Raw genomic sequence first — 72,089 nt, 5'->3', positions numbered from 1 at the left:
TGATACATATAGATATTATAGTATACAGTGATGTGGCATAGTATGGAGTGCTGATTGCAGTTCTCAGTCACAGGTCTGGCTGGTGCTCGGAGGCGGAGACTTACCTTCCACCTGCCCACCTCGTCAACGGGAGCCTATCATCATCAGAAGGCCAGCCAGAGGAAGACTACTTAAGAGCAGCTGTGATGCCAGCTCGTTGGCACTGTGACTCAGTCTGACATACTGAGAGCACCTTGTCCAGGGAGCTGTGTAAAGAGTCTAACATTCACGAGGGACTCCAGTGTGGAGCGCTCTGCGTGATTACCGTGATTACCAAAACCTAACCCACCTTGCTGTGGTACCGTTACAAGAAGTTATACTGTGTTGTAATAATCGGGAGTTTAGGTTGATAATTTGTAACCTTTCTTTTTCTGTTGATGGTTAGGATTAGCTAGAGGGTTCTGTTTCCATTAGGATAGGTTTAGTCTGTTTTGTTGTTTTCCCTGGTTTGCCCCATACCGCCTTTTGGTTTCATTATATAAATTAAATAGTATTTAAGTTTATCCTTGTAACTCGACTTAGTTCGAGAGGGCTCAGCCCCAAACTTTAAGTTGGTTGGAAACCCAGAAAATACCGTTATTAGTCGCTTACAGGTTGTCTAGACAGGGGGTTATATATATATATATGTGCCGTATTATATATATATATCCTAGATATACCATTGTATTAATTGTATATATATACCCTCTGTCTATTATAAAGCCTTATTGAAATGGTGTAAATAAACACAAATTCCCTTGCCAGCCTTGTTGCGTCCTTTAAGTACCCCTAGATTTATGAAGGAAACGTAACAGCGTCAGCCAGTGGAAACACCCCATTTCCCCCGCACCATGTCACAAACAGGTTCCAGCTGCTGCTGAGGTTCCTCCATTTCACTGACAACGAGACTGCTGACCATAGTGACAAACTGTATAAGGTGAGGCATGTCCTCGACTACCTTGTGGCCCGCTTCAAAAAGGTGTACACACCAGGGAAGAACATTAGCATAGACAAAGGTGTAATGGCATGGAAAGGCAGATTATCCTTCAAAGTTTACAACCCATGCAAGCCGGTTAGGTGGGGCCTGAAGTCGTTTGTGCTATGTGAAAGTTCGACTGCGTACGCCTATGTGCTGGTGCCGTACTGTGGAGAATGCACTCCCCTGGATGTGACTGTACCTGGCCTCCTGGGGGACTTAAAAGGTCAGGGTCGCCATGTCTACATGGACAACTTTTATAATTCTGTGTCCAGGGCTACACTGCTGCAGGGGTTGGGGACTCAGTGCTGTGGCACTATCAGAAGGTTCAGGGGTGAACCATTGGTGCTGAAGAAGCTCAGCCAAGTGAAACACCTGAAGAAAGGTGATAGAGTTGTCCGCCATAACGGCGATGGTGTCCTGACCCTTGTGTGGAGGGACAAGAAACTGGTGAGAATGGTCACAATGATTCACCAGGACACCATGCAGACGGTAGTGGAGAGGGGCCCTGCCAACACTGCCAGTACTTTGAAGAAGCCAGACTGTGTGGTAGACTACAATAAGTACATGAATGGGGTGGATAAGATGGACCAACTCATCAGCTACTATCCATTTCCCCGGAAGACCCACAGGTGGAACTTCAAGTTCACAATGTACTTGTTCCAGCTGTGCTTTGCCAACGCCCTGACCGTGTACAAGGCCAAAGGAGGGAAGAAGACTGCAACGATGCTGGAGTTCATTCTGAGCGTGGTCGAGGCGTGGACCGCAGTTTGGGCGCCGGGGGGTGTTGGTGACCAGGAGGCAGAGGAGGGGGCAGTCGGTGGTGCCGAGGCGGCAGTCGGTGGTGCCGAGGGGGCAGTCCGTGGTGCGGGGGCAGATGGTGGTGATGAGGAGGGGTGGGAGTCGGACGAGGACGTTGTGCCGGCTGGGGTGCCTGCTGCCCCTGGATATGATCCAGAGTGCAGGAAGAGCGTCCGACTGGAGGGCCATGACCTGCGTATGTTCCCTGAAGGGGTAGGGGGCAAAAAGAGGCTGTGTAAACCATGCAGGTGGTGCAAGGTGAAACACAAGGTCCGCCGTGAGACACGGTATTATTGTAAGGCCTGTAGCTATCAGCCCGTGTGTTGATTGTTTTTTTGATTACCACAAACCCTAAGCGTTTGAGGTAACTAGTGTTGTAGTCGAGACCACCTAAAGCGAGACCAAGACCAAGACCTAGAGGGGTCGAGACCAAAGACGAGACCGAGACCGCCGCGACCCTAGGGGGCCGAGACCAAGACAAGACCAAGACCTAGAGGGGTCGAGACCAAAGACGAGACAGAGACCGACGCGACCCTAGGGGGCCGAGACCAAGACAAGACCAAGACCTAGAGGGGTCGAGACCAAAGACGAGACCGAGACCGCCGCGACCCTAGGGGGCCGAGACCAAGACAAGACCAAGACCTAGAGGGGTCGAGACCGAGACGAGACCAAGACCGCCGCAAGGCGAGACCGAGTTAAGACCAAGACCTTGTTTTATTGGATAGGCACAGAAAATAATCTTGATCTGAAACACTGCAGTGCAAATAGATTTTACAAAATTAGGTATAGGCCTACTACAGCATGATTCATTCAAATATTTATTTTAAATATCAATTAATGAATAACAATGAGGCATGCACATCAGAGCCGCCTGGGAAAAACATTTTTGTGGTAATTAATTCATCAATATCCAAAACTATACAAAATCTATAAGGCCAAACCTTATTAGAAAAAAATATTAATATATGAAAGCCTTTTCAAATGTCCTATTGGAATTGCAGGTGCTGCCAAATAAGTAATTACCCTCATGCCAGTCAGTTGCGCAAATATATAGGTCAGATCAATTAGCAGAGCGGAGCAGGCTGAGCAGCTTCTCACTGACTGCAGCACAATGACCAGCGCTTCTTAAAGTTTACTTACTTTAATAATATGACATAGTGTTGGATCTCCAGACAAACAAACCTTGGATTATATAATTATTGGATTATAATTATTCAAATGACTAGCATGAGCCACAAGGTAAGAAACTAGAATGATTCACTGTTCAAAGTCAAACCCAGCAGCGGGTGTTCTTCATTCCCATCAAAGTAGCCTGCCGATACCCACACTAACTTTGTGATCAACCTTAATTTGCTTATTTTATTTGTAAAAAGCAACACTGTATTAAGACATGGTAGTATAATATTGGTGCAAAATGGAAATATATAATTAAATAGTTAATATCGAGAGAGAGAGAGAGAGAGAGAGGCAGACGGAGAGAGAGAGAGAGACACAGACACACAGACGGGGAGAGAGAGAGAGAGACACACAGACGGGGAGAGAGAGAGAGAGAGAGACAGACAGGCAGACAGAGAGAGAGAGAGAGAGACACAGACAGACAGACACACAGACGGGGAGAGCGAGAGAGAGAGAGAGAGAGAGAGAGAGAGCTTAAAGCCCCGTTCCCATTTCAAAGAATTAAAAAAAGCTGTCTAGCGCGAGGCCTCGCAAGCCGCACCGACGCCGTTCGCACTATACCTAAAAAGTCAGGCTGTGGCGCTGTGTAACTCTCCGCCACCCGGCCGACACTTTATTTATGCCAGCCTGATATCATTTCATACAATCAGAACATGTTCTAACCCAATTTCGATAGACTTAAGATTACGTGTGCTCTTCTTCAGCGCTGCGCTGCGCTCCTACAGCTGTCTTTAATGTTAATATGAATGGGATCAGTCCTTGCGATCGGGTTGATAGAACGTTTTGCATTGTCTCGTCTCGAGTGGTCTCGGTGGGGGAAGAGACCCGAGACAATTGGTCCGAGACCGAGACGAGACCAAGACAAATGAAGGGCGAGACCAAGACGAGACCGCAAGACAAAAAAGGTGAGAAGCGCGAGACCGAGACAAGACCAAGACAAATGAGGGGCGAGACCAAGACGAGACCGCAAGACAAAAAAGGCGAGAGGTGCGAGACCGAGACAAGACCGAGACAACGAAAATGTGGTCTCGAGACGAGACCATGTCTCGAGAACTACAACACTAGTGGTAACCAATGTTCCCTCTAATTTTTTTTCGGTCTGAGCAAACACTCAAACCTCCTGAGCAGACATCAGCAACTACTGAGCAAACATTACGTCACCTTGACACCAACTATCTAAACGTTAGATAATGCTAAGTGAGCGCCCCTCACTTCACACAGGTGGGATTTTTTTCTTTTTTCCAAATGGATTTTGGTATACGAGTGAATCAATGTATAGTTACATAAAGTTACACAAGTTACATTTTTATTTTATATCAAGGTGGTAGGCTACCAATTTTAGGAATATTCAGTTAGTCTATATCAGTGGTTCTCAACCTTTTCAGGCTGTGACCCCAGACAAGCAACAGAATGGTTCCACAGATAAATATTGTGAAAATAGCCGATCTACAAGCTCGTTGTGAACTTGTAGATCGGCTATTTTCACAATTGTTGCCTCTTTCTTTATCATTTAATAATCTGGCCAATGTTTGACCAGTTTTTATAGCATGGTTTGCTGATTACTTTTGATGCAGTAATGGTATTTTTTTCTTTTAGAGCCTTTGAGGTATTATAAAAGTCTTAAAAGTCCTTAAATTGTCACTTCACTGTCATCTGGGGTCCCCCACCCCCAAATCATGTGGGGACCCACAGGTTGAGAACGACTGGTAGGCTATTTGAATACTCAATATTGCTTTACATGGGGGGGCATGAGAAAATGGAAATAATGTATTGGGACACACGCTCACACACACACACCCAAGTTTGTTGGTTTGTGTTTTTGAACTCCTAGTTTCTCAGATTGTCTAACGTCAGCAGCCCCTTTTGAAGAAAGCTGTATTAACAGATTGGAGAATTACAGAGAGGTTCCATATGGGGCTAGACCGCTAGAGATTAACGTTAGCTTCCACATGTTTCATTCACAAGCACACCGGACTGTCTGGAGGCTTGTTGTGCTGTAGTGATAACAACGTTAGCTAACCAGCTAACGAGAAGCTAACGTTAGTCCCCCTCTCTTGTTGTTGCGCACAGCCGTGCTTTTATCCACACTTCCATCCGTTCGCCTTTTAAATCTAAATGTCCCATCAACGCACGGGTCCAAGCAACGCCAGCTTATCTGGTTCTTGGGGTTTCATTAACACTGACTGCTGCTGCTGCTGCTGTTACGTCTCCACCTCTAAGGACTCGCGCGCAGTCACACACAGGAGGAGTAGCCTCGGTCCCAGGCAGGAGGAGAGGAGAGGAGAGGAGACCATAGAGTAATAAAAGGAGGGGAGGAGACCTATCTGTCGCGGTCGCCTCGCCTGTGTAAAGTAAATAAAAAATAAAGTGTGGGCAAATGTCGACTCGGGATAGGTAGCCTATTATTACTGTAGTGATACTCGGGGCAATTTCTTTTTTAAATAAAAACTTTTTTTTTTTTTTACACCAGCGTCTGTGTCTGTGCACGACAGATTTCAGTTGTGCGCGGGGGCATTTGGCCATGTGCGCGCGCGCGCACGGGCGCACCTTAAGGGGAACACTGGTGGTAACCTAACCGTTTATAGTGTACCCTTTTTAGCACCCTGTTTATACCATATACTCTGTTTTTAGCACCCTGTTTAGCACCCTATTTATACCATATACCCTGTTTTTAGCACCCTGTTTAGCACCCTGTTTATACCATATACCCTGTTTTTAGCACCCTGTTTATACCATATACCCTGTTTTTAGCACGCTGTTTAGCACACTGTTTATACCATGTTCCCTTGTACACAGAAATGTCTCTTGATTATTTGGCTGAGCATCCAATGATGTATGATGAGAGCGCCCCTCACTTCACACAAGTGTGATTTTTTTCTTTTTTACTGAGACGGTAACCTTGATCTCTGTGTTTAGCACCCTGTTTATACCATGTACCCCGTTTTTAGCACCCTGTTTAGCACACTGTTTATACCATGTTCCCTTGTACACAGAAATGTCTCTTGATTATTTGATTGGCTGAGCATCCAATGTGATGTTTGATGATAAGAGCGCCCCTCACTTCACACAAGTGTGATTTATTTTTGATCGTGTTACTGAGACTGTAACCTTGATCTCTGGTCTGTGTTGTGTGTGTGTGCATTAACGGCTTGTAGATCTGCTATTTTGGAGGGCCCTCCTATACACAGCTTTGTGTCCATGGCACACAATGCACTTATTTGATTGGCTGAGCATGGGATGTTATGTATGATGATAAGAGCACCCCTCACTTCACACAAGTGTGAATTTCTTCTTTTTTCTTTTTACTGAGACAAGACACATGATTGAAATTGCACTTTTGAAATTGCACTTACTATTGCACTAGTAGATGAATAACTGTGTGTGGAGATATGTATCTCCTCCTCCGCCAGATTGAGATGACAGAACGACCACACCCAAATCAACAATCAGCCACAGCCGCAGTATAAGAAGAGGTTCTCACTTCTGAGTCTGACAGCGGCTGGTTCACACGCTCACAGAGGCACGCACAGAGAGTACCGTCGGGGGGGTAAGATTCACACACGCTCCCTCCGCAGCCCATTCATCTATGTGTCTCCATTCATGCATGTGTTGACTGTCACTCTCATTCTACCACAGGCTTTCAGGAACGGTCCAGGAAACGTCCGAGGGACGGAGGAATAGGCATGCCACGGTATGGGATTTTACAGTACGGTACGGTGCCGGTATTGATAACCTATACCTCGGTATTCCACGGTATTTATATATATTTAAAAAAAAAAAAGATTGCCCCCCCACCTATGTCTAGTGACTACCCCCACCTCCTTATAAGCCCTTCTTTGTTCCCCAACCTGTAGGCCTACATATCTTATTTTTTTATTTTTACCTTTTATGATAATTTGAATTTTGTTATTTGTCATGTGACTTGTCATGATTATGAATTGAAACCGAATGGAAACAAGACAGCAAGGACTTTTTTCAGTGATCCCTTTGGACATGTGTTTGACTGTACCCTATACTGATTACATTTCTGCCAATAAAGTATTCAATCAATTAATCAATAGCTATTCCCCACTGTATTTCACTGTACTATGGCTCCCCCTAATGGCCGTTTTGTACCCTGCACGCTGGATCTAGTGGTCTACGCTGGAGGTAGTGCAATCTGCGCATGCTCACAACTGCATGCCTCTGTGTTGACAGTTCACACTTTTAGTTTAGTACATGTGGAAATATGGAATATACAATTGGATCTGGGTGTCTTTCAGCAACACTAACTCAAAGGTAGGAAGCAACTTTTCAATCTACTGCAGCTGTGTGGTGAAAATAAATGTTTTGCCTTAGTCTGCGAGTGGAGTTGCACTGCATGCGCGCAGCATGCGCCGCCCACCAACGCTGTATTAAAATACCGTAAGCTCGGAAATCTCACGGTATCAACACCGTGGCTGTTCCTGTCGCGGTATTACCGAAATTCGGTAAACCGCGGCATGCCTACGGAGGAAACAACCGGACTATACGAGTAAAAAAGGGAAGAGGATTCCCATTCCACGCACCACGCTGTGGGAGGAGCGCAGCGACGGTGACGCGGAGCAAATAAGGTCGGAAAGAAGCCTGTTATTATTATATTATCCTGAGCACTGCCCGGAGGGCAGTAGCTCATTTGAGTTGCCGAGTTCGGCTCATAGCTATACGCTCTAGCTGAGCTGAACCCCTGTTAACAGGGAGAGAGGGACTGCTAACGATAAGATTGATGACGTCACTCGAAGAAAGGGAACTCCTGTCAAACTAACCCGCGCCTCCAGTGAGGAGCGCACTCGGAAACAGACTGTATAACTTTAATACAAAACTAATACCCTGCTCTCATCCTCTCCAGGCAGAGGAAACGCCTGAGGAACAGAGCCGGCATTGTTTGTGGACTGTAAACCTGTGAAGGGGACCTATGTTGGGTTTCTCCTGTCCGACTCCTGTATGATTTCAAGTTTGGTCAAAATAAACAGCCGTTAAACTGCTGCACTTCCCTGTCCTGCCTTGCTTCTTGGTCACAGACATTCTACAATGTATTTATATATAATTGTAACCAAATGGAGTCACACAGTACTCCTAATATCACAGTTACTACGCCACTCCCAATTACAGGGTGGGAGACCCGAAAGGTAAGTGTTCAGTTGAGTGAACAATGGTGAATAATGATGGTCGGTTGCTCATGTACATAGAACTTTATTTAGAAAAGTACACAGTATTGGCATTTAATCAAAACACCTTTCCAAATGTCACCAATATAGATTGCAAAAGGCTTAATTAGTCAGATCATAACTTGGGTAAATAGCTGTACTGAGATGTCTTATTTGATTAGTTCCATACACACAGGTAACACTGCAAATGAGCAAATCGAAGCCACTCAGAGCCAAAGGTAATAGGCATTAAACGCTTTAAACACAGCAAAGATCACTGCAAAACAATATCAAAAGGCTAAAAGCCATAAACACAGCAAAAGGGGCAGTAATCAAGCGCCAGTCTGCAGCATAACCATTAACCAAGTATATGTCTGTCTTTGATGCCTATTAAAGCAAGTGTGGTAAAGACGACAATGAAGGACTCGTTTAAAGCCACATGGGCTATTTCCAGTACAGTATAAAAGAATAAAAATGTAGCAGCATAGAATTTAAAACCAAAATAAAAGGTAAAAAAGAACAGCGGTTCAACAGTACACGATCCTGTAATAGAGCAAACATTGAATTAGCCTCACAATTTATCCTGGGTCTAAAGTGCGTGCCATAGTCATAGTACTTAGAATACAAGAGAGAGAGAAAAAGATGATGTGATGTGTGGGTAAAATAAAAGAGCTGTGAAATACCAGTTAAAATCTAGTTAGGCCTGTTACATCTCTTCTTTTCACTTCTACTCCCAGGTTTTGTACGTTTGTTTGTTTGTTTGTTTGTTTCAAACACCTCTAGTCTAGGTCTAAGGGATGCATCTTTCTCAAAAATCTGTTTCTCTCATAAACAGATTTTTGAGAAACATGCATCCCTAGACATTGTACTGCTATTGCTATGTGAACATAATGTATATCCAAATGCAGCCTGGAACGTCCACTTCCAGCCAAATAAATAATAATCTTCTACCATGTGCCATTTCAGAGTTCTCAGCAGTCAAAAGCGGATTGGGACCACAAAATACTGCAGTATGTTGACATGCATGCTGCATTGTAGAGGCTGATATTTTGATAATGCCATTTTTGTTTTTGAAATATTTTTTTTTACAATTACACTCGACAACCTCAGGTTTAATTTGATATATGGCATGAATATGTCGCTATAGTAGAACCTAGACTAGGTGTTTGAAACTTCAACTGCGTCTCACGCAAATAGTAGTTTTCAGACAAGGGTACACATGGAGAACAAGCTTTATTCATCTTTTGATCTACATAACAAAACATGTTATCAACTCAGTTTATTTTTTCCATGAATCCAGACATTCTAAAGTTTATTTTGATATATTCCGTGTTCATATAGGTGAAGAAATAGGGCCTCATATTCATTTTATTGATGGTTGTATGGATTTTTTCCCTCCCTCTCTCCTTCTATCTATCTCTCTCTTCTCACCTACTCACCTCTCTATTTCTATTTTCCTTTATGTTTATTAAATTATTAATTTACACCGGGTTGGTTCTTCCTCTTTTCATAATTATATGGTATTTTATAATTTATATCTTTGATATGTACACACCTATAACAGCATATCCCCTTTAGGCCTGTGCGTTTCACAAAGTATTCTGTCAAAATGTATTAGACACTAATGGGCATTAATACACATTATATTTCATTTGAAAACTATTTTACAGCCGCACCACCAGAGAGGCTGTGGCTGTCCTCCCAGAGGGAATGCTGGACTCTCAGCTTCAGAGCAAAGTTGTACACCATGCTGGGGCAACAACACAACGCAGATGCTGCGATCATACCTGCCAACCCTCCTGCAGTTTGCAGGACACTGCTTTTATTGCAACATATTGATTTGTATTGGAAACAAAGTCAAACCTCCACTTAATAATATAATATCTAATATCTAGATTTTGCTATAAAAAAACAACAATAAATAACCTGACCTCCTGACTAGTCCTTTGACACTGTCCGTAGGTAGACACATGATGATGCAGTCTGGAACCGTAGGGCTCCTCAGTGAGCCTGAGGGAGAGGAATTCACCCAGACAGCAAATGGCAAAATAGAATAAAAACTTAATGCAGTTTAAAAAATGCAAATTCCTCAATAGAATTTTTTACTAGCAACTGCCTCCGAGCGACATCGAGAGATTAAATGGTAAATGGTGCATTTATATAGCGCCTTTATCCAAGGCGCTTTACATAGATGCGGCGGAAGCCATGCAAGGTACCAACCAGCACATCGGGAGCAATTTGGGGTTCAGTGTCTTGCCCAAGGACACTTCGACATGTAGACAGGAGGAGCCGGGATTCGAACCGCCGACCCATGGATCATTGGACGACCTGCTCTACCTCTTGAGCCACGCTTATATCTGAAACCAGAGTAGAATTGTTGAAATTCATGCTAACAACTCAGCTTCTAATATACGATTACGTGCTTAACTACTATATTCATTCAACCTTCAGCTGCCGATAGCCTTCTGGCTACGGATAGGGAATCTAGGTTCGCTCAAATATCAACATCCTTTCGAACAGAAGGCTAACAACGACTCCACTATGGCTAACGCAGCCTCGCCTGTACCGAATAGCTACACAAGCTCTAAGGATGCCACCAATAGGTGGAAGGTACCACAACACTTTACACTAGACTTCGGTCGAGTACAATCTGACTATACAGTTTCACAAGTGACCGTGAATATCGATAATCAAGACACTTTGTCTGAATCGGTTTACGATCAAATTGAACAATTAAGTCGAGTCGCACTCCCAGTAACGAAGCCTGAGTTCATTCGACAATGGAAGACCTTGATATTAAAGAGAACACAAGATGTATTCGAGTCTGCCACACGAGTCCGAGCCTGTGACTATGTGTACACCTCCAACCTTATATCTTGCCCCGCGCCCCTCGCGGACCTCCTCTCATCCCTGGGAAATTACGATTGTAAGGAAAATGGCGTGCAATACCAATTGCTGCCTCTTAACAGGCCTAACAATAATGCTCCCGACTGGTGGGACATCGATCCGGCTATTCTAACACACTGGATCCAACTGATGAACAGAACCAAACGTTTGTTCGCGGTTAAGGAGTTCCCGTCACTGCGCGATTGTGATGGACGAGCAATGGTCTTGACGTCAATTAATGACGCTAATGCCTTTCGTACTGTCAAAGCCTATCTCCAAGGACCAACTCCGGCCGATGCCATGATTCGTTTCGTAAACGATCCGATCTATGGACTGAATGCTATGGTGGCAGCTCACTGCCATTTGAGTTTGACTAATCCGATAGACCGAGTCTCTATGACACAGACCTATTTAGAAGAGTTCTGCTTAGATACCAACTCATAAACTGTCTTTTAAAGACAACCGCTTTGTACAACGTCCCAATTTCCCCCTCCCTTTCTATGATCCTAACCTTTAGGATCGTGCGAATATTTTAGTTATACTTCTTGATGAAGTAATCTAATAATTGTATTGATTATATCAATATCCGTGTAGATTGGGGAACAGTTTTTGGTGTGTGTTTTGTTTCATTGCTCATCTTATCACTTATATTAAGTGGGTACATCACTTTTAGTTATGTTATCCTCACCTATTTATGTGTGGTTCTTTAAGTTCTGAATATTAAATCATCCCCCAACAACCTTTGTAGTACTGTCTACTTTCTGCTAGCACTTTAGCAGTGCAGCTAGCCACACATGTGCCTTGTCAAGACAATTCAGTGACTGCAATGTTATTTATACTGAATGGTATTATTGATATATAGTATTACTGTAAATTACTGTAAATAGTATCTCTTCACTGAGATGTGAAGAGAAAACATGGATTATGCTGTAGAATAAGAATAGTGTTATGGAATGAGAATGTATTGCAATGACAACATGAATGTTATATTGTATGATTATTGTTGAAAAGACAAAATATGAACATTGAAAATACAATGGAAAAATAGAAAAGAAAGAAAGACAGAAAACAGTTTGTGAGTAAATAAATTATCTGATGGATCTTGCCAAGAGACGACAAGTTTTTGTTGTTTATTCTTGTGTCCTGTATTCCAGGGTAAACATATAAACTGCACCTCGGGTACCCAAACCTGGGACCTGTAACAGTTTCTTGGACAATTTGTTTTTGGAAGCCTGTGTGAGCATATTATCCCCCCCCCCCCAAAAAAAAATAAAATAATAATATTAATGGCATCAGTCATCCTCCATCTCACAGTTCCACTATAAATAACACACCAATTAAGGAACAAACAGAGACTCAGCATATGCAGGATAAGTTGGGATAAGGACAAGCAGGATAAGGACAAGCAGGATAAGGATAAGCAGGATAAGGACAATGGTGACATCGGCCAAACAAGCAAAATATGACAGAGACGACAGCCAAGCCACCGGATTCATCTTCAACACCACACCAATCAAACTCAGCCAAAATAACAATAAGTACTTAAATTTCACTCTACAGACGGGACCAGATGATTACATAGATTGTGTATATTTTTCCATATCCCACCATCCAACAATAAAACAACTGGACCAGGACCAAACCCCATCAAAACTGACCAACATTCAAAAGACTACCAACAAATGTAAGTTGAATTGCTACATTCACTCATTTAACATTTGCTATTTTATATGCCTACAGTAAAATAACTACCAAATATTACCATAATAAATAAATGTGTGCATTTTGTCTTAGTTACCAACTAATTCAACATACAACTCTCCAGCAGCAGCAAAATACAGTTCACCTCAGCCCCCCTCTTCCCAAGAAAATACCCAACAGACCTCCATCTCAAAAACCGGCAGAAAGTAAGTACTGAGTATATTTTTCATTCTAACTACCGCAATATAGAATACGCAGAAGCCACCGGATTCATTCACAATACAACCCAAATCAAACTCAGCCAAAATAACCATAAATACTTCAATTTTATACTACAGACGGGACCAGATCAGTACATAGATTGCGTTTCATTTTCCACATCCCACCATCAAACTATAACCAAACTGGACCAGGAGCAAACCCCTTCAAAGCTCACCAATATCCAAAGGAGTACCAACAAATGTAAGTTGAATTGCCTACATTCACTCTTAACATTTGCTATTTTATATGCCTATAGACCTACAGTAAAATAACTACCAAATATTACCATAATAAATAAATGTGTGCATTTTGTCTTACAGATACCAACTAATTCAACATCAAATTAAACAGCAGCAGCAATATCCAATTCACCTCAGCCCCCCTCTTCCCAAGAAAATCCCCAACAGACCTCCAGGAAATAAAACTTAAGGACATAAAAAATCTCTCAAACCGACATAATTAAGTTTAATTCTGAAGGTGGATTCTAACAATAGTTTTTATAGAGTAGGCCTATAGTCCAGGCAAAAGACAAAAATGCCAATCAAAAATAAAATGGGGGTAACTATAAGCAGACAATTATTATTATTGTATATAAGGATTGGGCTGTCGTGGAAGACGATGATGCACTCGGCTGCCGGGTATGGTTTTATGCAGTGTGATACAGCAACTACCCACCAGCCACCTACATCTCATCAAACAGTTCCCTCACTCTGACAACACTGTCTCTACTTGTATCTCCTATAACCCCTTATCAGCATGGCTGCACTGTCCAAAATGATATGGAAAAGGATTACATCCCAAATTCCCAATGCCCTTAGCCTGAATTGTAGCAAACTTGGAATGTATCGAGGACCACACGTTGCCTTACCACGAGCTTTACATCAAATATTGTGAGCACTTTGCCACCCGGCTGTTGCGGTACGGAGATGGATTCGCCGCACAGACTGGTGTGATTCTTTCATAAAATCTAAGTGTACTCTAGAGCAGGGGTTCTCAACCCGTGGGTCGCAACCCCTCAAGGTCGCCAAATTATTATTATTATTATTTTTTTTTGTTTTTTGCAACTGAATGGCTGTAAAGTGGAAATGAAGAGTTTACATATAGTACACATAGTACATGCATACACCTTCCCTAATGATGATGGTTTCAGTATTTATTTATGGTGTATTGTCTCTATTATTAAGGTTATTGTAGCAGTCAATTTATATTGGGGGTCGGGAGGGGGCGGGGCGGGGGTCCCGAGACGTTGCCAAAGCATTTTCGGGGGTCCCCGGCCAAAAAGGTTGAGAACCCCTGCTCTAGAGCCACTTAAATACCCATTATCTGAGATACATTATGACACACAACAGGTGTGCACATGTCACATGTCAACCGAGTAGTCTACTTGCTTGCTATTTATTTATTGTTCAACAGTCCCCCGTCCCCCCTAGGAAAAGAAAATTAAGTAGGTTTACTTTGGCACGTTGTATAATTTGATGCCAATACTTTTGTACTTCACCTCAAGTTACATTTTGCATGCAGGACTTTTACTTGTGACAGTGTTTTCTACATTGTGGTTTTGATACGTTTTACACAAATTAGCACTTTTTGGCCCCTCAAAGTATGGCTTTTGAAATGCCATATGGCAGCCAAGTTTGTTTGTTTAAGGCACTTTTGACAAACAGACTGGAAGCTAAGTGGTATGGACTTTTAATGTTTGTTTACATTTCCCCTCACTTCACGAGTGTGATTTTCCACACCTAAACAACCTCAAACTAAAGATTGAGACCTGACACACTGAGCAGCAAGCAGCATTGAACCAAGACTAACACTGAGCCTAGCACACTGAGCAGCAAGCAGCATTGATTGAACCAACAGAGGCAGAGCTCTCAGGCAGCCTTTATAGTGTCTCAGCTCGTTGGCAGACCAGTCTCAGCTGGTCATCACAGGTGAGTCCACTGCAAGTTATCAGGGAGTGTAGCCCCCTTTCTGAAACCAGCTCCTCGCCACTCGCGCTACACACTTGCCCTCGATATGCGCGTTCACGCGAGGCTGCGCCATATTAAGTGTCGTCCGAAACCAAGCAGCCTTGAATGGAAGTGGCTTATAAAGCCCTCAAGAGCGAGTCTGTGCCGATCTAGACTCGGTTGCCTTGTGCAGCCCTGCTCTGTGTCCACATGGAAACCGCAACCTACAAATGTAAGAACCACCACAAATAAATGATAAATAAACTCCTCCTAAACAATCTTCATCTGATGCAGAATAGACAATGCTCCAACTGATGTTCACAAGGGCTCTTTATTTACCCCACCGTGAAAAAACTATAAATGAAACCACACAAACAAAACAACTTTTAACACAATGATTTATAAACACCATGGATGTATATGACATGTCATTTTTGACAGTCACGCTGTATTTCCTTTTTCCATATTAATAAAATCCACGTCACAAACGTAACTGTACAAACAAAATAACAGGTAACACAATTGCGTGATGGTAACCATGGCAACGAATGGTGTCTGTTTCCTTTTTCTGCACAAGGAGGGCGAGTGTATTTCCAAACAGTTTTTTTATACCCAGCACCCTAATCAAGGGAACTTGATTCAGCTGGAGGGGCACTTTCTGACGAGGGAACCTCCTGAGAGCACTTCAAGTCAAGGGACTGGTTTCAGAAAGGGCCTAGGAGAGGACTCAAGGCAGTAATTAAGGGCACAGCTGTGGTTGGTGGTAATAGGAGGGGGAATAACACAGTGTGTCACAACATGGGGTCCAGGGACCTCCATGGGCCCTTGAAGCCCTTATTTTAAGACACGCACACACACGTACACACACATTATTAATAATAATAATATAACAATAATGATATATGATATGCTTTATGATTTATTGGCCTGTTTCATATAACCCATTAAGTCTTTGCGTTTTGTGTTCCTCTTCCTCTTGCTGTGTTGCCAGTTTTGCAAGAGAAACAAGTGGCCAGGTCTATAAAAAATCACACCCGTGTGAACTACTCAGTTCAGAACTACCTCCTCTCTCTCTCTCTCTCTCTCATTAGCAGGCAGCAGTGCAGCACTATCTCTCTCTCTGTTTGGTAGTCATTGGTACTCGTGCTCATAGTGACATAGTCACATAGGTGGGTGGGTGAACACATGGGTGAACACATAGGTGAACACGGACATTGCTGTTCCTTGGAGTGGTTGCACCACTCAAAAACAAGCACAAATTAAGATAGCAGATCTGCAAGCTCACAGCGACACATTGTGAGGTTGTACATATGTTATTTAAAACGATATTGAGAATAAATGGAAATATTTTGAATATATATATATATATATTTATTTTTACAAGTGAAGATAGACAGGAAAGAGTATATGTGGCATGCGCCTGGACCACTAGGCTAGCGGGCGCCCCTATTTTGAATATATTTTCTTATATATTTTAACAAAAATGGCACAACTTATTTTCGGATGGATGTCCGTGGACAATTATATATGGGGGTCTTTGACGTGAAGAAATGTGGGAATTACTGGTTTAAACAACATTAGGAAGCGAGCCCAAATAAGAAACTACTGAACACTTTAGAAACAAGCCCAAAAAACCACAACCAACAACTACCAATATTTTATTTACAAGCGAGTCAAAGTCAAAGGTCACTTATAATAAGCAGACTTATAATGGCTGAAGGAAGTGAAGCCCACACACAAGGCGCCCCAATACATTCCCGCCAAAACAGGTGAATAACTGGTGATGATTATTACACCCATCATTGTATTTTATTTGATATAAAGTGGGTTGGCCATCTCTCGCAGTACGTAGAGAGCGACATTGTATTGTATGTATTTATAAGACCATGTGTGGTAAGCTTCCTCTGTACCTATCCACAGTTTTAGATCAAAATGTTTGTCTGACGGGTCTGTGAGGCGTGGGGTGATTGTGTAGCTTCTCTGTAGAAGCTTAAGAGCTCATGGAGGACTGCAGGTGAACAGCCTTGTGGAACAGTTGCTGATCATCACCACCAAGGAAAACAGACGCAGCTGGAAAGGGTACATCTTTGTCGGGGCCTCTGCCTCATTGGCGCTAATAATGAACAGAGGGAATAGCGTGGAGAACAAGGAGCCGCTGATGATATATGAGGACGGAAAAGCTGTCAATACAGCCATGGGCAAACCAAAGCCAAAATAGTACGGCCAGTTCCTCTCTATGTTGGCCAGTCTCTGGTGCATCTCGATGCCCCGGTTGAACCAGCGATACTCGAAGCAGTACAGGGAGTAGAGCAGAGACATGTGGAGGAGGCTAACCAGCTGACCAATGGCAACGATGGGGAAGAGGCTAACGATCACGCCCTGAACAAGGAAGAGAACCTGGAGTAGCAGATTGAAGAGCATATCGGCGATGATCTTTCCGACGCTCGGGAAGGGTGTCCGCCGCGCCTCACGGCCGGACGCCTCAAAGGCCAGGTCGGCGATGTCCTGGAACCAGATGGCATTGACTATCTTGCTGAGAACAAACAGAGGAAGCACCCAGAGAGCCGCGAACACCGAGGCGAGGACGAACTCCAACCAGGACCACACGCTGCCGTGGAGCGACGGGTCGCTCATGATCCGCGCCGTGAGAGACCGCAGCAGTGGGATGAGCGCCCAATGGAACAGGAACAGACTGAGCCAGAGCACTCCTCCGTTCCACGCACAGCACCGGAAAATCCTACCGGCTAGTTTGGTGTGTTCACCGTCAGGTTTGCGTTTCTCCTCCTCGCTCCGTGTCCGTCTCTGTGCCAGGGCTCCGCTGGTGACCCTTCTCCTCCGCTGCTCTTCCCTTTTCTGCTGGATGCGGGCGTCCAGCTTAGAGATGGTTCCGATCCCCAAAATGGAGTCCTTGATCCCTGCGGCGACTTCGCTGAGGAAGGCCCTGCCGTTGTCTGTCATCTCTGGGCCAGCGGCAGATCCACTGCAGAAGGAATGGGGGTGACCTGGTGGTCAAGTCAACGTCAACTTTGCCAAATCGTTCTTTTCCACCCTTATATATCAAAACAAAACCAACCAAACCATGAAACAACCATGACCATTTATGGAACATTGGGGTTGACCATTTGCCCAAATATGAAGATCGTGTGGTCACACACACTGAGAGCTTGAGTAACCAGGGTGATGGCATGAAATAATCTCTAACAGTCACAGTGCCGGGAAGTAACACGACCTGGCTAGCGAGGTCACTTCATCTTGTAGTCTTCGGGCGGTGTCCACAGCATGGGGAAAGCATCTATCTCCTCTTGCGTGTATTCATTCAGCTTCCTGGGTATCTTCCTGGGCTGAGGCAGCTCCTCCGTGAGGTTAGCCAGGATGTGATCTGGAACGACGTCGTCGGCAAAGAGGTGCAGGCGTTGCATCATGGTGCGCCTGTGCAGGTTCCTGGGCAGCATCCCGTAAACCGCCAACTTCACCACAGCCTTTGGGTCTTTGAGGTGGAGCTGGGCGGCCGTGACCTGTTTGAACCCGCCCGGGTAGCCACTGTGCGACGAGTAAACCTTCTGTTCCCACTTGTTCCCGGAGAAGGCAACGTGTCTGGTGTTCGTCACCACCACGTGGTCGCCGCAGTCGCTCAGGGCGTGGTAGATGGGTTTGTGTTTCCCTTGCAGTCTGACGGAACACATGGAGGCGATCTTCCCCGGCGGCTGCATGTTGGCGTCGATCAGGAACCACGAGCGGGCGAAGGTCGCCCACTGCTGGGCAGATCTGGAGAAACTGGACATTATTTATCTGGCTATATCTTCTCCTTGGTTTCAAGGTTGACGTCAGTCGTTAATTCAACTTAGCTAATTTACCTCATCAACGGGTTCCTAACGCCAATTCAAATGGGTTCAGACCTGAGCCAAATTTCCTGAGGAGGCACATCTGAAGCCTGTCCTGGACTTGGGAATCTCGTCTTATTTTATTATCTGATGATGATACTGCCGCAGAGAACCTATGACACAGCCAACCTGTAGAGGTAGAGGTCACTGCTGGTTGAGTCAAGACTGCAGTGCTGTTCAATTAGAACTTAATGGAACGGACGTCTTTCCGGTGATAACTAGAGACGGTTTCGATAAGTGATCAACTTGAAAGGGCTGAGGTCGGTTCTGTACTTCTTCATGATCGAGCATCGGTTGATGTGCTGTTGAGCTCGCTGGTCACGTCAGTCATCTCACTATGACATGACTGATCATGCGATCATGTCACAATGACTCCGCCGTAACCATCACATAGTGTTCCCACTGCAGCCACGCCCAAATATGGTGTGCATCTTCTAGAGTTACGCAAACTGCGTTCACTTCATGGGGCCAGTCCAATGGAAGCTCTCCTACATAGACTTCTATTGAGAATGGGGACAACCAACTGGGACAAGTCCTGGACCGGAAGTAGGCAGACATTCATTGAACTCAGGCAACAGCCCAGCTTTAATGATCTTAAATCCCTTTATTTTAGATTGTTTTGTAGTAATAGTACAACATAAACATTAAAGAGACTTTAGTTGTTACTGTACAATACTTTAAAACAGTTGTCATGTTGCACACATGCTTAAAATAGCTCTTATTTGCACTGCCCTTGTTGAAAACAATGTATTTCCAACTCCAGCTTGTCTCAGTTCAGGCTGCATGAACAGCGCTCGAGCGCTCGGTTTCCACCCCCTCAATATCGTAACTCTTGTGACATCAGACACAAACAGCTGGCTCCATACAGTTGGGATTGAAATCCTATTTAATGGAGGATCGGCCGTACCCCTCTCATGTGCTAGCATGTTCATGTTAGCATGTTCATGCAAGCATGGATGATGTGAACGTTAGCACAGTGCACACTCGTGTAGGAGAAATAACATGGCAAATGTCATGATTCCCATTTCTCAAATCAGCCCCATCAACAAAGGGTCTAAGACACTTATGGAAAATATTATTAAGCATTGGAACACACATTTTATTTCACTTTTATGTCCATTCATTTCACGTTATAATATTCTCGTATATAATGTCAATTTAAATATGGGGCCAGAGCACTCTATGTGTCATCCGTCAGACTGCTATTTCCCTCTTGGACGAACTAGCACCTCTGCTGGAACACTCCATCATCGAGCACCGAAGTCTGACGTCAATATCGGTAGAGGGTGCAAATTCACGGGTTCATGTACTTTTTATTTGCATTGTAATCCCCATAGGGGGATTTTAGATTGCCTCATATAAGAACTGTTTGAAAAATAAAAAAATCATCCAGGCCGCTTCAATCATAATGGATATGAAGAATCAACTCACTGAGAGAAAACGCTATTGTTACTGCTACTGAATTAGTTTCATTTTCGCTAGAAACAGACTGTATCATATGGAGTGACTGACTGTCGCAAACGATACAGAGACAGCTCCCTGACAATAATGCAGAGACAGCTTGTTTATTTTTGGACCACAATGCTTATATGAAACGATTTTAACACATTGATTGCTACAGAATCTAGCCAGGCCTGTACTTCTGGTGCTATAGGCTTAACATTGAAGGAAGGACACTGTCCGGGGGGCCACAGCAAAATGTTCTCTTATAGCGAGAATCATACGCATACATCAAAAGAAAGCTGAACTTTCAATTTAAAAAATACATTTTGATTTTACCATCTTCCATTCTGGAGATATTGACCTTTTTGCAACACCTGCTTTTGCCTGGAAGTGGTTATCTTGAACAGCGAGCAGAGTTATGGATGGTTTAAAGTCAGAGACATTGACAGGCAGATATAAAAATGAACACAATAAATATCCTATACACCGAATGAAAGCCCTGAATGTGTACTTTTACGAGGAAAACAGTACACATTGATCCCAGTTTGACAGTAATTGGTTATTGAATGCAGCTTGTGCCCACCAGATAACTTCAGAGAAGACATGGACCTGAACTCCTCAATATTCACAAAATAAGGCCTATAGCGACATATACATACTATATACCGTATGAAACAGAAGACTCTCTGCTTTCATAAGGAAAAAAATCACACCCGTGTGAACTGAGTGGTGTAAGGTCTTATATAGACTATATATAGATCAGCTGTGGTCTGACGTAATGTCTGACGTAATTAAATCACACCCGGGTGAACTGGGTGACCATAGCGACCGTGCTCATTTTTTGGTACGAACAGACAGACAGACAGACAGACAGACACGTAACCTAACAAAGCCAGTTGTAGGAGTGGTTTACACCACTCAAAAATTCTACTGTAATAATAAAAACCACACCCCTGTGAAGTGAGCGGTGCAACTCTACTTCTCTACTTATTCACTACAGCTCGCTATATACGGACTGAGACAGAAAGTCATGTAAACCTTTTATTTACAGTTTGGTCTGTAAACTTCTACTGTAATAATAAAAATCACACCCCTGTGAAGTGAGTGGTGCAACTGTCCCATATTCTGTTCTCTACTTATTCAATACAGCTCGCTATATACGGACTGAGGCAGCAAGTCATGTAAACCTTTTATTTACAGTTTGGTCTGTAAACTTCTACTGTAATAATAAAAATCACACCCCTGTGAAGTGAGTGGTGCAACTCTGTCCCATATTCTGTTCTCTACTTATTCAATACAGCTCGCTATATACGGACTGAGGCAGAAAGTCATGTAAACCTTTTTATTACAGTTTGGTCTGTGGTGCCCACATTATCAGTGGCTTTTACTAAAAGCCACTGATAACAGAATATAGGACAGTTGCACCACTCACTTCACAGGGGTGTGATTTGTATTATTACAGTAGAAGTTTACAGACCAAACTGTAAATAAAAGGTTTACATGACGTGCTGCCTCAGTCCGTATATAGCGAGCTATATTGAAAAAGTAAAGAACAGAATATGGGACAGTTGCACCACTCACTTCACAGGGGTGTGATTTGTATTATTACAGTAGAAGTTTACAGACCAAACTGTAAATAAAAGGTTTACATGACTTGCTGCCTCAGTCCGTATATAGCGAGCTGTATTGAATAAGTAGAGAACAGAATATGGGACAGTTGCACCATTCACTTCACAGGGGTGTGATTTCTATTATTATTACAGTAGAAGTTTTTTTCTTATGAAAGCAGAGTCTTCTGTTTCATACGGTATATAGTATTTATATGTCGCTATAGGCCTTATTTTGCAAATCTTGGTGAGTTCAGGTCCCTCCATAGGGCCGGGGGTCCGCCGGGGGTCCGCGGAGTCTCTGGTGGGCGCAAGCTGCAATCAATAACCAATTTCTGACAAACTGTACATGGGATCAATGTGTACTGTTTTCCTCGTAAAAGTACACATTCAGGGCTTTCATTTGGTGTATAGGATGTATACATGGATGTAACTTGGATGGATGTATACGGATGTAACTTTTCATCGCTCCCCCGTAGGAGCGATGGAAAAAAGCTTCACCATCTCCTTGTAGATAGATCGCTCGCCGTCCGGGGGCCGCTCTACAGCCCCCGAACGGTGAGCGAAGCCCGGCTGTGATGTCGACAAGATGACAACTCGACAAGGAAAAAAAGGGCTTCCACAGAACACAAAGTTCGTTATACATTACAACCGGGTCGATGACGTCCCCGACGCGTTCATTGCGGTCTTATCACTGCAATTATAATGAATAAAAAAGCGTTACAATCACACGTTCGAGCGATCGCCGATTATGACGGCTCTGCATGGTGATCGGTGATCCCCCAACGGAAGACCTGTAACCCGGACAGATGCATGTTGTCATGGCGGTCCCTCGATACTGTGGTTTGTTTGTTAGTTTGTAGTATGAAGAAGGAAACATGCATCTGTCCATGTGTGTTGCAGACGTTATGCAATGCCGATCCGGTGCAGATTATTCTTATTCTTCGTGGGGTTTTATGGCGGTTGACATCCATACGGTGCAGATTGGTGTTTACTAAACACCAACTGTTTAGGCAGCGTTCATCATGTTTTTTCCGAGAGACAGACCCCCCCATCTCGCAAGGTCCTCCTCCTCGGGAGAAACAGGAGGGGAGGGGGGAATCGAGTGTTATGGTTTTGGGTGAAATGTGATTATTCTATTCACACACTGACTAGATCATGGGTGCGTCCATTTTAGATACCCTGGCTTCTACACGTAAAGCGGCCCGCCGTCCTGTTTTCAGGAGGGGGAGGCTTTTTTTTTTCTGATCACGTGAGCGGGACTAAGTAGCAATGACAGGGGGATGGTTCATTGTCCGGGTGGGTAAAAAGATGAATGAAAGTATTCAATAAAAAACGTATGGATACGTGGTCCGCACCGGACCGGACGCATGGCTAATTAAAGACGTACGGATACGTGGTTAGCAAATTATGTGTTAAGATGACCCCATGTTATTCTCCATAGAGAAATTACTTCCGTGAACCAGGGGAATCGAGGGGATGAGCGAGTGACGTCAGGACTTTGGCGCTCTATCGCAGTTCCAGTTTACACTGCGCATGTGCAAACCTCCCGCAGGAGACCGTGCCACACCCCCGTGAGTATTGTTCCTAGACCAACGTGCTAGCATGCATGTTCATGTTAGCATGTTCATGTTAGCATGCTATCATGTTAGCATGCTAGCATGTTGGCATGCTAATCTTGTTGAGTCCACTGAAGTACTTCTCTCTGAAGGCATTGTGTCCCTGATAAGGCTTAAAGCCGGGGTCTGACAGGTGGACCCGAGTGTCTGACTCCTCAGGTATCTTGATTTTCTCCATGGTGATGAGGCGTCGGGAGGTGTGACTGGAGAGGGTCTGTTCACAGTTACTGATCAGCCTGAGACAGGGATGGAAGGGGACCATCTCCTCACAGTAACTCTGGCCGGTAGATGGGCAGCCAATAAACCAGCCTTCCACCCATGACCAGGTGGTGGGCAGAGAAGTTTAGCAGGTCTGAGAAGATGTCGCTCAGATGGTACGCCATAGAGACGGGAACATGGCTCTCTCCGGAGTATTCATCTGACGGTCTAGTCACATCCCTGTTGGATCCTGTTTCTCCTCGTGGACTCACGGATACCATATGGAGGGTCAGTGATAATGGCATCAAACAGCATGCCATCTCTCCAGACGGGTATGGACGCATCACTCACCATGACGTCTATGTAGGACTTCTCTGTTCCATACTGACGCAGGTTGGCTCTGATGTTCTCATCAGGACCTCGCCACTTGTGGTCTTTCCGACTGAACTCCCTTTTCCATGAATTGTGTTGTAGTCAATATCTGTTCCACAGACATAGGCTCCAAAATGAGAGCATGCAACCAACAAGCTGCCAGTGCCAACAAATGGGTCAAAGACAAGGTCATGTTCTTTGACCTTTGCATGGTTTTGCCATGATGAACGAGAGGCCAGCGTCCATACTGGTGTTGCCGATGAAGTGTCTGTTCTTCATACTGTGAGAGCGAATGAGCTCGCGCTGCCCATTCGCTATCCATCGGCCAAAGTAAACATAGAAAGGAGAGCCCTGATTCCCGGTAACCTAAAGTCAAGATTAACTTGAGCAAGATGTAGTAAATATTGTACGCATGACCGAACACCTTGTGCTGCCATGTTTGATGCTCAAAAATATGTCCTTGTCAGTCCTCGACACTTTTAAATCAGTACATGCCCATATATGGACATGTTTTTTTGTGCCTGATGCCATGACGACACATTGAAGTTTGACAACTCATGGCTGCATTTGGAACCCCATATATCAAACAGTGGGTCGGGACCCATTTGTGGGTCACTGATCTTTTTTTGAGGCCCCTCCTATATACAGCTATAGTGTAGATTTTTGTCCTAGCACAAACATTAAAAGGACAAAAATACCGATTTGCTCAGAAACATAAATAGCCGGCTCGTCCACATATGAAGTAAATTCTCTGTTCATTGTCAATGGGAATTGAATGTTTGTAAGACGAAAATCTACACTAATAGCTGAATATAGGACAAAAATCACACCCGTGTGAAATGAGGGGTGCTCTTGTCATCGTACATCAATGGTAGATAAGGTGGTCCAGTATTGGCCAAGCTCTACCACCAACATGTGATTGGTTAGCCGATTTGCTCGTTTACATATGACGGAAGTTTTCCTTTCAATGCCAATGGCGTTTAATGTTTTGATGTTTAATTTACGTCATATTTAGCGGAATTATCAGCTCTTATCATCATACATCATCATGGATCATCTCATACTGGCCAATTAGAATGCCTGTTGCCTGTGATTGGTTAGCTGATTTGCTCGTTTACACATGACGTACATTTTCCCTTCAATGTCAATGGATTTAATGTTTTGATTTACGTCATATTTAGTGGAATTCTGTCGTAATTTCTCCGTTCATTGTCAATGGCAAATACTGACACATGTGGGGACAAGATTTAGAGGACATTTGACCTGAATTCCCCTTTAATTGTCAATGGCAAATCTTTGAGACGTGTGAGGACAAAAGCCGTTTATAGAAGGGGCCCTTAGAAATACAGATTTGCTCAGACACATATGACGTACATTCTCTATTCATTAGCAATGGGAATTTCATCTTTGTATAGGACAAAAAGCTGATTTGCTCGGAAAAAATATGACAAATTATCCATTCATTGTCAATGGGAATTTGCATATGCATAATGCATTGTATATTTGTATGCTACATTTTGACATGGCAGAATTAGGCTGTTCTTGTTTTCTGACGGCTCTACTCGGATGGGTCCCTCCCGGTTCGGGTCAGTCATTAAAAAGAAATCTCGCAACCATTTGAGTCTTTGAACACATTTCAATGACCCATTAAGGTGCGGCAGTGTCAAGGGAGCTAGGATAAGATAGCTAGGATAAGACTTGCTCTTCAGAATACAAGTACCGCTAAAGTAAACAAAAATGAGAAAAAGAGAAAAGAGTAAAAAAAAAGAGAGAAAAGGAAAAGACGGAGTTACAATTCGTTAGCAACACGCGTAGTTTCCGAGAAAACAGCGAGCCCATGGTAGGCGTCGGGGAGAGCCTCCACCATCAATTTGCTCCAGTTCTGGCTGCCATTTTCCCATAAGGGGCGAGCTCCAAAAGTGGTCGGGGAGAACATGCAAACTCCACACTGAAAGGCCCTTTCGCCAACCCCGCCTCCGGTATGGGCACTGATGACGCGGAGAACACGGCCCCTTAGACCCTGTTGTGGCGGTTCTGGACAACTGTGAGTCCGACTGACTCGACACCGGGCACTGAGCTCCGTGCGGGTGTGGAATGCACATGTTACCCACACGTTTAGCTGTGTTGCTCATTCCAGGAATGCCCGATCCTTACAAGATATACCTCATTGTAAAGGTGACTAATCAAATGATAAAAACAATATAAAATTCAATACCATTTGGTATTATTAAAGGGGAGAAACAACGGACTAAAGTTACATTTCTGAATTTTTTTTGAGGAGTTTTATTTGAAAATGTCAGTTTTGTTTGACATCACACACCTAACATTACCATTTGGTTAAATGATCATATGAACATTAATGCATGAGTTTGATTGATTTAAATGTATTTATTCTTGCAAACATGTACCGTGTTGATAGATAGAGAAAACTCATGTGTATGTCTCGTATTTATAATAATAATATATAAATGCATCAAATAGTATTGTTGTAAGTAGACATATTGACATTGCAATATGATATTGTTGATTATCAATGCTCCCGTGATACTATAGTTCATATAGTGAGATTATAGTTCTGATTCTCATTGAATATCCATCCATCCATCCATCTTCAACCACTTATCCGTAGTCGGGTCGCGGGGGCAACAGCTCCACCAGAGTGCTCCAGACTTCCCTCTCCACAGCAACATTAGTGACTTCCTCCTGGGGGATTCCAAGACGTTCCAAGGCCAGTGAGTCGATGTGTTTCCTCCATCTGCGTCTTGGTCTGCCCCGGGGTCTCCTCCCAGTGGGACGTGCATCGAGGACCTCCCTAGGGAGGCGCCCGAGAGGCATCCTAACCAGATGCCGAACCACCTCAGCTGGCTCCTTTCCAGGCGTAGGAGCAGCGGTTCTACTCTGAGTCCCTCTCGTGTGACAGAACTTCTCACCCTATCTCTAAGGGAGATGCCAGCCACCCGTCGAAGAAAACTCATTTTGGCTGCTTGTATTCGCGACCTTATTATTTCGGTCATGACCCACACTTCATGACCATAGGTGAGAGTAGGAACGAAGATTGCTCGGTAGACAGAGAGCTTTGCCTTCTGGCTCAACTCTCTTTTCGTCACAACAGAGCGGTACAGCGTCTGGAATACAGCCCCTTGAATATCATTGAATATCACAAGTTTATATGAATGATGATGTAATCAGCAGAATGCACCATTTTTGAGGGGTGCCACACAAACATTGTCCTAACACAAACATTGAAGGGGGAGGGGAGGGGCAGCGCCTCACAGGAGAGACAGGGAACAAACACACGCATGCACACACACACACACACACACACACACACACACACACACACACACACACACACACACACACACACACACGCACACACACACACAGTGGTGAAAAGTAAAAGTACATGCACTCAAGTTAATTACTGTACTTAAGTACAAATTTGAGAAATTCTAACTTGGCTGGAGTATTTGACATGTTCAGTACTTTTACTTCTACTCACATAACACTCCACTACAATGATTAGAACACTTTAGTCACTTACTTTGTAGATTTAAGTATTATTCTAAAACGTGTATTAAATACTTTGAAAATAGTCCCCAAGTTAACAGTGTGTCACAAACGGTCTGCTATTTTCAAAAACATGTTTTCTACATTTGAAACCCTGTAAAATGGCACATTCTGCATAATGGACACACATGGACGCACGCCACGCACGCCAACTTTCAGCAGCTGTCACAAAGTTTCCCAAGGGAGTTGGATTGGAACATTCAATTCAGAAGTGATGGTACAGTAGGCACCTTTATGAGCACATTTTGTGAAGAAAAGCTATTTGTATGAAGCATTAATTTTCCAGATTGGTCCAACATTCGGCAAATTTTCCTTAACTAGGTCACAGCCAAAATAAAACCCTCCTGGAGCCAGGAGGTCACTGGGTGGCATTTACGCATTGGTGTTGAAAAGAATCACACCTGTGTGAAGTGAGGGGCGATGATGAGAGCATCATCGTACATCATCACGTACATGTCAATTTGCTCGTCCACATATGAGGTAAATTCTCCATTCATTGTCAATGGGAATTTAATGTTTGTGTAAGATGAAAATCTACACTAATAGCTAGGGATGGAGCTCGTTAATTGTTATTGATAACGATCACCTTATCGAGCAGGCTTATCGAGTCGGGTCCTTATCGAGCCCACTAACGAGCATTTGCTATTATTTTGTGGAAAGACGGGAGACAATTCATTCTGAACAGAACCTTATTTTTATTGGCCAGTTGTGATAGTTTGTCTGCCAATAAACAGTTCTAAGGTGTACACACACACACACATACACACACAGAAGCAGAATATGCATATTCTTTATCTTATATTTTATTAATCTCTTTATTTTAAGTTTTTAACCAACCAAGACATCCCTTTGCACAACATTTTACTAGGGCCGTATACAGTACCTTTCTAACAGACAGGGAGAACTGTTAATTGTGTACCGTCACTTTAAATGCGTAATGTATACCATCATCGTACGGCGGTGTCACGCACCAAAAATAGCCAGTCTACAAGCTCACACCGCGTCACGTATTTATGTATTAATATCTATTCAATCGATCCGCGGGAGATATTATAACTACGCTTCCTCCGCAAATATATATCATATGCAGGGAGGAAGCGTCAGTGAATCCTCGCTATATGAGTCTGGCCGCGCTAGGCTAGCAGCTGACGGCTCCAGTGTTGTTTCGACTCGGTGCAGACATGCAAAGGTATCACATTTGGGTTTAATACAATGCATTATGGACAGATGTCTATGCATTGTCGAAATGCTCCCTTTCGTGCATGCAACAACTGTGGTAGGCTACATTATTGCATTTAGCTCCCCTCGTCTTTTTTTAATGTTACCAAACTTTTTCACCCGTTCCACCATACTTCCACGGCAAAACGATGACGCACCACGCAACCACCCGTCGCGTCCCAGCCCCCTTATACCCAATAACAGACTCGACAAGCCAAAAGCTTATTGATACTCGGGTCTCGATAAATGCCGAATCGGGTTTGTAATGGACCCGATTTTCGGGCTCCATCCCTACTAATAGCTGAATATAGGAGGGGTTGGCGCCCCTCAAACATCACACAGGTGTGAAGCAGGGCAGGAATTTCACGGCGGCCATGGCCGTCGTTGCCCCTCTCCTTGGCCGTGTGCCCCTTGAAAAATTATATGCCCAGACGGCCCATGTGTCCCGACCGGTGCCCACAGCAGTTCATTTTACCGTTTTTCCTCTGCGCAATTTTCCAGTCATTCCGGTAACCTTCCCCAAACGTCTCACGCATACTTGTATTGTCTGTATTGTAGTTGTGTTGCCATTTGCCAAGTGGTTTGATTATTTTGCGTTACTTTGCCTCCTCCCTCCTCCTCCGCGCCACGCATACTCGCACTGACTGAGTAAACAGTGGGCATTTAGCCCACACGCTGCCTACTAGAGTGCACGCAGCTCTCACTCACTGACACTCATGCCGGCTGGCGCGGTGCTTCAAGATTATTATCACACAGAGCCTGTGTGTTAAGACCAACATGACTCGTCTACATGGACATATAAACTCACAAAACAACACTGTTACTGCAGCCATGTCAAGGTTTTCATTTTTCTGTATTTGTCCTTTTGGGGGCGCTCTAAGTGTGTTCTATGTTTTGAGGGTTCTCAATTATGTGTCTTTGTTGCATCTGTGCTTCTGGTAATTAAGCTGGTTGGTTACACCTGTTTGTGAGTGAGAGAGGGCAGAAGTCTCATTACATTGAAGGAGAGTGTACTGTGCAGATCACATGAGAGAGAGCTCTGTGCAGAAGGAAGAAAGCAAAGTAGACCAGAAGAAGTAAAGTAAACTAGCAGAAGTAAAGTGAACGAAGTAAAGTGAACTATAATATGTAAAGCAGAAGAAAGTAAAGTTAAGTATAAGAAATTAAGTAAAGTAAATAGAGAAAAGAAGAGAAAACAAAAGGTTTTTCAAGAAAGACTGAAGGTTCCAAGTCGACCCCCCCCCCCCATTCATGTGCAAGCAGGCAAAGTGGTCAGTATTGTATTTGTTTGTGAATCTTATTGTGAAGGTTTATGTATTATCGTGAATGTAATTGTATGAACGTCCAAGTTAATGTTTTGTTTGTTTTGTTTTGTATGTCAGTTCTACGGTGTTTTACAGCATGGTGTTTTAAGAACATGGTGTTGAATAAACAGCAGTAAAAATAATTCTGAGTCTCGTGCGATGGATGGGCGGCACAGTAGAACTCTACACTGCGTTGGTGAAGGCTCCAAGATGTCGACAGAACGCCTGGAAGACAAAGTTACAAAGCACACACTGTGAATGAGGAGGTACAGTTTGGACTGGTTGCGATTACTACAAGCCAATTAAGGAGCAAGTGGACAATGCTAAACAAGCAAGCTCGTTGAAGAAAGCGTCTTGAAAGTAGCACAAGGTTTCACTGCCATTTAAGTTTCTACCGCACCAAAGTTTAATCTGTTTCTCCTAAAGCAACAGTGGACATTTTCCTCTTGCCAATTGAGACAAAAGGACAATGAATATAGTCTGAATGAAGAGACTCAAGTGAAAGCACTATTTTGAAGTTGACAAGAAAGGTCTAAGATATTTTTGAAGTTTATTATTTTCATTATTGTGTTCAAGCTCATAAATGTGTGTTTTGCATATTTAGACTTTAAGAAGATTGCTACCGTTTTATTCATTGGGATTTAAGTGATTGATGCCACACTGTTTTTGATGTGCATTTTATACAAGGTTAAATATTTCTAAATATTTCTGTACATTTACATTTCATATTTATTTACATTTCAACAACTTTTCACTACATAAGCACCTAACATGTCACACACAAATGAAAGTGCTTTACTACCAGCTGACGTCAGCCCTGCAGAAGACGGTGAAGCAGAGAAGATTACTCCACCACAGCAAACTGACACTGGTAAGCAAGACAAAGCGACACCACAAGACACAACCTCTGTCTGGTGCAGATGGCACACAACACCCAGTCAGAAGGAAAAGCCAGTGGGTAAGAACCCCCTCTGAGAAGGGAAAGGCTCTACTAGAAGATAAATTGAACAATTTGAGAATGCACTTTGTAAAGGTGTATACAAGATGGAAGTACCACATGAATGGCTTGAAACACTCCATTAAGAGCCATGAGGCTACTGATTTGATTGAAGAAGTGATGAGTGCAATCAACGCCAGTCAAGCTGATGTTGACAGTATTTATCTACAGATGATGTCCATCTCAACTCCTGAACCTGAAATCTGGAGAATGAATGACACATGCCATGCACTAACTAAAACTGCAAATTTGAATGCTCAACACTACTTTGGATGGAATGATGAAGCCATACACTGGCCTGACCATGAGTCTGTTTTTGATGTGTCCAGCGTTGCCTCGGCTACAGTGGAGCAGATTAAGTCAATATATCATAAGAATCGTTCACTTGATCATACAAGCACCAAAATTGGCACACACGTGCTTCAGAACCTACTCTCTCAGAAAAGTACGTTGTCCACTTGAAAAAACAAAATGGACACCATTTTTCAAGATGGCCGCCATTCGAGGTGGTTTTAAACAGTGTTTGAGCTATATTGAGTTCTAAAATCCTACTTTGATGGCCTTTACTTCAAAATATATGTTTTTGAGTATCCAATTCTGAATTAAAAAAAATATATATATATATTGATGATACAATGGTAATTAAACGATAAAATGGGTCAGATTAACTCAATATTCCATAATAATCCTTCACTTGGTGGTACAAGCACCAAATCTGGCACAAATGATGTCCAGGATGTACTTTCTAAGAAAAGTATGTTATCCAGCTGAAAATCCAAGATGGCCACCAGTTTTCAAGATGGCCGCCTCGTCAAATGCAAAAAGGTTTTCGATGTAGAACTTGAATGCACAGAAATGTGTTAATGATCCAAATATCAAAATGAATGTATTTTGATGTGGAAAAACTCAATGGTCAATTGAATTCCAATATGGCCGCCATTTTTCATGATGGCGCCCATTACGTGACTCAAATTTAGTGTTTTCAGAAGTTGTCTGATCACAGATATTGCAAAGGGCAACAGCCATGATCATTTATTCACTTTTTATACGAGTGATGTCAAAGCACAACCAGGGCATACTGGTAACGTTATATTATTGTAATCCATTGATTATTTAATGCACAATGAATTAATGAAACTGAACGGACCGATGGCATCCACACGATGCATGGCATAAATAGCCTATTGTCTTATTTTAATAGATTATAATTTTATACAAATACAATTAATTGTGGGGATGTGTAAATGTGTCCAAATGAAAATTGATTAGTATAATTAAATATTAACGATTAATCGAGAAAATAAATTGTCATGTTAAAAAAATGTACCATAAAAAAGCTTCAATTGCAATTGCACCTCAAAGACCACTGGTGGTTTTAAAACAGTCAACCAGTATGAGTTGGCATCACAGGTCAAAGTAGCAAATGAAGATATCAGGCATCATGAGCAGACCATACAGTCTCAGAAGTCCTTCACTGACATGGTCCAGAAGTTGTTTAGTGTGATGAAGGATCTGGGCAATCCTTTCCAGGAAGAGTCCAAAGATCTGCTCACATTGGACACAAAAAAATGTCGCACATCCCAGTGCTGCTGAGCTTGTAAGAACTCACTTTGAGAAAGGCCAAGTTGCCTTCAGAGACTTTTTCAATGGTCTGGGTGATGAGGCTTCCTTCTATAGACCCATTAAAAAGAACAAAGCTGACTTATTTCGCCAAGAGGCAGCTGCAGCTTCCAGTGAGGGGAAGAGGCAGGTACTCAAAGACAACTGTCGTCTGTTCTCGCAGCTCTTTATATCCTGCCAATCACGAGAGTGTGACCTGCTTGAGTTCTTTAAGCATGAGAATCAGTCTTTCCCTGCAGCACTGAGCGACACAGGTAAACTCCACTCTTGTCAAAAGTCTCAGCTTGCAAAAATTCTGGAAGATACCATTTCTCCTCCTGACAAACAACCAAAATGTGATGCTATTATCATTGATGGTTCCTCTCTTGTGTATTCATTGTCTCCAAAAGACATCAAAGACCTTTGAGGAATATGCTGTCCAATATCTAGTTCCAAAGATCCTGACATACTCATCAAAGTATGAGCGAACAGACATCATTTTTGATGTCTACTGGACTTCAAGCCTGAAGGCTGAAACAAGGACTAACATAGGTAAGGGAGGACGACGTAGAGTGACAGAAAAAAACAAACTACCACCCAACTGGAAAAGCTTCCTTCGAGACAACGACAACAAGACTGAGCTCTTCGGGTTCCTAGCTGACAAGATAGTGACCCTGTGTCCCGACAATGTCGTAGTTGTGACCAAGGCTCTTTCAAACAAACCCATCAGCCTTGAAGGCTTAAGTCCTTGCAACCATGAAGAAGCTGACTCCAGAATCTTCACACATGCTCTTCATGCAGCCAAGCAACAGATGAAGTCTGTGTTGATTGAAGGCATGCGACACAGATATTCTTGTTGTTGCAGTCAATGTTTTTGCGACTCTTCAGGATGCAGGTGTAGCATTGCGCGGAAAGCGGGGATTGAACCCAAAGGTCCGTGATCCGTCCTTGGAGGAGGGCCAGCTGGTGTATCTCCGGGACCTTAGCGTGAGAGGCCGCCACAAAATTCATGACCTATGGCATCCCGAGGTCTATAGGGTAATTAAAGCCCCCAAACCTGGGGGGGCCGTGTACACTATTGCACCTGTGAAGGAACCGAGCCAAGTGAAGCATATTCATCGCACTCTCCTCAAACCCCGGATTGGGAAAGAGTCTTCCACCAGTAACTCTCCAAGCGACCAACAGGTAGAGCAGTCACCCCATCAGGTGGGGGACGATCACAACGATGGCGACGTTTCTCCACATTGTTGTGTATTCTAGCGCCTGCCTTAGAAGTTGAACGTGACTGTGACCGCTTGTTTTGTTTCTAGCCTCGGGGCTACACAGTGAACATCTCCTTCTGGAGTTCTGTGTGGTGAACTGGCACAACGCCACCCCGGTACGTTATTGGTGGTTCTCCTTCTCTATATATATTCATTTGGTGTCGTTGATGCCAGCGGAATATAAACGGGATTTTGTTGTTTACAGTTCCTCTTTATCTACCTGGCTACCGCTGCGGTGAAGCACAACGGCAGTACGCCTTGGCCTAATTACAGCTGGTGAGTCCCATTGTGCGCCTCTCTGTTCTTGCCTCAGCGAACTATAGTAGTTAAGTAGTATCTTAATACGGCCGTTTGCGTTTCAGGGCCAGCACCACACCTGCTGCTTTGCTGATATTACCATTCCACCCATTCTCATGAGCCACCGAGTCTGAGAACAATCACACAGCCACGAATGGTCCCAGTGTTTGGATTGCTGCTCGCCTGAGTCTGGGCCTGGTTCATTGTAACCCTTCTCGTTTAATTCTATTCCTCTATTATATTGTATGCATGCAGTGTCTGGGCGTATATAGGTATATATAAGTATATTGTGTATTATATCATATGTATATATATGCACTTATATTTATTGCGAACGCAGTGAGCATTTACTATGAGACCCAGCAGATCACGTCTGTGTGTGTGTGTGTGTGTGTGTGTGTCTGTGTGTCACGCTGTAACACCACCCGCCCACCACCAGAGGGCGCAGCTGTATCACACACAAAAACACACACACATGCACGCACGCACACACACACACACACACACACATGCACGCACGCGCACACACACACAAAAAAAACTTAACTTAAAAAAAAACTTAACTTAAAAAAAAAACTTAAAAAGGAAAAACGCACACACAAAAAACTTAACTTAAAAAAAAACGTAACTTAAAAAAAAACTTAACTTAAAAAAAAAACTTAAAAAGGAAAAACGCACACACAAAAAACTTAACTTAAAAAAAAACTTAACTAAAAAAAAAACTTAAACAAAAAACTTTTTAAAAAAAAACCTAAAAAAGAAACACGCACGCACGCACACATACACACACTAAAAAAAAAACTTGAAAAAACATTTAATTTAAAAAAACTTAACTTAAAAAAAACCTTAAGTACGTAATTTATTCTAATTGTTGTTATTGCAATTTACGAGCTGCGTTCGCTTCCCGCGTTTGCGCGTCTCACTTGTATCTTATACTATATATACCATTGTGATTTAGATACGACCGGCTGAAGAGAATATTGTCATTGTAGAATACCTCCCACTGTGAAGTGCTGATATATATATTTATCCTCCTTATAGGTCCGGTGCTGGGGATAAGCTACGCTGGAGCAGCTGACGGTCGTCCAGTGGTGGTGGTAATGCCCCTTTTCCCTTTAGTTTACTCTTCCTTTGTGGTTTATTTTGAGTTGCTGTGTTGTGTTTTGTTTGTGTATTGCCACCACCCTGGACCGGTGAGCCTGCCCAGCTCCCCTCCTCCCCCCAGTACTGGCTTGTAGTGGTGTGATATCCCTAGCTCTAGGCACTTTATAGTCACTTGCACTTTCACCCTGTTGTTGGATATTGCTATATTTGCACCGTCTTATTGATAAATGAAATGTCTTCTTGCTATGCCATGTTTTAATTAATTATATATATTGCCAACCCTTTGGAATATTATACTAATACTGAACACCCGGAGCACGTAATGACTCCCCAACACAGATTCAGTAACAATAAAGGCAAGGCAGAAACGTGTGTAACCAATATACAAAACACTTTATTAAATAAAGGGTTGGCAATATATATAATTAATTAAAACATGGCATAGCAAGAAGACATTTCATTTATCAATAAGACGGTGCAAATATAGCAATATCCAACAACAGGGTTAAAGTGCAAGTGACTATAAAGTGCCTAGAGCTAGGGATATCACACCACTACAAGCCAGCACTGGGGGGAGGAGGGGAGCTGGGCAGGCTCACCGGTCCAGGGTGGTGGCAATACACAAACAAAACACAACACAGCAACTCAAAATAAACCACAAAGGAAGAGTAAACTAAGGGAAAAGGGGCATTACCACCACCACTGGATGGCCGTCAGCTGCTCCAGCGTAGCTTATCCCCAGCACCAGACCTATAAGGAGGATAAATATATATATATATATATATATATATCAGCACCTCACAGTGGGAGGTATTCTACAATGACAATATTCTCTAAATATCTAAATCGTATCTAAATCACAATGGTATATATAGTATAAGATATAAATATAAGTGCATATATATATACATATGATATAATACACAATATACTATATATACCTATATACGCCCAGACACTGCATGAATACAATATAATAGAGGAATAGAATTAAACGAGAAGGGTTACAATGAACCAGGCCCAGACTCAGGCGAGCAGCAATCCAAACACTGGGACCATTCGTGGCTGTGTGATTGTTCTCAGACTCGGTGGCTCATGAGACTGGGTGGAATGGTAATATCAGCAAAGCAGCAGGTGTGGTGCTGGCCCTGAAACGCAAACGGCCGTATTAAGATACTACTTAACTACTATAGTTCGCTGAGGCAAGAACAGAGAGGTGCACAATGGGACTCACCAGCTGTAATGAGGCCAAGGCGTACTGCCGTTGTGCTTCACCGCAGCGGTAGCCAGGTAGATAAAGAGGAACTGTAAACAACAAAAGCCTGTTTATATTCCTCTGGCATCAACGACACCAAATTAATATATATAGAGAAGGAGAACCACCAATAACGTACCGGGGTGGCGTTGTGCCAGTTCACCACACAGAACTCCAGAAGGAGATGTTCACTGTGTAGCCCCGAGGCTAGAAACAAAACAAGCGGTCACAGTCACGTTCAACTTCTAAGGCAGGCGCTAGAATACACAGCAATGTGGAGAAACGTACCTTCACAGATGTGTCAACTAAGCGCGCTGTTCCCCGACAGAACAGCCGCTTCAGAATGACCGCCTCAACTGAAGAGGAATGTCTCACGATCGTAGAGAGCGTTCCAAACAGAGCGGAGGAGAGACAGACAGCTAATCAATCCATTAAGCAGTGGGCGGAGGACGGGCCGTGACAGCGTGGGAACGCTCACGCCCATCCTGCCACACAGGCTTAGAAATGATTTGGGTAGAATTTGGTCAGGGTCAGTCCATTAGGTGGTTGCCAATTCATGATATGGTGGTGAATCTTGGCCCAGAGAAATCCAGTGGCATGCTGTTCTTTCACGCCTTCACTGGCTGTGATGTAGTTTCAGCTTTTCGCGGTAAAGGCAAGAAAACTGCATGGCAAGCATGGCAGGTTTGCCCTGAAGTGAGCCCTGTCTTCAAAAAGCTCAGTCAATACCCACCTATCATAGAAGATGCGGACCTCAACATCCTTGAGAAGTTTGTCATCACCATGTATGACAAGCACAGCACTACAGGCAAGGTTGATGAGGCAAGACTGGACTTGTTTGCTCGGAAGCAAAGGTCTTATGATGCCATTCCACCGACAAGCACATCCCTCGTTCAGCATGTGAAGCGGTCTGCCTTCCAAGCTGCCTGCATATGGGGCCAGGCAACAGTGTGCAAACTGAAAGCCCTGCCAACTGGGGCTGGCAAAAAGATGGTGAGGTCTGGCAGGTTCTCTGGACAACCCTTCCACCCATTGCTCAGTCTTGTGAGCAGTTGACAAAATGCGGCTGCAGAGGACGATGCAAATGCTATCGCTTCGGCCTGAAGTGTACACGGTTGTGTGCCTGCAAATGTGAGTAAAATAATTAACAAATAGTAACAAAAAAGATAAAAACAACAAAAAAATATATAAAAATATACAAAAAAATAAAAAAAATAACATTGGGGGAGACAAAGACAGCCTCTACGTGGCCTCCCCTACAAGTAGCTTACAGGTCCAAAAGCCGAAAGTGAAACTAATATCTTTAACGCATCTTTTAGAAAAATGCTCCATCATTAGTTATTTGTTTGCCATTTTGGAAAAGAAAATACATCTACGTCTTCTAGCACTGCTGAAATGCAATATGCACAGTTTACTGTCCTACCACATGTGTCTACATTGGGTGGTCACGTACCTAGACGTCACATCGGAAACATCACCAAGAGAGTGTTTTTTCGTTTAATTCCCATTGTATAGTCATAATATTCAATATTTTTTTATTTTCTAAATTCAGAATTGGATTTCTCATACTCAAGAACATATATTTTGAAGTATAGGCCATCAAAATAGGATTTTAGAGCTCAATATAGCTCAAACACTGTTTAAAACCACCTCGAATGGCGGCCATCTTGAAAAATGGCGTCCATTTAGTTTTTTTCAGCTGGACAACGTACCTTTCTGAAAGAGTAGGTTCTGAAGCACCTGTGTGCCAAATTTGGTGCTTGTATGATCAAGTGAACGATTGTTTCAGTAATCTGCTCCACTACTAGTACATGCAAGTCAAAAACCTCTTCTAAGAGTTCAAAGTACGACAAACAACAAGCAGCAGCTGAATTTGCAGCTTCAAAGGAAGTATTCAACATAATGAAGACACAACATCAACAAGAGGAAGAAATACAAAGACTCGAAGCAGAAGATCAAAAGTTGAAGGCTGAAAGAGAAGTGTTGGAAAGGGAATTTGAAGCAGAAAATGCTAGAAAAAGAGTTCACTTTGCTTCAGAAAGCGCTGCTATACGGATGAAGCTGGAAGAGAAAAGGAAAGAAGTGGAACGGTTGGAGGAACTAAAAAAGCACAACGCAGCACAAGCAAGACTGCAAGTGTATTCAGACAGCGATCACAGTGACGAAGAAGAGCATGTGTCAGCTGCTTCCCCTCAACAAGGCCAGCCAAGATCCCCAGTTGCTCCCTAGCTACCACTCACACTCCACCCTTTAAGTCAACCTTTTCATCCCCCTCAACAAGTACAGCTTTCCCAAACACACTCTGCTCAACAAGCAGCAGCCACTCAAGTCCAGTTCCCAAGTTAAAGTCACCACAACCTCTCCCCCAGGTCTTTCCGTGTTCACCTCAGTTTCCACCCCACAAGTCACTTTTAGTAAAGTTACTGCAAGTCATCAAGCCAACCCCATTCAACCTTGCACACCAAAACCACATGTTAACCAAGCTCCAATCACTCAATCAGCCACAACCACTACCTCTAATAAAGTTTCCAATGACCTTGTGAGAATGCTTGCTGAAGCTATCACAGCAAATCGGATTCCAATACCAGAACCGTCTGTTTTCACAGGAGATCCCCTCAATTATACTGATTGGAAACTTTCTTTCGCAACATTGATTGATCGCAATAACCTGCCAACTCAAGAGAGACTATTCTTCCTGCGCAAGTATGTTGGTGGCTCGGCCAAGAGAGCCATTGAAGGACATTTCCTAGCAGGAACAGAAGCTGCGTATCTTGCTGCATGGAATACACTTGAAGACAGATTTGGTAATCCATTCATAATTGGCAAATCATACCGTGACAAGATCCACTCATGGACCAAAATTGGCACAAAGGACAGTGAAGATCTTCATGATTTTGTGGATTTCCTGAGCAGCGTTGAATCAGCCATGCCCTATGTTCAAGGTTTACAAGCACTCAACGACTGCATGGAGAACCAAAAGATGGCTGCCAAATTACCTGACTGGTTGAGCTCAGGTTGGAATAGAAGAGTCACAAATTTTCAAGATGAACACCACATTTTCCCTGATTTCAGTTACTTCATACGGTTTCTTAACCTTGAGGCTCGAATTGCATGCAATCCTATTACGTCATTACAAGCATTGAAGCCAGCAGAACAAGGAAGATCTAAGCCAACAGAAAGAGACTATAAGTCTCAACAGGATCGCAAGTATCATGCTAACACTTTCACTACTAGCTCAAGTGAGAAGACAAGTATCATGTGCATGTTTTGTAAGAAGCAAGGCCACACTATAGGCCATAAGAATGAAAGTGTCGACCAAGAAAGGTTGGTGGTGAGTCATCATATCATCACAAAGCAAGTTATGCCATTTGACAAGAACCATGTCTCTCACAGGCCTACCACAAAGGAGTCAAGCTGCTTCACTGGGAAAAGGAAGCTCCCTAAAGAAGAAAATAAGTTTATGGTGGGAGAACTGAATGAAGACCCAGAACGGAAAGGAACCCAGGTTCAAACCACAGCAAAGGAGGATCGCCTACAGACATCTTCAGTTTGGATGAAAGTAAGGCCACAGCAAGATACAAGAGTCATGGAAAGAAGCAAAAGACATGAAATAAAGATCCAAGGAAGCTGAAGAAACACGCATGCACATGCACACGTGCGCACAGATCGCACACACACATACAATATGTTTTATTGAGACTGGAGAAAAGTGATGTAAATAAGTTTGTTGACTACAATGTACCCTTTTTCAAGTATCATCAATCATTTATTTGTGTGTGTGTGTGTGTGTGTGTGTGTGTGTGTGTGTGTGTGTGTGTGTGTGTGTGTGTGTGTGTGCAGTCCGGTTGGAGAATGAGTGTGCAGCTCTCTCTCTCTCTCTCTCCACAGCTGGCAGTACAACCCGCTGAGGTAACCAGGGCACGGATGACATTACTCATGGTGCGTTGCTTTTCTGTGCACCACCAGAGCAGCCTGGTTCCGGAAGGACTGGGTGCAGACGACACAGTCCACTCTGGGTGGGTAGGGTCCGACAATCGCCAGGAAAGGAGGAACGCCTGGATGCAGGCCCGCCATATGTATGAAGAGGCTGGGCAGGTTGGGGAAACTCATAAAACACGCGCTGCACCTGACCCGAGGCCCTGCGTGTATTGGTGCCTGGCGCAGGTGCCTCTGCATGGCATAATCTCCCTTCCCACAGACGCATGTATACTTTAGAGCCTGATGGCGTCTATCTTTTTTGTTGGTCTTGGTCGGCATCTTGTCTTGACTCTTCAACTTTACAATTTGCTTCGCTTAAGTTCGTCATGCAAAAAAGGAAGCTCCCTAAAGAAGAAAATAAGTTTATGGTGGGAGAACTGTATAATATGTAAAGCAGAAGAAAGTAAAGTTAAGTACAAGAAATGAAGTAAAGTAAATAGAGAAAAGAAGAGAAAACAAAAGGTTTTTCAAGAAAGACTGAAGGTTCCAAGTCGCCCCCCCCCCCCCCCCCCCCCCCCCCATTCATGTGCAAGCAGGCAAAGTGGTCAGTATTGTATTTGTTTGTGAATCTTATTGTGAAGTTTTATGTATTATCGTGAATGTAATTGTATGAACGTCCAAGTTAATGTTTTGTTTGTCGTCTTGTTTTGTATGTCAGTTCTACGGTGTTTTACAGCATGGTGTTTTAAAAACATGGTGTTGAATAAACAGCAGTAAAAACAATTCTGAGTCTCGTGCGATGGATGGGCGGCACAAACACCATGCAACAGCATAGACTGCAGGACTCCTCCACCATTTACCACGCTATCGTCTGCTACGTTAGTTGACAGAGTAAATTGTTTAAACAGCCAACGCTGGCCACGGCTAATATCGCTAGCCAAACGCTAGCCAAGCACCAGAGCGCTCTCACTGTACACCACACGTCGCTCGCTTAATAATCATTAATTAATTTCTGTATCAATGCGGACATAACGAGGTAAATGTTCATAAGCACACAAATGCTTTTTACACTTTGTGTTGATTTATCTCCAGAGTCCTCAGTCCTGCAGCCCCACAATGGAGAGATCTCATATAACTAACATATAACTAAACTCTCTACAATGCCATATGCCAGTCTAGCCTTAAAATCTACATTTATATGTTATTAAATATATTACTTTAGCACACAATATAGGCTTTTCTAAACCAAGCCCTCATTCAAAAGTTATGTAAGTAAGTAAGTACATTTTATTTATAAAGCACCTTTCGAAACAAAGTTACAAGGTGCTGAACAATTTACACAGTATAAACAATAGAAGCAAATTAAAAACAAGGAACATATCACACAGTTGTGACAATATAATACAGTGTGCAGTGAGCAGAACAAAAACAAACAAGGCAGAACAGAGACATAGGGCTATACAAATGAATGTAGGTTGTCTGTCATTGCATTTTCTGTGAATTAACTCACAGTTTAACCCAGTGATCCTCAGCCATTTTAATTTCAAGGACCCCCAAATTAAATTTATATGAATTAGCTTAGGGTGACAGGGTCCTAGGCCATTTCATTATGATTTTCATCTCTGGACTGGGACCCCATGTTACAGACATGTTTACAATATTTTACAACAGTAGCTACTTATATTTTGTTATTTAAAGCTGTGATTATTTATTTAAGAAGCACTGTTCTGAACCAATGCTCGCCTTGAAATCGCCTTGGAAAATAATAATAATGTAATCATCCTTAACCTTTAAGCTAAAATAATTATGACCGGGGACTTAAAATCATTGTTTTAATTGATGGCCTTCATGCCCTGGCAGTTGGCCTTGTGCCCTCAAAAGGTTGACCACACTAAACGCCAAGTGGCCTTGTCCCTAAAAGGATGAAATTCCAGGCCTGGTGTGAAGTGAGCGGTGGCTCTCAGCGTGATGATGATTTATGATGTATAAAAAGTGTTACAGAATAAAAGGGGGCGCTCACTAACTACATGACGTCATAGGAATTGTATTTTGCCATTGACTTGGCCTGAAAAGTTTATATGGAATAACAAGTTCCGTAAACAGTCCATAGACCTGACATGGAACCCTATGTTTGGGCATGACTGACTCGTGATCTCATTGTGACAAGTGTGAACCCCGCCAAACAGCATAAAAGCAGTGCGTTCTCTGTTTGAGGTTGAGATTGTCGTAGAATCGGGAATCGTAATTGTATCGTAAGCTCAACTAAAACCTTCAAGACGCTTCAGTTGATAACCGTACTCAGTACCCTTGCAGTAGTCACCGAAGCCATCACACCCGATCACAAGAGCAAGCGCTCTGATCGGACGTTACTACTGCAACGCCGGGCACTGAGCCCAATCAATAATCAATAATTTTCCTACCAAAACGGCAACAAGGATGGACCGCAAACTCAACGGCATGAAGGAGAGGATCCGCTCCATCACCGGGGAGAACGTCAAGGGCTTCCTCATGAGGAACCTCTTCGTTCTGTTCACCATCGCCGCGGTCATCGTGGGCGTGATCCTGGGATTCTCGCTGCGCCCGCTGAACCTCACGGCGATGCAGATCAAGTACTTCTCCTTCCCCGGGGAGATGCTGATGAGGCTGCTGCGCATGGTGATGATACCCCTGGTGGTCTCCAGCCTGGTGACGGGCATCGCCTCTCTGGACAGCACGGCGTCAGGCAAGATGGGCATGCGCGCCGTGGCCTACTACATGGTGACCACCCTCCTGGCCGTCTTCCTGGGCATCGTCCTGGTCGTGATCATCAAGCCGGGCACGGTGGCGGGCGACGACGACGGCCCCAAGATCTCTGGCGGCGGCATGGAGCCCGTGCACGCCGCCGACGCCATCCTGGACCTCATCCGGAACATGATCCCCCCCAACGTGGTGGAGGCCTGCTTCAAGCAGTACAAGACGGCGTACAAGAAGGTCGTCACCGCCGTGAACGTGACCGAGGGCAACGTCACCGTGCTGAAGAGCGTGGAGGAGCTGGTGCCCGTGGCGTCGTCCTCGTCCGGCGTCAACGTCCTGGGCCTGGTGGTGTTCTCCCTGTGCCTCGGGGTGGTTATCAGCAAGATGAAGCAGCAGGGCAAGGTGCTCCTGGACGTCTTCAACTGCCTCAACGACGCCATCATGATGCTGGTCGCCGCCATCATCTGGTACGCGCCCGTGGGCATCCTGTTCCTGATCGCGGGCAAGATCATGGAGATGAACGACCTGTCGGCGATGGGGACTCAGCTCGGGATGTACACGCTGACTGTCATCGTGGGCTTGCTCATCCACGGCATGTTTGTGCTGCCGCTGCTGTTTTTCGCCGTGACCAGGAAGAACCCGTACGTCTTCATCGGAGGACTGCTCCAGGCGCTCCTCACCGCGCTGGGCACCTCCTCCAGCTCCGCCACCCTGCCGATCACCTTCCGTTGTCTGGAGGAGAACAACCGCGTGGACAAGCGGGTGACACGCTTCGTCCTCCCCGTGGGCGCCACCATCAACATGGACGGCACTGCTCTCTACGAGGCCGTGGCGGCCATTTTCATCGCTCAGGTCTATAACATGGACCTCGACTTTGGCCAGATCATCACCATCAGTCTGACAGCAACCCTCGCCAGCATCGGAGCGGCAGGCATCCCTCAGGCTGGGCTGATTACCATGGTGATCGTGTTGGCGTCGGTGGGACTGCCAATGGAGGGCATATCGCTGATCCTCATCGTGGACTGGTTCCTGGACCGCGTGCGTACCACCGTCAACGTGCTGGGCGACTCTCTGGGCGCGGGCATCGTGGAGCATCTGTCCCGCGCGGAACTACGAAACGGAGATACCGAACTGGGCAACCCCGTCATCGAGGAGAACGGAGAAACACTGCTACCGACTCGTGTGTAAAATGACTAAAAAGAAAAATGGCTGCCAAACGCAGCAAAAGTGAGACCATCACGTGAGAGCCAAAGGCCCGGATACCATTTCCGAAGATGAAGACTGCATTGGTTCAGAACTTGGTGAAGTTGCAAAGCTGCTGATAGCAGTGTCTGAATAGGGCTCATGTATTTGCTGTACTGAACTGTGTCTGTACAACTAATCTAAGGGTTCATTGGCATGACACTTTGCATGCACATTCCCCAGCAGGCCTAGAAGAACCTCCACCCCGTTTTTCCAATGGTAGGACTAATCTAGCCTTTGTGGGGAAGGTGAACCTGGGACTTGTGTATCCGAAAGGCGCATACTTTACCAGTCGGCTAAAGAGCAGCAATGCAGCACCCTATAGCCTACAGTCGACCCCCTACCTGGAAGTGCTTACCTGGAAGCCGAGGAATGGACGGAGGAACCCACACTCAATTATGCACGACTAGATTTGCTTTTCTTTTTTTCCTCTCTCTCTCTGGTCAAACCATGCCCTTTTACGCCTACAGATTTTGTTAAGAACTCGCATAAATCGGCACATATCTCTGGAGTCATGTGATCAAATTTTTCTCAGTCTAATTTGTCACATTCCAACGTGAACGTAGTGTCCAATCTAGCCCAAACTTGAACTTTTTTAGTAGACCAGTTGAGAAACAATGTTCCTGATCGTGGGCAAGATAATGGAGATGAATGAGGTGTGGTGTACAGGGAGTGTGCATGCAACGTTTCAAGCCAGTCGGTCCAGTCGGTGTCTGATATTAGACACACAGACAAAAATACAAAGCAAGAACATTGTTATGGCTCCGGCCCATCGGGCCTGGAGGAGATCATCGCACATTGAGGGGACTCTTAAGTCTAAACAACGCAAAATAAATTTCAACTCGAGCACAAATATTGATGTTTTCCTTTAAAAACAAAACAAAAAATATATAAAAAATCACACCCGTGTGAACTGAGTGGTGTAAGGTTTTATATAGCATGATCAGCTGTGGTCTGACGTAATGAAATCACACCCGGATGTGATTTCACAACTGGCTTTTTCTGTGCAGAGAAAATGACCATGGTTGCTACGGTCATCCAGTTCACCCGGGTGTGATTTAATTACGTCAGAAATTATTTTGAACATAGCAACCATGCTCATTTTTTTCTGCACACAAAAGCCAGTTGTAGGAGTGGTTTACACCACTCAAAAATAGGGACAATTTATAGAAAAAAAACCCACTACTGTGACAATATTATCCACTACTTGAGACACCTCTTTGAAGACTATTCACAGTATGTATTTTTCCCCCCACTAACTCTAATGTAACTATCATTGGGTTGCTCCTAAAATCAGATGTGAAAGAGAGATCAAAGAGTATAGCCCATCATTGATCCTGTCTCCATTGCAATGTTCTTTTTTTTTTTAAATATAATTATAATTTTGTTTGGATGCATTACTTTGGTTCGATAGGCTAATCATTGCATCGTTGCTGTGGTTGTTTTTTTTAGTTTTTTTTTTTACCATTGCTATTGAACACACTTCACGCCTGGTGGTTAAAACAAATAGAACCAATGGAAAGTATTAAAAAGTGCTCCGGCGAAAACCTCCTAACTCCATTGGACCCTCAAAATCAAACCAGCTAACTCCACCCATTCACCCATCTTTTTTTTTCCTATAAATGAGTACTACTGAACACCCTTATGTCTGTTGGTTGGAAAAAAAAATGGAACCAATGAAAAGTATTAGATATAGCTGCAAGCAGCGATAAGACGGGACCTAGCAATAAGCCCTTTTAGGCTGCTCAACAGTGCCACTTCTGGGTACCCAGCGGTATTGCAGCTGTTCTTACCCCAAACATACATACAGCCATACAGACACGTACAAACTTATCTTCAACTGGGATTTCAGATAATGGTCCATAGATTGTGTAGAACATTCCACGCAAATTGCAAAAAAAAAAAAAAAAAGTCAAGTCAAGGAAAATAAATCTGGTTTAAGCATGTTTCTGCTTAAAATGGCGGAAAATCTGAGGGTGGAGTTTACTCGTCAAAGTGAGAGATGTGTTCCCCATGAGTCAAGGCACATGGCTTTTGGCCAAACAAGGCATGAGTTATGTCTGTTCAAAGTTTCATATTCAAATGATTGCTATAGTGCCCCCCTTTGACCAATTGGAGTAAGACTTCCAATGCTATTTGGCATGACCTACCATACTGTAAACATGTGACGCTGCATGCTGTGTATTAGAGGCAGAAGAAGAATTTTCATGAAACTGCAATTTTCATTGGCTCACTTTCATTTGTCCACTTAAAAAAAGTATTGTAGACATTTCCATGCGTTTTGATCAAAAACCCCGGGAGGAGATATAACTGTTTTTCATATAGGCCTAATTCAAAATTGTGGGTGATCTAAAGGTCAGAGGTCAAAAGTCAGAACACGAAAGTTTTATTGCTGACGGTCAAACGGTTCATGAGCTATGCCTGTTCAATGCAATTTCAATTTAGTGCTATAGTGCCACCCTTTGGCCAATGGTTGTGGGCTTTGCGTTTGGCATAGCCCTCTACCATATTGGCAAGTTTTGTGAAAGATTTTTTTTGGTGGAAGAATAAGGGACCAAAAGTCCCTTCACAAATGTGATGAGGTCAGCACATTTGGGCACATTTGGGCAAGTGGCTATGGCCGAATTTAGCCCAAGGAGTATTTTCGAGCAAAACTAATGCTTGGAATGGATTCAGCATCATGAAAACCACCTAGTTTGACATGTCACATGCTACTTAAAGTATAATGAAATTTATTTGACCTGGATGACAAAGATGCAAGGTTTCACATGGGCATAGGTATTGCATACGTTTTTGGCAGCTTTTACATTCCCTCATAGCTTTTCACCCACCTCCAAAGATTACCATATTAGCAGTCCATGGCCAGCTGTCTAAAAGATTTGGAATAAGCGCAAGACCTCAGCATGTGTGATCTTTTCACTTTGGAGACCAATACTTGCTAGGTTTATGAGGGAAAACGTGATTGCGTGGTTGCCTAGAAATACTCTCAGAAGAATAATAATAAATCATGTTTCAGTAAAAATTATCAGAAATATTTGTCCAAAGGCCAAAACACTTAAGAAAGCGATCACAAACATTCAGCAACTACAAACATCATAACGCTTACAAATTATTATATTGTATTGCCCCCAATGGTTATGTGATGTTCACATCAAAACTATTTGGTGAAAGGGCCACAAAGAACAGTGGTCTTCTGGAACTTCTGATTCCTGGTGATCAAATCTTAGCAGACCGTGGGTTCACCATCTCAGATGTGTTGCCTCCAGGGGTGACTCTGGCTCTCCCAGCTTTTACTCGCGGCCTCAAAGAACTTCCTGGGCATGAAGTTGTGGCAACACGGCTCTTAGCAAATGTCAGAATCCATGTTGAGCGTGCAATTAGAAGGTTCAAAGGTTTTAAAATGGTCAGTTATGTAATTCAAGGTAGTCTAAAACATGTTGATGACATTGTGAGTATTTGTGCTGGGATATGTAATTTACAACGTAAGTTAATTCAGACTGAAACTGAGCAACAAGAAACATCTGATATTGAGGAAGAAGAGGAATGTGATTTGGATGAGGATGTAAGCCTAGATGAGCATGACATGACTTGATCCTCTTTACCCCATCGAGGGGCATAGGGCGTCCACCAGAGCACCAAATTTGACATAGGCGTTCCACACCACAACAGGGAGTGCAGTGCTCGTCCTTGAGTCGGTGGCATGCACCGTTGTCCAGAAACACCACAAAAGGCTCTGGTCAGGCTCTGCCAGTGGACCTAATGAGGCCAAGTCCCCTCACCTGTGCAATTTCCAGCCTCAACCTCAACCAATTGATTGACATGACAATCCCACACCTGCCAATTGATTACTTAACCAGTCCACTTTTCACAGTCTGTCTGTCTGCCTGTGTCTGAAGAGTGCAAACTGATACAGAGATCTCCATGTGTGAAATGGGTGCTATGACAACCGATATTGCATACTACAGCGATCTCCATATACAGTATGGGCACAAAAGGGACACAGACAGATAGCTAAAACAGGTGCTATGACAACGGGTATTATTAGGTTCCAAAGTTGCATCATTCCCAAGTAGGCCGGTGGCCAACGGGCACGTACAGGTCTAGTACTATTTTATTTGCTGATGGTTTAATGACAAAGACATGACAAAAACGTCACTAACACACTTTTAGAGCATAGCTGTAGTCGCCATGAGGATATAACTATAGATAGATGAAACAAAAAAACACACGTGTGTGAAGTGAGGGGCACTCTCTTCATCATACTGTACATCACATTCCATGCTCAGCCAAATCACCTGAGCACATTCCGTGCTACAAACACATTCCATGCTCATACACACAAAGCTGTGCATAGGAGTGGCTAGCAATGGAAATATGTCAGTGTATTGTGTTTATATCTTTGATGTGTTAGCTCAGTGGAGGGCCTGCATCTCATGTACTTTTTTGTCATCTAAATTGATCGTTGAATTAATCAATTTGTAACTGTATAATATGATGGATGAAAAAGACTAGGCCTAGTCCAATTTGAAGATACAGGACGTAGTGTGAGGTGCTTATGAAATGCTTATAAAATTTGAATGTTATTCATGTTAGTCCTAATATAATATATATTTAAAAAGCAAGTCTCTTGCACATCGAAAGGCGACAGTTGCGTCAAACAAGGGTCTGACACTGACGAAAAATTTAATAAAAGTTCAGCCAGAACTATCTACTCAAACGTCACCAGAGATGCTACGCAGAAGAGAAGCCCTTTCACTGTGACCGATGTGGGAAAAAGTTCAGCATGAGCAGCAATCTCATATGTCATCAGAGATTTCACAGTGAAAGTGAACTGTGGCCAGTGTGGGAAAAGTTTCAGCCGGAGCAGTCAACTCAAAAGTCACCAGAGATTCTATACAGGAGAGAAGCCATACCATTGCGACGAATGTGGGAAAAGGTTCAGAACAACCGGTAATCTCAAAAGTCACCAGGTAATTCACACAGGAGAGAAGCCCTACAACTGTGACCAATGTGGTAAAAGGTTCACCACAAACAGTAATCTCAAAATTCACCAGAGGATTCACACAGGAGAGAAGCCCTTCCAGTGCAGCGAATGTGGGGCAAGCTTCCATCTTCTAAATACGTTCAAGTACCATCAGATAATTCACATACAGGGATGATTTCTTTTCCACCATATAAAACTACCACAAACAAAAATCTAAGACGAATCCAGTATAAACTATTGACAAGAATGTACTACCCTAGAGATAAGATTAATACGTTTGATCCCACATCCTCCAAACAGTTGCACACGAATGGTAGCCTGGCTAATAAGCCAGACTCAAATCACACTGTCGTGTGGTATTTGAGTCTGGAGATGCTGTGTATGGATCTTGTTCCCCGGGGGGCGGGTTCAAACATATGAAACCACAGAATGTAAGCTTTCATATGATGTATTGTTCATTTAAATTGGAAAATATTTGATGAATATATGACCCTTTGAAACTTGTTAAACAAAAAAAAACTAAGTAGAGAAATTGCCTTGACAAGATTTCAATGTTTTAGCACCTCTGAGCTGAGAGGAGTGGGTATCACAATAGCTACTTTTCTCCACCCCTAATGGCTTGCATAATCACTCCCCTGTCAACTGACACTTACTTACAAGTAGGCTGTGGAAAGGTACTCACATTTTTTACTTAAGTTAAAGTATCAATACTGCAATATATAAATATAGGACTGAAGTGGTTAGTGTATGCTATGTAATACTCATCTAATTCTACAAAATAACTAGTAACTAACATTTTCAAATAAATGTAGTGGAGTAAAAGTGCAATGTTGCAAAACTGCAAGTAGACTACAATTTATTCCATGAAGTTACTTGTGGTTGCTGAGTAGGCTAATACAACCCACATTTGCAAACCTGGTTCTCACTTCATCAGCAGGTCTGATGAAACAAACCTGCTTTTAATTGCTACATTTACAGTAAAAACAGTACAATTGTATCTGTATGTGGCAGCTGGACATCAATTCACAAGGACAAAATGCACAAAGGGAATAATAAAGTAATCTAGCTAACATAGTCGTCTACTTCTTCTTCGCTTTTATGAAGAACACTGCGTCTGCGTCGTCCGTTCCAACGTCCTGGTCCTCTGGCATCGGGTGAACCTCCAACCTTATCAGCTTGAAGCCGTTCTCCTTCAGGCTGCTGCACAGCTCCGACGCCTCGATGGGAAACACGTCGATCTTCACCCCGGAACCCCCCATGTAGTACCTGGAGGGGTGATACGAAAACATCACAGCCATACGATACGTATCACCAATGCATGCATGGTTGACAATGCGATACATGGACGATATTAGTTCATTATGGCGATATACTAGCCTGACACTCTCTGACAGTCTGAATTTTCATTTTCTTTCACTTCATTATTCAGACTTAAAGCCCTTCCCATGGCAGCAGTTTCTGGGATGGGCGTTGTCAAAGTGGCAGTCTTTGGCGGGAAAGCAGATGACGTTGTTGTCAATCATGTGGCTATGGCTAACCCGGTTGCTAACCAAACAAACACAGTCAACGAGCGCTACTAGCATGTAAACAAAAGCGGTAAAATATGTCGGATGATGACGTTTATAAAACATGTCGTTTCTGTAAAGAAACTATTTGGTCAATTTAATAGCCAGATTGATACGGTTGCCAGTCACCACAGTGGGGGGAGCCATGTTTGTTGTTTGACGCTGCCGAGTGACGGGGCTGATGGCCAATCAGCTGCTGCATATTTGTTTTAATGGTAGCGATTCAGGGCTCGAGCCAGGCTAGTGATATACGATTCAATGACCTACAATCGAGGTAGTACTTACAATTTACAATTTAGGCATTTAGCAGACGCTCTTAATCCAGAGCGATTTACAGTAAGCAAGAACAACACATTGTAATACATCAAATACATAAGAAATAGTCATCATGAATCACAACATCTGTCTAACAGTGGAATATCTGTACAATGGAACTGGGTATACACTATAGAGTGCTATGTCTACATGAAACAATCAATGTAATTAGTACTTCATTCCCAGCGTCCCGATGAGCAGTATGTGTCCACCGGATCGCAGGAGGCTCCCGATGTTTGCCAGGGCTCTGGTTGGTTGGTTGGTTGGTTGGTTGGTTGGTTGGTAGGTAGGTAGGTAGATAGATAGGTAGGTAGATAGATAGATAGATAGATAGATAGATAGATAGATAGATAGATAGATAGATAGATAGATAGATAGATAGATAGATAGATACTTTATTAATCCTGAAGGAAATGTGTTTGGTCCAACAGCTCCAGTGCAATACATACATACAGAATAACAGAGAAGCCTGATGAACATAAAAACAATAGCTATAAGTTAAAAAGCTATAACTTAACACCCGACTACTTGAACAATGGGCTGTATGGAGGTGTGAAGTTCACTCCCGTGGGGGAGAAAGGGTGACAGGGGTCAGTTTGACCGAAAACGAACAGGCAGAGATGGCATAAGTATCGGTAGCCTATGCCTAAATTCATATTTAGAAAATGTTTCAGATGGGGAAAAAAAAACAACAACAAAGATTTGAATCGATTATTTTGGAAAAGTCATGGAAGGGGATCCTTCTGAGAGCTTCATGGGCAAAGATAATCAACTTCACAGACACTCAAGTGTTAATAACCTGGTGAATGTCACAGGTGTGTTAATAACAGGTGTGTTAATAGAAGGTGTGTTAATAACCTGGTGAAGGTCACAGGTGTGTTAATAACCTTACTTTGTGAATTGGTCCAGGTCGAAGCTGACGCTCTCCAGACAGAAGCAGGACACCAGGCAGTCTGCGCCGGCCGGGGGGATCGGGGAGTCGGGGCCTAGCGGCTGCGGGCTGTGCACGTCCACGGGGAGAACGTCGGAGACCACCGCTCGGAGCCGGGCCGCTTTCTCTGCCACCGCCGACGAGCTAAGAACAACAACGACGGTAACAATACAATAATATACAATTACCGGTACAATACAAACTAACTTTACGAATACAATACAGGCGCCTGAGGGCAAGGTCAAAGGCAAGGTGAGTTTGAATGGACAGGTGGGCCTGTTGAGAACTCTAGTTTTCGCCGGTTGCCGGGCGCGGCTGCACTAATAACTTTGGGGCAGGCTTGTCTAGAGTTTGAATGGACAGGTATCAGTTAAAACGGAGACATCGAAGAGGAAGGATGGATGTGGAAGGATCAAAATATGGATACTTCACAACTATACAAAATAGAAAGGTAGGTGTTGCCAGAAGTTGAGAACCAATAAACGTCCTCAGTAGGGTCCTCAGACGCTCTGTTCTAGGCAGGTATATAAAGGTAGAAAAGTGGGCAGATACACATAATCACTGATAATCACATCGCCCAATTTGGGATTGAACTTGGCAACAGCCTACCCTAGTGTGTACGAGTACGCACGCACGCGCGCGCACACGGCCCCTTTAAGAAAACCCATAGCTGATAAACCCTATCTACACCACTGCTGCCAGTCACAATGTGGCAGGGTCTCAATTTGAACCCTGATGCCTGCCAGTCACAATATGGAACTCAATTTACAATTTAGGCATTTAGCAGACGCTCTTTAGCATTAATGAATCCCTCGATCGCGTACTGCCAGGGATTTATCGCGCGTAACACTTACTTTGAAGTGCCAAATATCCTTAATTCCATGTTCCTGTGACAAACTGCTGTGTGTGGTGTCTTCACCGGTTGTTGTTCTCTCGGTCGATGGTGCATAAAGCCGACCGTGAGTATCACAGCGCCTGCTACAGGCCGTTGAAAACGCTTGTCTGGCCCAGAAACTGCCCCTAAATGTCGTATCTGAGATACAGGGCTTGGAGGGCAGGGCTTAGGATGGAAGTGGATGCGCACGCATCTTCAAAATGGCCGCGCCATTGTGTGTTTTGTGTCGCAGAGTAATGTTTGTGGTAGCAACATCAGCTAGCCATCGAAACCGATCAAAAAGCGATTAAACAATTCGAACACGAGAAATTTGCGTTTGGCGGAGCAGTTAGAAAGAGTAGGTTCTCGTGTTCCATGTGTTCGGCAGGCAGCCGGTTAATCCAGAGCGATTTACAGTAAGCAAGAAGAAAAAAACATGGTAATACATAAAAACATAAAAAATAGTCATCATGAATCATAAGTAAGCTTAAGAACAGTGGAATATCTAAGGAAACTATATGTGTATACACTATAGTGCTATGTATACGTAAAGTGCTATTTAAATTACATAAATTGAGCCTATGCATACGCCTGTAGAAGGTCGAGGCTAGGGCACGTACTACCGCAAGTGCTATGGGCTGTGGGATGCCTGAAAAGTCATGGAAATGAGGGACTGTCCCACTCCCACGCAAAAGGGGACATCTGGTCACCCTACCTACCCTACCCCACGCATCCCTCCAGCTTGCAGACATATTGAAGGAAGGATAATGCAGGAGAATGCAGGATAACCTACCCCACACGTCCCTCCAGCTTGCAGACATATTGAAGGAAGGGAGTCCAGTCCAGGCTGCATTCCTCCGGGTTCTGGAGCCATCGTTTCAGCTCAGCCCGGTTCACATCCAGAAAGTCGCTGAGGATTACCTTGCCGAACACCTAATAAATGAATAATACATTGTATAATTTGTAAAATGCATACATTTGAAACAAATCTCAAAGTCAAGAGAAAAATAAAAAATCACACCCGTGTGAACTGAGTGGTGCAAGGTCTTATATAGCCTGATCAGCTGTGGTCTGACGTAATGCCAGTGACCATAGTAACCATGCTCATTTTTTGTGGGGCCACGTACAGGTACACACAAACACGGATACACACAAAGCTGGTTATTGGAGTGGTTTGCACCACTCAAAAAGCAGACTAAGCAGGATAATGAATGCATGTTAACCCATTTAGACCTGAGGACGCATGTGTGTCATATTATAGCTTTAAACCCATTTTGGACGGGAACCCCTTTTGGTGTTATAACTAAGCATTATGTCTTACTTTAGCTATTGGAAAATAGCAGATCTACAAGCTCATAGCGCGCCACAGAGTGGCGCGCTATGAACTTGTAGGTCTGCTATTTTTGAAAAATCGTAAAAATGCGGCACAAATCTTGGAATATATATTCTTTCAGAGCGAACGTTTTTTTTATTTCGACGTCAGGCCTGAATGGGTTAAGTCTCTGCACGTCCCTGAGCATAGCGGCCCAGGACGTCATGTTTAAACAATCAAGACAATTAGAGGCGATCAAGAAATAAATGTAATCATCCATACTGGCACAAACATGTCGGTCTAAAAGTGTATTGATACCTGCCAACCAGCGCTGCCCGGGTAAATTAAATTACGCTTACATTACGGTACACATATTAACCAGTTAACAGTTCCTTTAATATTATTGTATTGGTTCAAAAGTTCAATTGCCTTGCGTCTGTTATAAAAGTACTGTATTTGAAGGCCCTAGTAAAAGATACTTGTTCTGTTCAGATTTTATTGTCTCCCGTCTAACAGAAAATGCTCGATAGTGGTCTCGATAAGCCTGATCGATAAGGTGCTCGTTATCAATAAAAATGTACGAGCGTCATCCTTAGTGGTCAGTAGTGGTTACCTATACTACCAGTGGTGGAAAAAGTACTCAATTGTTTTACTTAAGTAAAGGTACCAATACTGCAATTTAGAACGGAGTACGGAATTGAAAATGTACTTGAGTAAAAGTACAAAAGTATCAGCATCCAAATGTACTTAAAGTACTAAAAGTAAAAGTACTCATTGTGCACAATGTGCACAATGAGTACTGTGCCATTTCAAGTTCAAAATGTGTACAAAATCTATTGAAAATAGCAGATCTACACAATGCGTCGAGCTTGTAGATCGGCAATTTTCAAATGGCCGAAATGTATAGGGTTGAAGTGGTTAATGTATGTTTTCTAATCAAAATTAAAATCTCTAAAGTAACTAGTAACTAAAGTTTTCAAATAATTGTAGTGGAGTAAAAGTAAAACTTTTCGGCTCCGAGATGTAGTGGAGTAGAAGTAAAAGTACTGGAAATTGGAAATACTCAAGTACAATTTTGAGGTATTTGTACTTTACTTAAAGGGGCATTCCACTCATTTTCAACATTTTACTATGTCATTAATATACCTTAGAGCTGTTGTGTGGAAATAATAAAAAAGTCCCCCTATTCTGTGTTTCCTAGAACTGGAGGTCTGAAAAAAACCATTAACATGGTGAAACACATCTTGATGATGTCATCAAGATGTGTTTCACCATGTTAATGATTTTTTTGTTAATGATTTTTCTAGGAAACACAGAACAGATGGACTTTTTAATTATTTCCACACAACACCTCTAAGGTATATTAATGACATAGTAAAATGTCGAAAATGAGTGGTATTCCCCTTTAAGTACACTACTTAAGTAAAAAATACTTAGTTACTTTCCACCACTGTATAGTACACACATCTAAAAGGTTATAAAAGCACACAGGGCATTAATAAGTCCATTTAGGCTCGTTAAAAAGGAAGCTCTTTAGTCCGGTTTGTAAAAGCCTGTAGACTGTGGTGCTCTCAGGTGGTCTGGGAGGGCATTCATTCCACAGCTGAGGAGCAGCTGAGCAGAAAGCCCGTTCGGTCCCCCATAGTGCGGGCATGAGTCTTTTTGCCTTTACCTCGCAGCCGCTCAGCACCTGGTACAGCGTGGGCCCCGAGCCCACATCTACCAACACCTCACTGCCGATGTCACCTAGATTCAAGAAACATACGGAGAACAACTTTATTATACAGGTATTTATTTACAATTCATAATTTAGGCATTTAGCAGACGCTCTTAATCCAGAGTGATTTACAGTAAGCAAGAACAACACATGGTAATTCATCATTTATCAGACGCTCTTAATCCAGAGCGATTTACAGTAAGCAGAGATTAAAATAGGGTGCATTTTTGCATCCCAAAACGCAGTTAATAGTTAAGGAACGCAAATAAACAACGACCTCTGCATCCACGGAATGCACTACTGTACTACTGTACTGTTTTTATTCTAGTTTATTTTGCCAGCTTTAGTTATACTAATCATTTCTTCTTCTGTTTTCTACATGCATATAACCACATTATAACCATTATAAAATGAAACGGGAGTTAAATGCTGCAATTTGTAAAAATGGCAAAATATGACTCCTAACGTTGTTGAAGTGGGACTCATAAAATGTCCCTGGGACTCATCTAAAAGACCATCCCTGCATCCCGGGACTCATTACATTGAAAACCTATTCACATCATGCGTAAGCAAGAACAACACATGGTAATACATCAAATACATTAAAAAAAATAGTCATCAAGAATCATACGTGAACAGTGGAAGCAAGTTCTACAGGCTATTTGAACTGTGCTCTGCTCTGCCTTCCTTTACAGTTCTGTCTATACTTCTGGGCGACTGACATCCACAGTTTATTTGATCTCATTTTATTACCTGCTTCGAACAATAAGGTGATAATTTGTCATCAACATTGAGAGGCATGCATATAAACCAGGATGGTAACAGAAGATATTAAAGTGGGCCATGAAATAGAAACAGGACTATCATGAAGTTCCTCTGTGTGACTGCAGACAACCGACAAAATGTCAAAAAATGTCTAAGGGTGCACTCACACGGTTCATGCAATTCTCTGTGCTCGTTGGGTGTTGTGTCATGGCCGCCCAGCGGCCCAATGCATTTCCAATGGAGCACAGAGAATTGCATGAAAGGTGTGAGCTCAGCCTAAGGCTGAGCTCACACCTTTCATGCAATTCTCTGCTCGTTGGGTGCTCGTTGGGTAGTGTCATGGCCGCCCAATGTATTTCCAATGGAGGTCACATGGTTTGACCCAACATTGTGTTGTGTGAGGGGGAGGGGCGCAGTCGTGCGCCCCTCCCCCTCACACAACACAATGTTGGGTCAAACCATGTGACCTCCATTGGCAATGCATTGGGCGGCCATGACACAACACAACATGCATCCAACGAGCACCCAACGAGCAGAGAATTGCATGAAAGGTGTGAGCTCAGCCTAAGGCTGAGCTCACACCTTTAATGCAATTCTCGTGCTCGTTGGATGCATGTTGTGTAGTGTCATGGCCGCCCAATGTATTTCCAATGGAGGTCACATGGTTTGACACAACATTGTGTTGTGTGAGGGGGAGGGGTGCATTCGCTGCGCCCCTCCCCCTCACACAACACAATGTTGTGTCAAACCATGTGACCTCCATTGGAAATACATTGGGCGGCCATGACACAACACAGCATTGATCCAACGAGCACGAGAATTGCATTAAAGGTGTGAGCTCAGCCTAAGACATTTAGACAAAATATAACCTACTGTGAGGCTCACCTAACTGTGCTACTACAGGGAAAACATGCACATGCACACATGATACTATTTTAAAACAAGCACATGTGATACTACTCCTTGTTTGCTCTTTCTTGCACTCCAAACGTTTTCATGTCAAGGACCCCCTAATTGACACTAATTAGCCCTGCGGACCCCCATTTGAAAAGGTATGCCAGGGACCCGGGATTCTCATCCCATTAAATTTCAAGGACCCCCGGTTTAAAATAGAAAGGAGAGGTCGCACAGCTCGTAGTCACGATGCCAAAAATAGTTTTTACTGGGCTACCAACGTTGCCTTCTTCAGGGTAGCAGTGATTCTCAACCTGTTTAATGTCAATCGAGGACACCCAGTTTGACATGCATTAGTCTACGGACCCCCATTTAACCCCCATTTAATGCGTGTCTATCTCTGGGACCCCCATATATATTGTAAAATCAATGTTAATTTAACAAATGGAACCAAATGGACCCGCATTTGTACACTCTGTTAGTAACCAAATGGACCCTTATGGGTTTGTAACTCTATCATTTAGCTGGAGACCCCCTGGAACTCCCTCAAGGACCCCATGGGGGTATGAATGTTGTAAGTGTCATGGACGCCCCAATGCATTTCCAATGGAAGTCACATGGTTTGATACAACATTTTGGACTACAAGCTGTTGTATGGCTTTCGGCTGTGTTTCGAATTTTTCCAACGTTTCGGCAACAAGTTGCCTTCTTCAGGGAATGACATACAAGGAGTTACACCAGATATTTATAAAGATGGTTGCTGGCAACAATAACTTTATTTGTACATTATATAGAACAATATGCAAAATGCAAAAAACGACATCAAAATGTAATGGGTCAGTCAATAGAAAAATATGTAATTATGTATAGAACTGCTTAACAGTGAGAAGCCTACATTAAAAACATATAGAGTATAGAATACAAAAAATAGTCTCATAGACAGTATGCAACCCAGATCCTGTTCCCTGGTTGCATGACCAATAAAAGGAGGGGTAAGTACACCAGCAAACTATTACACTTTTACTCCACTACAATCATTTGAAAACGTTAGTTACTAGTTACTTTGGAGATTTAAATTTTGATTAGAAAACATACATTAACCACTTCAACCCTATACTGTACATTTCGGCCATTTGAAAATAGCCGATCTGCATTGTGAGCTTGTTGATCTGCTATTTTCAATAGATTTTGTACACATTTTTTTACTTACTTTTAGTACTTTAAGTACATTTTGATGCTGATACTTTTGTACTTTTACTCAAGTACATTTTCAATTCCATACTTTTACTTGTAACAAAGTAGTTTTAAATTGCAGTATTGGTACTTTTACTTAAAGGACCACTTCACCACTTTTCAACCTATAGGTCCTCACTAATAATCATGAAAAAATGGCGCAATTCTTTTCTACGCGGTCTGCGTCTCATAGGAGGGCTGTGGGCAGTTCAGAAACCGTCCTCCAGTGACATCATCGATGGGGAATACAAGCTAATAGAAACGGCAGGCTTTCTAGTCCTGAAAAGTTGCAATGCGAAAATGGAAGCCATCGTTCTGACGATAATGAAAACTTTTTTGTAAAAAAATATTGTTTAAAAAAATATCTGCCTAATGATGATGTCACTGGAGGACGGTTTCTGAACTGCCCACAGCCCTCCTATGAGACACAGACCACAGAAAAACCGTGCCATTTTATCATGATTATTAGTGAGGACCTATTATGTGAAGATAGGTTGAAAAGTGGTGAAGTGGTCCTTTAAGTAAAACAATTGAGTTATGTTTCCACCACTGGTGCAGCTAGACCACCTCACCTTCGGTGAAAGCTCGGTGCAGACACCTCAGCTTCCAGGGCACAATGGAGTCCTCTCGTGTGAAGTCGGCGCGTGGCGGAGTGTAGTTGTACTGCAGATACGCCACGGGGTCGAATCCCTGGTAGGAGGCGGCCATTCTCTCCACGGCGGTCGTCTTTCCATCAATCTCCGCCATCGCTTTCCAATATCTCTGTCTCTCTGTCTCTGTGTGTCTTCTGACAGCTATAGCTGCTGCAACTTCAGGTATACAGGTCAGCTCCCCTCTTTGCCTTTGGACTATATACTGAGTGTGTGTGTGCGTGTGCGTGTGCGTGTGTGTGTGTGTGTGTGTGTGGGCGTGCCTGCCTGCCTTTGCTTTGGGTAAGCAACCTTTATTGACAAAAGAGCATGTGAGATGGAGGATGACTGATTGAAGCAGTCACACCGGGCCTGAGTCAAACTAGAACTGGACTACAAAGCTACAAACTTTACCCATTAGACCTGAGGCCGATTCTAATAAAAAACAATTTAGACCTGAGGCCGATTCTAATAAAAATGGCTTCTAAATCCTAACAGTTTTCTAGGTGTTAGTGCGCGCGGGCGTGCCTTCCTTGCCGTTGCTTCAGGGCTGTAGTCAGATAGCACTGAATAAACATTAGACTAAACTGTTTGCAAGGGACTGGTGGACAAGAGATCCAGTATGAACAAAAGACAAGCCATTTTACACTTGGTTGCATGCTGAAAATGGCAAATCTACAAGCTCACAATGCGTTGCGCTGTGCAATTTTCAGCAAGCGTAAAATCAGCCATTACGATGGCATCAAGGCCCCCCAAAACACATTTAGTCGACCAAAACTAGACTAACACTAAAACATTCCAGGTGACTAAAATGTGACTAAAACTAAATGAAAACTATTCAAAAGACTATATGACTAAAACTAACTCCCTGTCCCTGCCCCAAGACCCATGGCGGCCCATCTATTTTATAATTTTATACTAAAAACAATCGTTTACAAATACAAAAAACACACCCGTGTGAAGTGAGGGGCGCTAATATATTAAAGTCCAACTCATGTTGATTAGTTGATGTAATGGTGATATAAAACAAACGGTGCCAACACAAACATTAAATGCCATTAACAATAAAGAGACAATATGACGTAACGAGGGACAATAGCCTATAACGTAAACATTGAACTACAAACACACATTAAACCAAAAACACATGCAAGAAAGTCTACACTCCCAAATTACAATTCAACATTTTAAAATGTGTTTACATATGGGCCAGTAAATTCTCACCATGAAGTGCCGTGTCTTAACCCATGTCGACAAACATACTGTTTGTGTATCTTTACCTCCAGAAAGGTCCTCGGGGAATGTGTGAACATGGGCTGTAATAACGTTCCAATGAAAACTGGTCCACATGTACACACATGTGTAAACATGGGCTGTATAATAAGATTCAAATTTAAACTGGCCCATATGTAAACACATTTTAAAATGTTGAATTGTAATTTGGGAGTAGACTTTCTTGCATGTATTTTTGGTTTAATGTGTGTTTGTAGTTCAATGTTTGTTTTAAAAAAGCCATTGACAATGAAGGGAACATATGTCAGTGGTGGTCAACTTTTTTCACGTCAAGGACCCCCAGAATTATCTGTATGTGGCTGTCGACCCCCATGTGAAAATATGTAGTTCCAGTCTCCCCCAGAAGCAAAGATTTGAGTTAAAAACATTCACCCTGAAAGAATATTCAAAGATTTGCACCACATTTTTACGATTTTTCAAAAATAGCAGACCTACAAGCTCGTAGCATGAGCGTGTAGATCTGCTATTTTTCAATAGCTAAAGTATAACATAACCAGACCTGCACACAGGCGGTGCGCCAGTGCGCATGCGTCGCACCGGGAAGCACTTCTGCGTACCAACTGCTGGGGCCGCCCAGAATGATTATTATGGCCAGAATACTAGTAAAATCTGTAGCGAGAGCATTTCCCACCAACTGCCACTCAAAGTAGCTATACTGGCCAATCACTACTGGCCAATCACAGCATGTCTTGCACAAGTGCACTGGCCATTGTGGTCAATCACAGCACATCCTTACTCAATGAGGGAGGATTCCATTTCCATGCTGCTCGCTGCTGGGAGGAGGGCGGTTGACAGGAGGACAGGAGTTTACTACTGAGAAAACCTGACACAAATGGTTCGGCTTCTCCGTTTCAGATGTGTTGCAAACTAAAAAGTAAAAGTTGTAAAAGGGGATGCTTTGCACTCTTCCCATTCGCCGCTGTGCTTGTGTTTGTTTTCCGGGTGCTGGAGCAAGTTGCTCGTGTGCGATGCCGTCTCTCACAGCCTAGGCATCGGCCACTGACTTTTTACGGGTACAGGTTTTAGTTCCGACAGTGGGAAGAGTGCAAAGCATTGCGGACTGGCACTGCTGCTGCACAACATGAAGCTTATCAACATGACAACACTGTGTCCCTTATTATCGTAAAGTCGGGTAGTGTACACTGTTTATTTTTGCACCGAGGAGTCATGTGTGTCAAACTGTCTGACTGTACGTTGCCTCGGTAAAAACAAAAGGGAAGCCTGACGTATGCTTCGCTGTGCGACGTGTCCTAAATGTTAAACAAATAGCTGATCTGCAAGCTCACAACGTGTCGCCTCCGCAACACGTTGTGAGCTAGTAGATCGGCTATTTAAATATATATATATTAAAAAAAAGTACCTAAATATTGCTTTGATGCTCATATTATCCTTAGGAAGTATTAAGTTGTTTTTATTAGAATATGCATTTAGGGCTGGACACACATGGACCTAGCTGCAATTTGCAATTTATTTTGTATAATGGTATGAATCTAGAGTTGCAATACCCTCCATTGACTCCCCAGTCCCCACCTATCCAATAAATATAGTTTTTCTATAAGTTATTCATGCTTCCCTCTTTTATCCATCCGGCGAGACGGGTCGCCGCATTTTGGAGCACCAAGTAACTTCTCCAGGTGCTCCTCTGAGTACTAGACCAAAAAAGTTGTGTGCAGCCCTGAACATAACGCTTAAAACACAGGGGTTCCCGCCCAGAATTGGTTAATTTTCTTGATAGGCGGCGTGCCATATCAACGTTTTAGGGGGGGGCAGTTTAGAGACCAGGATTACTGCATGTTTTTTTTTGTGTGAAGGTACCTCCCCTATGTACGTATATCATACAAGAGGAAGCGATCTGGTAGCAGCCACTTTCAAAACAAACATGGGCAAATTCCCCTTCTACAGCACTGCCACCAAGCCCCCAGAAAGGCTATCCAACGTTGAAGCTGCCACTACCTACTGGCGAAAAGTGGAACTGCAGCACTTTCATGGAGGTGGACGGACGTATAACGTAATGTGCGTGACGTGCGTCATCCCAGGACCTCAAATTTGAGGCTTTACCTTTTATGATGATTTGAATTTTGTTTTTATGTCATGATTATGAATTAATACAAGACTGCAAGGACTTTTTTTCGGTGATCCCATTGGACGTATCTTTGATTGTACCCTGTACCGATTACATTTCTGACAACTTGAGTATTCAATCAATCAAACAATGATCCTAGATGACCCCATAGTCATCTAGGATCATACGTACAGTAGAATATCTGTACAATGAAACTACGAGTATACACTAGAGTGCTATGTCTACAAAAAAATCACACCCGTGTGAACTGAGTGGTGTAAGGTCTTATATAGACTGATCAGCTGTGGTCTGACGTAATGTCTGACGTAATTAAATCACACCCGTGTGAACTGGGTGACCATGCTCATTTTTGAGTGGTGTAAACCACTCCTACAACTGGCTTTGTTAGTCTGTGCAGAAAAAAATAGCATGGTTGCTATGTTCACCCTGTTCACCCGGGTGTGATTTCATTACGTCAGACATGATTTCATTACGTCAGACAGGCTATATAAGACCTTACACCACTCAGTTCACACGGGTGTGATTTTTTTTGGTACGAACAGACACGGGTAAAAATTTTTAGTGGTGTAAACCACTCCTACAACTGGCTTTGTTAGTCTGTGCAGAAAAAATGAGCATGGTTGCTATGTTCACCCTGTTCACCCGGGTGTGATTTCATTACGTCAGACATGATTTCATTACGTCAGACAGGCTATATAAGACCTTACACCACTCAGTTCACACGGGTGTGATTTTTTTTGGTACGAACAGACACGGTACATTTTTTGAGTGGTGTAAACCACTCCTACAACTGGCTTTGTTAGTCTGTGCAGAAAAAATGAGCATGGTTGCTATGTTCACCCTGTTCACCCGGGTGTGATTTCATTACGTCAGACATGATTTCATTACGTCAGACAGGCCTTACACCACTCAGTTCACACGGGTGTGATTTATTTTGTTACGAACAGACACGGGTACAAAGCCAGTTGTTGGAGTGGTTTACACCACTCAAACATTGTCGTCGAGGCTACGGCAAGTGCTGCGGGCTTCTCATACTGAGCACGCATTGACTTGAATCTAACTCAATAAACACAGCATGTGTGTTTTAGCCTCAGGAAGATCCTGCAGGTTGTTTGAACACACAGTTTATAATCTTTAACCGTTTGACGTGGCCTAACCCTATCTAAGTACATCATGACAGTTTTCTGAGAAACCTATGTTTCTTTATTACATGGCTTGGTTCTGATTGGTCAATCGCTTAATTCAGCGGTGAATTATGTGTCGATAATGACCGCTGCCTTATCAAACCCTCTGAGCACCAGCTGCGTGTCTGCACCCCCTTGATTTACTGCTGTTTCCAACATGACAACCATGTAAACACACACACACTAGTGACACACAATGTCATTTACAGCTAAACATTGCTCTTACAAATGTTTTTGAAAACATTTGAGCGAGAAATAGACGAAGCAGGACCCGAAAATGGATTCTATTTGATCAACTCACTTCCTTGTTTTCCGACAGTGCTTCAGCCCTGCAGCTGCAGACGCTGCCAGCGCAAACTTATGGAATACTTTTTTTGTTCTGTTTTGGGTCAATGTATTAATTTATGTTAGTTAGCCATGTAATAAGCGGGATAATATCTGGCTAGGTGGTCATTGTCGGGATATAATTCACCTTCAGGGAGTGTAACCACCTCGGCTTCGCCTCGGTGGTTAAACTCCCTGTCGGTGAATTATCTCCCGATAATGACCACCTAGCCAGATATTATCCCTTACATATCAGTGGTTCTCAAATTATTTCATGTGAAGGAGCCCCAGAATTATATGTGATTGGCAGCTGACCCCCATCTGAAAATATCCCCCCCCCCCTCCCCCAAAAGCAAAGATTTGAGTTATAAAACATTTGCTAAGATGTGCACGCAGTGACGACGACTACGTGGGGGCTGCGGGGCTCGAGCCCCCTTGATGATTTTAGGGGATTTCTAGTTTTTCTACATTCATAACACCTCCCCCCGCCCCTGGGCATGCTCGGCCGGTCTGGTGGCGGGGGGTTGCCGGTCCTCCCTCAGATCAAGCATTCAAATGCTACTAGCAAGGGTGGCGTTTGTTTTCACCTGGCCAGGTAGTACTGTGATCTGCTTGTTCAGTGTTGTTCACAATGAAACCAGCAGCCAAGAGGAAGAGGTTCACCCAGTGGACGCTACAATTCGCCGCCCTGGCGCCGCCGCCGCTGACAGCGACAGAACCTGCCAGTACTACAACGGCTCTTTTAAGAGCCAACAATTCCGACATATCTAAATGTAGCAGTAGCCAGCAGCAGGCAGCATGCTGAAATGTTGAAACAAGATGCTGAAACAATTCAATTATTTACATTTCAATTATTTACTGTTGATTATTGCATGCTGAAATGTTGAAACAAGATGCTGAAACAATGGGGCAGCAGAGAGTACACAGGTTTCCCCCCCTCCTGCTCCCATCTGGGAACTCTCAGGCAGAGTCGATGAACCGGCCACCAAACGGCCTGGCCAATCAGCGGCAGCTAGAGGCGGGATCAAGGCACACACAGTCCTGCCTTGATCCCGCCTCTAGCTACCAGTGATACGAAATAATAAGCAATACATCCCCCCCATTCTGATCCACTTGCATTGGCCAAAAATCTGCTTACAGAGATGTGATCGGTTGGTGATCACACCCAAACGGGATGCCATGGGGAAGTTACCACCAAACCGCCTATCCAAATCTCCCACACCGGACGGTGCCTTGGCCGTCCCACGGCGCTCCGGCCGAATACGGTTTAGGCCGACTTTATACTGTTGCCCTGACCCTAACTGGTTCATCCCAATCGAGGATGAGCCTACTGGATGAAAGATAGGTTTCCCTTCTCAATATGGGAGTTGTACAGACGCACGCACATCCCTCACCATAATTTAATAATAACAAAATATACTTATATGTGTGGCCGGGTGGGAGCAGTGTGGGGTAGTGACGAGTAGTGTGGGCGTGTCTCTGGTGTGCACTCAAACTTCAGTGGCGCCAGAGGAGAGCGGGACCAAACATTTTTGTGACAAGGCTGCAGCAAGCTGTGTTACTCGTAACGAGAGAGTTGCAAGCAGGGCTTCGATGCTAAAGTGTTCGGGAATGACAGTCCGTTCCGACGAGGAAAGGAGAGCAGGCAGGGAGTTAGCAACTCGCATTGAAAAGGTATTGCTGTTGTTCCGGTTATTTGCACTGTGTGTAATGTGTAATGTTTGTATCGTAATTTGTTAAGTAATGAAGGCAACGTGTCATGGTTTCCACAGAGGGATGCAATGAGAGCGTGCCATTGTAATTCGTTTGGGGCGTCGCCCACGCTGAGGGTAGTGCGGTCATGAATTAAAGTGTAAGTTCGCTCTCTCTCTCTTTAGCATTGATGTGTTTATTTGTGTTTTTGAGATGTGTATGATTAATCCAAACTAAAAGGTAATTTAAATGTGGTTATTTCTACTGAGGAACATGCTGGTTGAGAACTCACATCTATGTATTAATTGACGTGTGCTCAGCTGTAGCAGTTTGTCTTTGGTGAGTCCTTAGTTTATATATTGATAGCCCAGCTATATGTATTCATTTTGTATGGTAACAGGGGTTCATGGTGTATATGTGAGCCGGTGGAAATTTAGATGTGTTGTGGTTTTGGTTTTGCTTGATTATGTGATTTTGTGTTTGCTGTGTTTTTCTATATTTTGCATGCTTTAGAATACGATTATTGTCTAGTGGTTTTACTTACAATTTACAATTTACAATTTAGGCATTTAGCAGACGCTCTTAATCCAGAGCGACTTACAATAGGCAAGAACAAAAAGCATGGGAATACATCACATATGTAACAAAATGCATTTATCGCGAAACATGCGTAAGCTAAGACCGTGACTAGAACATATCTATATAATGGCACTATACATATAAACTATAACTAGAACATATCTATATAATGACACTATACATATAAACTACACATATGTGCTATACTATGCTGTACATATATACTATGAAGTGCTATGACTACATACAATGCACTTATTGTGCTGTCTACATGACATGCTATAAGTCTGTTTCAAATGCTATATAAGTCTAAGAAGTGCTGTCTAAGGGGGTAGGGTAAGTGCTATGGGCCATGATGGAGTCTGAAAAGGTGGGTTTTCAGACTACGGCGGAAGATCGGGAGTGATGCTGCAGTTCTGATTGCAACGGGAAGTGCATTCCACAGTTTTGGGGCCAGAAGGGAGAAGAGTTTGGGACGTGTGGAGCGTTGTCCCGGCGTTTTTAGTGAGGGTACTTCCAGCTTCCCTGCGTTGGCTGATCTGAGTGCGCGGGATGGTTTGTAGGGTTCAATCATGCTGGCAAGATATGGGGGAGCCATACCTTTGGTTGCTTTAAATGCCAACATCAGAGTTTTGTATTCTGTGCGGGCAGCGACCGGGAGCCAGTGCAGGGAGCGGAGCAGGGGGGAGACATGTGAGAATTTTGGCTGGTTGAAGACCAAGCGAGCTGCGGCATTTTGGATCAGTTGGAGAGGCTTCAGTGCACATGCCGGTAGGCCAGTAAGGAGAGAGTTACAATAGTCAAGTTTTGACAGGACTGTTGTCTGGATTAGGAGCTGGGATGATTCCTGGGTGAGGAACGGTCTAATTCGTCGTATGTTATAGAGTGTGAACCTACAGGATCGAGTGACAGCTGTGATGTGAGTTTTGAACGAGAGCTGACTGTCCAGGACAACACCAAGGTTCCTGGCTGTTGGGACAGACGTTACCAGGGCGTTGTCTACGGAAATAGTTAGCTCCCGCATCGGGCAGGACTTAGCTGGGAAGAAGAGAAGCTCAGTCTTGTCTGGGTTCAGCTTGAGGTGGTTGGAGGACATCCACTGTGAGATGTCAGCCAGGCAAGCAGTGATGCGCTCTTCCACCTGGGTGGCAGAGGGGGGGAAGGATAGAAACAGTTGTGTGTCATCGGCATAACAGTGATAGGATATATTGTGGGCAGAGATGATAGTGCCAAGGGATTTAGTGTACAGTGAGAAAAGGAGGGGACCAAGTACAGATCCCTGTGGGACCCCAGTTTGGAGGGTTCGGGGGGATGATAACAGACCTTTCCAGGAGACCTGGTAGGTCCGGTCGGTGAGGTAAGAGGAGAACCACTTTAGTGCCGTCCCGCCGATGCCTAGATCCGCTAGGGTGTCTAGGAGCAGCTGGTGGTTCACTGTGTCAAATGCTGCTGATAGGTCTAGGAGAATCAGGACTGCAGAGTGGGAAGCAGCCTGGGCAGCATGTAGTGCTTCTGTGACTGCCAGCAGGGCAGTTTCTGTGGAGTGGGCTTTTTTGAATCCGGACTGGTTGGGATCTAGCAGGTTGTTATGTGAGAGATGGAGAGAGAGCTGGTTGGAGACAACACGTTCAATGCTTTTTGATAGAAATGAAAGGAGTGATACCGGTCTGTAGTTCTTGACATCTGAGGGGTCAAGGGTTGGTTTCTTGAGGAGTGGTGTTACTCTGGCTGACTTGAGGGCAGATGGGACGCAGCCTGAGGTTACTGAGGTGTTGATGATGGAGGTGATGAAGGGGAGCAGATCAGGTGCGATGGTCTGGAAGATTGGAGACGGGACAGGGTCGAGAGGACAGGTGGTAGGTCTAGTGGAAGTCACTAGTTGTAGGACCTCGTCTGGGGAAAGAGGAGAGAAGGAGGACATGCGTGGTGTGTTGGGGTTAGTGTTGGTTGAGTCAGATGCCACTTTATGGGGGAGGGGGGGGAAGGAGCTGCTGATATCGTCAACCTTCTTCTCGAAGTAGTTGACAAAAACATCAGCAGTGAGGGATGAAGGTTGGGTGGGGGGAGGGGGCTTAAGGAGGGAGGAGAAAGTGGAGAAGAGCTTCCTTGGGTTAGAACTTACTTAATTGTTTTGCTTAATATTTCCTTTTTGTTGAGTTTCATGATTTGGTATAACCATATTTTCTTTCCACTGACTGGCTAAATATCCCACTAAGTAATGAGGACCTGCAGCTGATGATTTGCACATGGGTGTGGCCACTAATGAGGAGGCCTATATAACAGACTTGGAGTGTTTGGAGAGAGAAAGCAGGGAAGAGAGCTGCAGAACCAGAAGGAAGGTTGAAGGAGGGTGTGAAGAGGGCAGTGACCATGGCTGGGGGCCAAGATGCAGCCGGGGGCCAGTGGTAGCCATGTCCCTCGACTCTATAAGCACCACAACCTCCAGAGTGTGCGCCCCTTGCCGTGGGGGGGCTGCCCTGATGCGAAAGGAGGAGATGAGATGACTCCTCAGAGGTCAAGTTCAGCCAGGTGAACTTGGCCTAGGAACGGAGGAGATGGTACAGAGGCCGCAACACTACATGCCATCATCAGATTACTATCATCGTCTTGTTGACGGAAAGAAGTAGAAGCCTGATGGTCTCCGCACCCCGAGTAATTCCCCCTGCTACTTTGCACATGCAGTGAAATTATGTTTTAACAGTTATTGATTGCTTTGTTTTATTTTGGGTAATGGTTTTGTTTTTAGGGTTTAGTTAGTCATTTTAGGATTTTATTAGGGCTTTAGAGTTGGGTACAAATGTATTTTATGATGGCGTATAGATGCCCCATTGTATTTTAGTATAATAAACTATTTTGTGAACTTGTACTATTTGTTCAAATCTGTTTTAAGTTTGCCTTTTTAATATTAAGTTGTCCCACGAACCTGAGTGCCACAAAGGTGGCATAGTCGTATTTTAAAGCTAAGCACCCTGCACTTTATCACTTGTATTTTATTGGTAATTGTATAAGTATATTGTTAGTGCATTGGTGTTTTTAGCTGGTGCCACATATATTCATTGTTTTCATTTCCATTGCCTGTACAGATGTGATCACGAGTCACGAGTGGTCACTGCTTTAGCCATACTGAATTAAGCTGTAGGTTTTATTGGTAATAGGGAAAGCTAATGTTCTTGTATGATTTAATCTGTCTCTACTTTTATTGTTAACTTTGGTATAAATTGCTCGTAATAAAGTCCATATTTTATATATTGCATTTTTCTGTAAGTCTGTGGTCGGTCTAGTATGTACCTATAGCCTCTGGTTACAGTTGTTAATATAGTACGTCTGTGTTGCCATTGTTCTTGCACTTCCTTTCTGCTGTTTATTTTCCCTCCTATATTGTTTTAACTATGGACACCTTTGCTAAGATTATTTTCTGGTTGTGGTTATTTTACCATAATGCCCTTATCTCCCTTGCACCTTCCTTACTATTGCTCTATCATTGTTATTGTTTTCTGTTTGTCTCCAATTCTGGTTTTCATTTTCATTCTAGTTCCTTAGTTTCTGGGCTCTGGTGTCCATTACAACCTTGAGGTTATTACTAGCACGCCACATAGACTTTGTGCTTTTGATTGATCGGACTCTGCCCTGTGAGGCTACCCTGGAGTAGAGGACTTCTCATCAGTCATACGGATATTTTCCCACCGTCCATAGCGGTGAGTCACGACTCAGTGAGTCACTCCGTGAGTCACGACCGGATAAGCGTCTAGCTGCATCACTCTTGGTCGACCGGCCAGGACGGGAGTTTGTTTAGGAGGTGTCAATATGGTGCGACTCAAGACCGAATGGTTTTTGGTGGCCTTCATCGTCGCGGCGGGGCTTGCCTTTGTGATGAAATCTCCCCAGGTGAAGATCCCACTACATGCTTCCGACATCCTTGTTGAAGCACCATCTAAACGTTGCTACGAATGGACACTGCCATCTACTATGCCAGAGGTAGCCAGAATTGACCCCGTAACGGACACCGACGAAGCCTGCTCCCAGAGAGCTGTCCTCAAAATCTTCTCCACCCAGCGTACCAAAATGAGTTCAGTATCTATACAGTACAATCAGTACCTAACAGCCATCACTTGACATCAATCATGTGATTGTTTAAAAACCCTCTGTACTCTCATTCTAGCAACCACGATGATGAATCACCTGTTTGACTACTTCGAAAGTAAGCGCAAATTGGAGAGCATCTACCTGTGAGTGATAGTACCCACTAATTAAAGAGTTATTTTCACCTTTCATTTTGCTGTAACTAATTCTCAATCCCATTTCCCCTACCCTGCAGACATGTCGCCATAGAAAACACGCAGGCCCAGAACTTCTACAATGTCATGGGATTTGAGGTGGAACACCAAGTGGATGACTATTATGAAAAAGGAAAGCATGCCTACCTGTACATAAAAAGGAGACAGAAAAAATAGGTAGCTTGAAAAACAAGTTATCCTCGTATAGTAGTGGGGCTGCAATGCGTTGTCTTTGTGGCCGCCATCAGTCATATTGACATCGAGTCCAACACCAAGGCCGTCTATTTGGAAGACTATCCCCTTCATATGGACGGCCTTGTTCCTTCCCTCAGTCACTTGGTGACATTATCCGGACATTATAACGGATTTGGAGATGATTATTACAATAACAGGACTCATTGTTGGATTCTGTTTTCACTACAGCCCCCCTGTGCTATGCTAACAACAACAACAAAGTCGCCACCATTGCTGTAAGATCCAACACCCGTTTTGTTTTACTGTAGGCCTATATGCCTGTGTAGCCCCCAGCCAAGACCCAGCCCGCAACAGCCCTGCCAATCGGGCTCAGCCCTATTGGCACGACAGGTTGCGCGTTGGTCTGGCGAGTGGGAGGCCCGGGTTCAATCCCTGCTTTCCGCACAATGCTACAATCTGGCGTAGTCGGCAGGATACTAATCGTCAGAGACCCTCCAACTACTCTTGCTTCCCAGGCTCCTGGGGTCCTGGGGATGAACGTCATGTTTCGGCGCTATCGGGAGCTCTTTGGCCAGCACGGGGCTGCACTCTTCAAATCATTGTCAGTATTGCAGGCCCCCAGTCCCATCGTAGAGGCTTTACAACGATGCCATAGGGCGGAAACTCAACCAGCTAGGTTTGACCTGGGGAAGGTAAA

At 43.6% G+C, this 72,089-nt stretch overlaps 3 protein-coding genes and 2 pseudogenes across 5 annotated transcripts; 1 reads left to right on the top strand and 4 right to left on the bottom strand.

Moving 5' to 3' along the window:
- Positions 1-16,928: 16,928 nt before the first annotated feature.
- LOC306926577 (etoposide-induced protein 2.4 homolog) lies at positions 16,929-17,888 on the bottom strand (the record flags this gene model as incomplete). The annotated part of the gene is made up of 1 exon (XM_079505931.1): positions 16,929-17,888. The coding sequence occupies one exon, from the start codon at positions 17,886-17,888 to the stop codon at positions 16,929-16,931; it is 960 nt and encodes a 319-aa protein (XP_079362057.1).
- Positions 17,889-18,172: 284 nt separating this feature from the next.
- Positions 18,173-18,712, bottom strand: LOC306926006 (large ribosomal subunit protein uL13m-like; the record flags this gene model as incomplete). The annotated part of the gene is made up of 1 exon (XM_079505201.1): positions 18,173-18,712. The coding sequence occupies one exon, from the start codon at positions 18,710-18,712 to the stop codon at positions 18,173-18,175; it is 540 nt and encodes a 179-aa protein (XP_079361327.1).
- A 4,805-nt stretch (positions 18,713-23,517) lies between these two features.
- LOC306926346 (tRNA (guanine(10)-N(2))-methyltransferase homolog) lies at positions 23,518-24,390 on the bottom strand (annotated as a pseudogene). Its single transcript has one exon. The product of its transcript is annotated as a tRNA (guanine(10)-N(2))-methyltransferase homolog (transcript).
- Positions 24,391-43,010: 18,620 nt separating this feature from the next.
- Positions 43,011-44,538, top strand: LOC306926345 (excitatory amino acid transporter 1-like; annotated as a pseudogene). The gene has a single exon. The product of its transcript is annotated as an excitatory amino acid transporter 1-like (transcript).
- Positions 44,539-50,612: 6,074 nt separating this feature from the next.
- LOC306926344 (phenylethanolamine N-methyltransferase-like) lies at positions 50,613-59,886 on the bottom strand (the record flags this gene model as incomplete). The annotated part of the gene is made up of 6 exons (XM_079505608.1): positions 50,613-50,799; positions 51,589-51,660; positions 52,306-52,488; positions 54,012-54,151; positions 56,203-56,276; positions 59,712-59,886. The coding sequence occupies 6 exons, from the start codon at positions 59,884-59,886 to the stop codon at positions 50,613-50,615; spliced, it is 831 nt and encodes a 276-aa protein (XP_079361734.1).
- Positions 59,887-72,089: the final 12,203 nt, after the last annotated feature.

Source organism: Electrona antarctica (genome assembly GCF_951216825.1).
Source record: "Electrona antarctica genome assembly, chromosome: 7".
NCBI lineage: Eukaryota > Metazoa > Chordata > Actinopteri > Myctophiformes > Myctophidae > Electrona > Electrona antarctica.
Note: the sequence above shows the minus strand (reverse complement) of the source record. Positions and strands in the feature narration are given on the sequence as shown.